At 33.8% G+C, this 72,089-nt stretch overlaps 4 protein-coding genes across 9 annotated transcripts in view; all 4 read right to left on the bottom strand.

Moving 5' to 3' along the window:
* Nucleotides 1-11,404: 11,404 nt before the first annotated feature.
* LOC148602044 (peroxisomal sarcosine oxidase-like) lies at nucleotides 11,405-20,897 on the bottom strand. 3 transcript variants are annotated; one of them, XM_088556456.1, is made up of 8 exons: nucleotides 20,652-20,897; nucleotides 18,225-18,376; nucleotides 17,472-17,700; nucleotides 16,382-16,561; nucleotides 14,887-15,021; nucleotides 14,025-14,174; nucleotides 13,021-13,096; nucleotides 11,408-12,475 (listed from the first exon to the last, which is right to left on the bottom strand). In XM_088556456.1, the coding sequence occupies exons 1-8, from the start codon at nucleotides 20,793-20,795 to the stop codon at nucleotides 12,366-12,368; spliced, it is 1,176 nt and encodes a 391-aa protein (XP_088412582.1). In that variant the 5' UTR covers nucleotides 20,796-20,897; the 3' UTR covers nucleotides 11,408-12,365. The 3 variants fall into 3 exon arrangements, with proteins under 3 accessions (XP_088412584.1, XP_088412582.1, XP_088412583.1); XM_088556457.1 differs by having other exon boundaries at nucleotides 11,409-12,475; nucleotides 20,688-20,897; XM_088556458.1 differs by lacking the exon at nucleotides 14,025-14,174 and having other exon boundaries at nucleotides 11,405-12,475.
* Nucleotides 20,898-24,582: 3,685 nt separating this feature from the next.
* On the bottom strand, nucleotides 24,583-35,346 carry LOC148602043 (polypeptide N-acetylgalactosaminyltransferase 13-like). Its single transcript, XM_088554454.1, has 10 exons — nucleotides 34,901-35,346; nucleotides 32,811-32,977; nucleotides 30,357-30,534; nucleotides 28,876-29,076; nucleotides 28,180-28,297; nucleotides 27,697-27,885; nucleotides 27,091-27,225; nucleotides 26,569-26,673; nucleotides 25,907-26,041; nucleotides 24,583-25,086 (listed from the first exon to the last, which is right to left on the bottom strand). Exons 1-10 carry the CDS (start codon nucleotides 35,344-35,346, stop codon nucleotides 24,961-24,963), a joined length of 1,800 nt encoding a protein of 599 aa, XP_088410580.1. The 3' UTR covers nucleotides 24,583-24,960.
* A 3,068-nt stretch (nucleotides 35,347-38,414) lies between these two features.
* Nucleotides 38,415-60,719, bottom strand: LOC148602042 (polypeptide N-acetylgalactosaminyltransferase 13-like). Of its 2 annotated transcripts, XM_088555838.1 has the most exons (11): nucleotides 60,643-60,719; nucleotides 57,336-57,847; nucleotides 55,639-55,805; nucleotides 54,240-54,417; nucleotides 52,195-52,395; nucleotides 48,508-48,625; nucleotides 47,159-47,347; nucleotides 45,114-45,248; nucleotides 44,051-44,155; nucleotides 42,275-42,409; nucleotides 38,416-41,410 (listed from the first exon to the last, which is right to left on the bottom strand). In XM_088555838.1, exons 2-11 carry the CDS (start codon nucleotides 57,794-57,796, stop codon nucleotides 41,261-41,263), a joined length of 1,839 nt encoding a protein of 612 aa, XP_088411964.1. In that variant the 5' UTR covers nucleotides 57,797-57,847; nucleotides 60,643-60,719; the 3' UTR covers nucleotides 38,416-41,260. The 2 variants fall into 2 exon arrangements, with proteins under 2 accessions (XP_088411965.1, XP_088411964.1); XM_088555839.1 differs by lacking the exons at nucleotides 55,639-55,805; nucleotides 57,336-57,847; nucleotides 60,643-60,719 and adding an exon at nucleotides 53,788-53,848 and having other exon boundaries at nucleotides 38,415-41,410; nucleotides 54,240-54,342.
* Nucleotides 60,720-66,939: 6,220 nt separating this feature from the next.
* LOC148602041 (uncharacterized) overlaps nucleotides 66,940-72,089 on the bottom strand; it is a 12,344-nt gene continuing 7,194 nt past the window's right edge. For 2 of the 3 annotated variants that reach the window (XM_088554840.1, XM_088554838.1), the window contains 3 exons: nucleotides 70,968-71,441; nucleotides 69,560-69,629; nucleotides 66,940-68,471 (listed from right to left, as the gene is read on the bottom strand). In XM_088554840.1, the coding sequence (XP_088410966.1) occupies nucleotides 69,601-69,629; nucleotides 70,968-71,441 (503 nt within the window). In that variant the 3' untranslated portion in view covers nucleotides 66,940-68,471; nucleotides 69,560-69,600. The remainder of the gene's footprint in view (nucleotides 68,472-69,559; nucleotides 69,630-70,967; nucleotides 71,442-72,089) is intronic. The other variant, XR_015917012.1, reaches the window with a different exon arrangement.

Below are 72,089 nucleotides of genomic sequence, written 5' to 3'. Positions count from 1 at the left end.
TCACCTAGTTGCCATTAAAGATTTTGATTTATACCCAATGTCTGTTATCTTTTCCTTCGACAATGAAAGACAATGTGAAGGGCATGCGCAGGTAATTATAATTTAGCTGTTATTCATTCACACATCACAAATGTGTATACTGCAATATTCTAATATTCAATATTTATTTTCCTCCAAATAAATCCTCTACATATATTAAGCGTAGATCTGTGTTTTGCATACACAGTCTCATAGATGTATATGCAATGATTTGAAACTTATATCACAAAATTAACAAATATTTAACATAAATGGAAAATCTACCTTTTGTACCATGTAAACGTGTACTATCTTTCATATTTGCCAGATAAAACCGAACGAGAAGTCATCTTTTCATGCAGGTGTAACAAAGGTATTTGCATTCACCGTTCATATCATACTCTCATTGGTACATTTGCTTGTTAATTACAGGAACCTTTAAATTTGTTTCTACATGTTAAACAATAATGCCTGTTTAGATGGAGAAATTAAGGGAACCAAGGTTATAAGGGTAATCAAAAGAATGTAATCCAGGGACAAAGACCAGACATGGAAAACAGACATACACAACAAAGAACATAAAGTAACTAAAATAAAACATACAAAGTAACAAAAGTAAATGATTAACTCGGACTCCACTAAAAACTGGGAGCATAGACCAGGTGTAACGGTAGGTTAAGCGTCCTCTGCTTTTCTAGAAACACTAGAATTTAATGAATATCCATTTATATTATACACGTTTAACAATTTTGCATGAATATAATATTGCAGCTTTTTTTTGGGCAGGTATTGATTTTATGCTTTCGTTTGTAGAGATTAAACCGTAAATGTTCGTGTTGACATTTGACTAAATTAAAAAATTGTTTATATCCATATTGTTTAGAACAAATTAGTAATTTAAAAAGTCTCATTGGCGTCACGGTGTGGACCGATTGTGGTGAGTGCATAACATCGTAAAAGATCTTGACGCCAATCGTGGCAATCGTGGTGATCATGGAACAATGTTTGACTGTGAAAAATTGTCCTTCCAGCAACACGATTGAATTTTCAATCATGGTTAACGTATTAAATCGTATGGGGTCGCAACACCTCGCAATATATTGCATCTAAACGTACTGTCGCATCGTAATTGATCGGGATCAGTCTTTGGCCAAAAAAAAAATACACGATTCGCTGCGATGTACGATTACTTACGATCAGATACGAGCTGTTTCGATTCATCGTATCCTAATGTTCACGATCTGACACGACTGACAAGCAATAAGAAACGATTCGATACGATCAGTTTCGATTGGATACGATAAATTCGATAAGACAAGAATACTCACGATTTGTCACGTGCATTTACGACCAGTTGCAAATTCTATATAAAATCAGACTAGATCTAAATTATTTACTACTCAACGAATTTCATTTTGAACTCAGCATTAATTGATCAAATATGGCTTTTTCCTAATATGCCACCCAAAGTTAAAGACAGGAAAAGATTCGCTGTGGTTGCAGCTGACCCTGAGACAATGTCGGAAGGGACGCTTACGGTAGAAGAGGTGGATGACCTGGGTGAAAAAGAAGAATTAGAGATTCTGCCTCAAAACGAGATTATATACAGTCAACGCCCTGCGAGTTTCAGAGAAGGATGTTCGTTAGGCTGCACAGGCCACAAAGGTGAATACCACAGCAGAACAACTGAAAGCATGGAATGCCAACATGAGAACTGTAATCGGACGTCTCAAAAAGAAAAAAAAAGACAAATTGAGTAGATATGGAGATATGAACAACAGAGAGGAGTCGTGGCGGGATAAGTTCTAATTTTTTTTATCCCTCTCCCTGCCCTACGGATTACATTGTGGTTTTCATCTTCATGATCTTCTTCTTGTGCTGTAATACCTGAATGTCTTAATTTGCAGTATATTATAATGAACTGTTGTCGCCTTAACAATATCTTTAACCGTTTTTGGTTTCCGCTCTAGGGTCATAAGAAGACACCGGAATTTATAAGCGAGTAAGCAAAATTTCGACCACTCTCCTGCCCCTCGAAATTTTCCTCCCAAGACTTGCATCTCCTGCTATATGGTTTCGTCAGGTAGTTCCTTAAGACGAAAACATCAACCACTAGGATAAAAAAGTCATATCAATATTGTCATCAGGGCTTGTCTCTACGGACGAAGTGGCGGAAGACCTGTGTATTAATCTTCTAGACCGCTGAACAGCTCAGAGACATTAAAAATCTGAGCGTCTGACATATGACATTTACTTCATAGCATCATCAAGACAAATTTATAATCAGCATCTACTAATGCTAGAAGTGGTATGGAAAAAAAGATATTGTTCGCAATTTATTTATCATCAAGGGTTCCAGTTGCGTGTGGAACGTTCCATTTATACTTGATATGATTGGCTAATTCTCGCCAGGCTTCGCTTGTCACAGGTAGGCTGAACACTTATTTTTAAGCTCCTACGATGGTTTGACAAACTTCTAAACTATTCTCGAAATTACAAGACAACACACTCACCTGAAATCATACGACAGCTACTTATAGATCTTTCCAGCGACAACATGTCTGAGGGCGAAATATGACTTCTGAAGTTTGTTCACGTCCTTCCTATAGCTGGAGTTATTTTTATAGCACTTAATCAAAGAGCTTTTGGGCAATCTTATGTAGTTTTGGAATGCCAATGGATTATTAAACCTTAAATGTGAAAGTTGTAGACAAGAAAAAAATGACCAAATTGCTGTCTCCGTCCGTCTGTTATCTATGGCCGAACCCAAGATCGCAAGAATGCGGCTCTCCTTGTTCTTTGGACTCGGCGTTGTATCTGATCGCACTGTTCTTTGCTTCGTTTTTTTTTCTACTTCATTTTACGTATGCATACATAAAAATGGTAAATGTCACATTCTCATAAATTTAGAGTATAGGTATTCTATTTTCTATGATGTGCACTCTGCACAAATATGTACAGTAATGAAAAATACATAGGAATACTAGTAGCTAGGCTTTATATATAGACATCAATCGGGATCAAGTCGTGGTGAGTCATGATAATTTTTCATCTAATCTTAAAAGATTTACCAACTTTAATCGTATCTTGCCAGAGCTTGCCGAAACTACGCAGACTTTTTGTATCGCGCTAGAATTCTATCAAATAGGCTTCTCGAACAGGGTTATGTTGCTACAAGATTGAAGTCATCACTACAAAAATTTAATGCTCGTCATCATGAACTCGGGGATCAATACGGTGTATCCATCTGCGATATGAAAACTGATTTGTTCTAGGTGTCATAGTTTTTCTTTCGTCTTTCGACTACCCCGGACTTGCCTTTTTATAAGCAACTCGTCGGGTGTTTCTAGAAAAGAAAAGGACGCTTAACTTACCGGTGCACCTGGTTCATGCTCCCAGTTTTTTGTGGAGTCCGAGTTGCTCATTTGCTTTTGTTACTTTGTATGTATGATTTTAGTTACTTTATGTTCTTTGTTGTGTATGTCTGTTTCCCATGTCTGGTCTTTGTCCCTGGATTACATTCTTTTGATTACCGCTATTACCTTGGTTCTCTCTTGATTACTCTTTAACGCAACATAACGTATATAATCCTTTTTAATGTATGTTAACGTATCCTTTCTTTCCAGATTGTATGCAATATTGAACATCGATCTCAATTTTCGTATCAGATTGTGATCATATCGTGATCTTAATCGGGACAATCGCATCTGATATTATTCTGTCGAAACAAAACGTGTGTCTTTACTGGTCGTGGTACTCAAAATTTGAAAATTGTGAAAGTGTTGCATCAGAATGTATCAACTCGCAACGCATCGTACACAAACATGCAATTCCAAATGGATTCACGATCAGTTACGATTTAACAATTATGGCAATCGTAACTAATCGCACGATAATGGGAACCTAATATTAATCCTTCGTTCCAAAGGGAACATAATTATAAAAGAGGTGATGTTTACAGTAAAAATCTTCGTACCAAAGTGAACATATAATATATGTCTTGTTTCCAGTAGAACATTTCATTCCAAACTGAACACATGAGATGCCATGCTTGCAGTTGTACCCTTCATTCCAAACTTAACATATAAAACATGTCATGTTTGCAGTAATACTCTTCGTTACCACCTGAAAGAGTAATCAAGGGAACCAAGGTTCTAGTGGAAATCAAAAGAAATAATCCATGGACAAAAACCAGACATGGAAAATAGACATGCACAACAAAAGAATATTAGGTAACAAAAATAATACATACAAAGTAACAAAAGCAAACGAGCAACTCGGACCCCACTAACAAATGGAAGCATGGACCAAGTGCACCGGTAGGGTAAGCGTCCTCTGCTTTTCTACACCCGCCGAATTGCTTATAAAAATTCAAATTATGTTTTGATGACTTCTATCTTGTAGCAACATAACCCTGTCCCAGAATCCCAACTGTAAGAGTCCTAGCGCTATACAAAAAGTCTGCGTAGTTACGGCAAGCTCTGGCATAATGTAAAAGTTGTGATAGGAAAACTCCATACGCAGGTGTTGAAGGGATGTTGCCACAGATGAAAGGAAAGTTGACTATTCTGAATGAAAAGTCATCACGTTTGTCGTAAAGTTTGGTCAATAGTATTCCTTTACCATTGATCTCTAAGTGTAGGTCAAGATAAGAGACTGACTTCGCATTGTATGTAGTATTCTTTATCTCAAGTTATTTTGGGTGGATGCGATGTAGCAAGTCCCGAAACTAGGATTGTTTAACGATAGTACGTCATCTATATAGCGGAAACTGAGATTAAAGGATCTAGCCACACCATGTTCTTTCTATCGGATCAGATCAAGTCAACCTCATAAGAGTGTAGGAAAAGTCAGCAAGTAGAGGAGCACATTTTGTTCCCACTGGAATACAGACCGTTTGTTGAAAAACATGTCCGCCACACTGGACAATTATGTTGTCGATTAAAAATTCCACCATTTTGAAAACATCTTCTGATGAATATTTGGAAGATGTTTTGGAATTATTTTTTACAAAGTATGAGGAATCTCTACCAAGAACTAAATAATTATATCTAGGTGTACCATCTTTGTTTGAGAAACAACGTCATCTATACATACATAAAAGGGAAGGATTAGATAAACAAGCAGAGGTACACAATTTGTTTCCATTGGAATGCCAACCGTTTGTTGAAAAATGTATCTACCACAATAGTCAATTATGTTGTTGATAAAAATTCCAACATTTTGAAAACTTATTCGATATATTTGGAAGATGATTTGGAATTTACAAAGCATGAGGAATCTCTACCAAGAACTACATATTTGTATCAAGGTATACGGTCTTTTTGTAACAACGATGTATAATGTTGAGTCGGGAACTGAGTATGGGGAAAAGAAGTATAAAGAGTTGAAAAATCATGCTGATTCATATCCATGGAACATCTTTTGTTTTTTATAATAATTCTATAAAGAAAAACAAATTGAGGCATTGTCATCTGCTGCACACCCTATATTCGTTTATATATTGTGACAAGTTTAAACTGGTACCACAAGATATAGTACATGTATAGGAAAAAAATTCCAATTCTACGGTGTATGAGGTGATTTGGAATGGTGATGGGGTGGGGACAGTTTCATGAATAATGTGAATTCTAAATGAGAGACCTGCGGAAATCAGTTTTTTTAGTATTTATTGATGTAAAAAATGTATTACATTTAAATAAATTCCTTGAAAATACTTTAATTCGTGGGTACCATTTTTCGTGGATTAGGTAAGAAAAACAAGTTCTTGGTTTGAGGTTTTCAGTATACATATCAATGCAAATTTTGTGATTTGGCCTCTGATGGAAACCATGAAAATTGGTACCCCACGAACAATAGTACATTCACAGTGTAACACTTTTAATGTTAAATTCTATAAAATATATTAAATCAAATCAGATAATGTACATATTTTATACGAAATATGCAATGGAGATTTTGTAGAGAAGGGATTTTTTGATGAGAGTGGGAAGTTCTCAATGGGTAATGGGGATTGGAACAATGGGTGATGGTATATCGTGTAAATGGGAAGTATAGATTCAGAGCTGTATATAGGTTTACCGTATCACCTTGCAATTTTATATGAATATTTTTTTAAAAGAATGTTTCTTTTTATAGATTTCAGGAAAATGCCAGAACACGCCTCTTATAACTGGTTATCAGTTTACAGAACAATACAACTTTTACCTAAACAAACCGATAACCCTTGACGTTGGTGAAACCATTGCTATTTTACTTGCATATTCCTTGTCAGATTTTATACAAATTGAGTCTGTTGATAAAATTAGTTTGTATAAGACCTGGACTGTCGACAACACCCAGTTTAATCTCAGAATTAGTATAAGAGGAAAAATAACAGTGTTATTGGAGATGACGGAAATGAAATCATTGGCACAACGTTTATCAAACTTGAAATGGATTGTTCGTATAAGAAAGTTGAACAAATTAATTTTTGAAATCAATAACTTTGAAGATAATCCTATTATTTACGCTGAAGATCTAAAATGGAAAAATGAAATTTTTCCATTTTCCTATCACATGGTTGACAAAGGAATCATACCGAAACTAGGGTCGACGACATTGCAGAACTTTAGATGTCAACAACAACAACTCGAATGTTCTCTATTAGGTGAATCATTTGACACGAACTTAACAATAGATTCTGTAAAATGTTTAAAATTTGCAGGTATTGAAAAGTCTAGGTCTGTTCTTAGTACAGTTAAGATTGTTCTGACATATACCGGAATGTCAGTCTCTGTCGTGGCTCTTGGCGTTTCCATTGCAGTGTATAGAGTCACCAACATGTACACATCCATTCCTGGTTCTATAGTTCAAAGCTTGTTCATTTCTCTATTTGTATCAAATATTCTGTTCATGGCTGGTATTGGTGCAACTGATAATCAAAGAGTGTGTTACTGTATAGGTGTAGGTCTTCATTATTTTTGGCTTTTGGTTTTTGCATTCAAGTCCGTGGCACTGGTACACATGACTCATATGATTAGAACAATGATGAACAATAGTGCACACATGACTAGTCAAAAAACGCATACAAAACAAAAACTAAACATTCTCAGCTTAATTCTTCCACTTATATTTGTTGTGCCAGGTATTGTTTTCGATAAGTTCAAATTCTATAATGTAAGAGTTAAATACAATAACAAAGTATGTTTTCCAACTGGTTTTCCAGGAAACATAATATTTGTGTCTGTACCTATAGGCATGTCTATTTTGACAAACATGCTCTGTCTTGGAATTGTCGCTGTCGTAATTACGAGACAGTCTATGGAGACTCGACTGGTCCGGAAATCAAACTCTTTCCGATTTGTTTCAGTATATGTTCGCATCAGTGTTGTGACTGGTATGTTTTGGATTTCCGGTATTTTGGGAAGTTTGTTTAATGACGTTGTAACCGAGTTCATGTTTATAACACTTTGCAGTTTTCAGGGTTTATTTGTATCCCTCGCATATGTATCATCCCAAAAGGTTGTAAATCGAATCCGAGAAAAAATTTCATCAAAAGCCACTGTCACATCAACTGAGAAATTTTGAAAACAGATTTTATTTCAGTTCTTAGTAAAGACTAACTTCTCTTGTTTACGCGGTTAAAATATATTATTAATAACAACTTTTTTATCACAATTCCTCGTCATTTTTCATTGTAGTTTTGTTTTTTTTTCTTTTTCTAACTAAGTTCATCCGACTTCGCTGTACATAATTCTATTGTGTCTTTTTTTCTGTGAAACATTATTACATGTAACGATATTGGATGTGTTCGTTCACAATAAAAAGTTACTTCGTAAGGAAAACTTGCAAATAAATAATCATTTCGTGCACCCCTACCGTATCACAATTAGAAGCTGTATGTTTTCCCAATAAAGATTTCAAATATTGCTAGTTATGTTTGCGTATTTGATGTATATATATCATTTGTTGATACAATCATAAACCTTTAATGGTGAATGACAAATTCTGCATGAGTAGGTTTGTAATCTTTAAAAAAAAAGTTCACTAGATTCAGATAGCTAGATTGTCTTCATATTTGTCCATTGATGACATTGTTATAGTCAGCAGCTCTTTCCCTTGATTCACTTTGTTAAAATCGTTCAAAAACTCTTACTGCTCCACGAGTATTGTCTTCCTAATCATAAACATTCTAAATTGTCATTAGTTAAAGGTCATGTGTAAGAATATGTAAGAATTAAACATGCTAAGACTTATTAGGTGGCCTTGATCTGTTATGTTTCTTAACGTGCAGGTTGTTGTGTCTTTGACATATTCACCATATCCATTTGCTTTAGGTCTCACTAACCACTTCTAACGTTTCCATTACTTTACACGTTAAAAAAGTAATTTTCAAAGTCTCACTGTGAATTCCCAGGACAAATGACATCTTAAAGCTGCATACCCTTGCGAAGCTTGGAAAATAAGGCTTCCAAAATCATTATGCTAATGGTACGATGATAGTAGAAATTCTTCACAAAATTTATTTGAATAAATAATATCGAAAATCCACATTTTTACCTGTTCAGCTAACTGACAGCATGGAGGCAAATTACTCACACATGTAAACAATATTCATACACTTTTGTAGTTAATTACATATATGATTTTAAAGTACACATTCTCAGCTTTATTTTGACTACTTTTAATCATAATACACACAAATAATGCACTTACAATGCATATGTCTAGGTTCAGTGTGTTTTTGGTACTACATAGTGGGGTGGCCATTTGACCCGGAAGTGGTTAGTGAGACCTTATATATGATGCTATGTTTTATCAGTGTTCTGCATTATTAAATAATAGTATTTGAAAGAATCATACAAAGTCTGTAATATCTGATAAAGCCCTCTGCCCCCAAAGAAAAAAAATAAACATTTTCTGTTTTGTTATTAAGTTGCTTTATAGGTCAATATGGTGAAATATATCATTTTTTCAACAAATCTGTCTGCGTTTAGGAGATAGTCCACATTTAAAATCCAACATTTTCTATTCTACTGATTTTTTCATGCCAAATACAGTTTTATGTCCCTTAATTCTAAATTCTAGTTTACATTTTGTATATTTTTATCTCCTAAAACAAGGGTTATACGAAAATCCACTTGTTAGTTACTGTTTACTGTAACATGTTAAAAAAATACCAAAAATTAAAAAAATGTAGGCTTTCCAACAATGAATCACATTTTGCATTACTCTTATCTTTAGTGTTACTTTCACTTCGTATACTATACACCAAATAATACGAAACTGTGGTGGTTTGATAATATACCCAACATATGCAACAGAAGAGACGTCCTATTTACGTTCATTTGGTTGAAATATAAAATCTATAGATTCATTTCACGAAAGTCTTAACATGGAAATTGGTTGTAAGTTATGACTTCATAATAGGGTTTGTAAGTCTCGTTCTAGTTTCAGTTTCCCTTTCGGAATTTTCGATGTAGAACGTATTGAAATCCGAAGACCGATATGCATTTTATTGTTTACATCCGGGAAATCGAAGAGCTACATCACAATGCAAAATCTTCTATTTTATACTTTTCTTACATTTTTATCCTGTAAAACTAGATATTTGTTTTTTTTAACAGTATTTTTACACAGAAATATATTTTTATATTGAACTCAATGCTATGTCATTACTTACGATTATTTTATCACTTACGATCATTTATCACTTACGACTTTTCGAAAAATCGAACAAATATGCGAAGTAATGACTAAAATAAACTTAAACATCGACAAGCGTTCTATATAGCATTACATTTTGTGAAAAAAAAAGAGACAATCCAAGTCTTTAGAAACAAAATAATTGATTGATTAATTTTTGGGGTTTAACGCCCGAACAGCAATATTTCAGCTATATTCAGGCGATGAACATGAAATTGATGGTAAAATGAACATTAATGATGATAATAATGATAAAATGAAATGAAAAAGGGATAGGACAAAAGGGCAATAGGGTCGACATATTTAGATTGCCACTAGAAAAAGGGGGGATGGGTAAGATCGGACAATTTTGCCTCCTGTGGCGGATCACAAAGGTTCCTACCTCCTATCGAATACCACAGCAGGGTTCTTTAACGTGCGAGGAACGTGGCATCTTTCCAAACACGGTGCACCACTATGGTTTGCGGTAAGGTTTTCCGTATTACAGCCTGACAACCCCAGCATATAATACGCTAGGGGTACCCCATTCCACCATCTGGGGCACCCAACCCAGTTGCTCTGTGGGCAGAGCACCTAGCCCCGGCTAGGTTTCTGGGCACTATTTAGTCGCCTTTTACCACAAGCTTAGCGCTGCAGCAGGCCTATTCTTTTGACACCGGACCTGCAAGGGGCTTAAAAACAAAAGCTATCAAGAGTAGATGCAACATGCTTTATTTTATTTTATTTTTTTTTAATTTCATTATTTTTATTTGTTTTTTAGAAAAAAAGTGTTACTTTCTTTTCTAAACGATTGGGTGATTTTTTTTATAAACACTCATTTTGTCAGTAACTGACAACATTTAATTATTTCGACTTCATATGTGAAATCTTCATAATTATACAAAAGACGCACAAATTTTATCCAATGTATGCGTGTAATGGTCAAGCAGATCCTTTTTGATTTAAAGACTCTAACTAAGCATGAAAATGAGGACTATTGTACAAGTGATTAGAACCGATATCCATACTTTAATGGTTAGAAATATGAATCAAGTTTCAAGACATTAGTTTCAGTTTAAGAATAGTTATGCAGTCACTTTAAAAGTGACGAGAAACATCATTTAGATATAGACTCCATCGAGAACATTGAAAATTGAACTTCATGGATTGTGACAACTTTCCTATTGCTATTTATCCATTTCACTCTTATCTAGCGATAATTTTTCCCCAGTTAAAAGCAATCGCTGCGTTGCTTACGGACATTCGTATCTTTTTTGGTTAAAGTCGTTTATCATAGTGTCAGTGGTAAAGTGTCAGTTCCTGAAAGAATTAGGCAGTAGGTGCAACATGGTATGAAAAAACCATAATTTTGATAGTGTAATTTAATTATTAGCACCATCAGAATCAGGTAGACAGACAAATTTTTCCATATCACTCTGGATCATTGAGTTACATTATCATTGAAATGCACTAAAAATGAACATTTCAAAGGCAGATCTGTCAAAAACCTCATTTTTCTAAGATTCTATTGAAAAAGTTCTATGCAAAGCCAGTGATGCAGTGATTAAATAATGGTCTTTTCAAGTAGAAAAAGACGTCCTTGATTGATATTTGATTGTCAGATCGGTGGGGTTTTCACATGCATGTTTCTGATTTTATTTCCAATTTTGCCTGATTATTGCAAACACTAAATTGGGAAGTGAGGCTTTATTACTATCAGAACGAAGACATCATTCTACAATAAACATTAACATTACCAAGTATATTTTGTCTGTAAAGGAAATCGATGCAAATGTTATCATTTCTAGCAATCGAATGAGTTGTTAAAGAGTAATCAAGGGAACCAAGACTCAGTGGAAATCAAATGAATGCAATTCAGGGACAAAGACCAGACACGGAAAACAGACAAACACAACAAAGAACATAAAGTAACGTATATAATACATACAAAGTAACAAAACTAAATGAGCAACTCGGACTCCAGTAAAAACTGTGAGCGCGGACCAGGCGCACCGGTAGGGAGAGATATAAACTGCATGGGAAAGAGGATGGACTGGTAAAACGCACGAATATATAGGTAACAAACAGCCAATCAATGTATTTAAGCTTATTTTTGATTCCAGGTTAAGAGTTTTCTTTATTTTGTAACTAATGCAAAAGTCAAGACAAACGACACACTTCTGCTTCTAAACGCTTTCTATGGAATAAACAAAACAGATAAATATCTTGATTTGATCAGGTTTGGTAATTCTGTAATTTTGTAACATCGTAGTTACGACATGATAAATGACAAAGTCCATGTGAAAAAAAAACATACAAATCAATTTAAATCCAATTTTTGTTCCAACGTTGGCTGGTGATAAGTTCGTTGGTTATGAGTTGGCGTTGGCAAGACAGCGTTGGCCCAACGTTGGCCCTATGTAGCAGTAAGTGGGTATGAGCATTATCATTGTTTCCATCCCATGATAAAAATGCAGTTTTCAATATCTTATATACCAATGCTTGTAATATATGCTTATCTTATAATAAATTTTCTAAGGCGATAATTACGCTATAACAATGAAAAAAGGAAAACAACCTGTGAATTGTTACATAAATAATCAAGAATAAATCATACTAAAATACAAATTTGTTTCTTTCAAAGGTCAAAAAGACCTAAACGAAGTTATTCGGAGCAACAGTTACAAAAATCTGTTTAAAGCGAATTCGTCTATTTTAAACCGAGGACTCCTGTCACATAACAAATCGCATAGAACGATGCTAATTGCTGGAGAGTTCCCAAAGCCATATCCTGAAATGAATGTATATGTATAATTAGCCACATAATATCGAATTATTATAAATATTCAAAAATGTCGCCATCTTAATCTTGATTTAGCATCGTTAGATAAAAAGCACTCCAGCTAAGAATCATGCAAAATGTGTTACATAGTTGGAAAGGCTACATATCTTTATTTTGTTTAAAATGCTTAAGTAAACAGAGAATCACATGTGGCTCCTCATCGAACCTTTGTAAATAAGAGATAACAAATTATATACAACACACCATAGATTTAAAACTTCAGGGTGATAACTCTGTAAATTACACTGAAATAAATAGAAATAGAACAGATAGATTAGAACTAATAATTATACATTTCATTGTATAGACCTATAAAGCAACTTAATGAGATAAATGAAAATGTGCAGCCATTTTGGGGATGTATCACATATTACAGAATTTGCATGATCCTCACACAGACTGCTACTTAAATGTTTAGGAGGGTATGGGTGTGTTTACTATTCACATTTATAACAGATGTACAATATAAATGCTACAGGTAAAAAAAATCTTACCGCACATTCCAACGCCAACTACGATGTTTTTGTATTGTGGATGAATCCCAATCAATGGTTTTAAATCGGGTGTAAGCTGAAAAAAGTTCTTAAACTGATTGAACCTCATAAAATTTTAGTGTTAAAGGTAACTAATGGCTTATAAAACAAATAACACAGCTCCTGATAATCTAGAAATAGAAAACGTTGATAGTACAGTTTAAAAAATGATTAAGTATCCACATGTTTCCCTAGGTTTTTACGTAGACAACTTCTAAGGAGTAACACACTTCTTATTTAATATCAACCGTAATGTATATTTTATAACTCCATTGATTGATCAGTGAACCCAATTATTACGATTCTTTTTTGATTTGAGACCGAATTGTCTCGTTGTTTTCTCCGATAGGCTGATAGGTCTTGCCCTATCGGTGCATGTGTTCTGAACTCTTGGTGCAGTTCGGATTTCACATTAACTTTTGTTAATTTGTAAGTGTTAGTTTTGCTTTATCAATTTCTTATTTTGTGTGTTTCAATTCTCTCGGTATCGTTTTATCCTTGAAGTACATATATATCTTTGTTTCTGGTTGATTCTTGATGACTCTCCCTAGACACATTTTACTTTATACTGTTTATCCTATAGTTTTCTCGAGTGGTTTATATTCTCTTTCATGAGAAGGAAGACAATGGTGAAACCACATTGCCGCGAATAAATGGTTGTCACATAGAATGTAAGTTGCGGAAGAAATAGCAGAAAAATTTAATTGATATCCTGACAAACTAAAATATGAGTGTCATATTGATATGTTTAAGGAATGTGGTTTTGAGTTTTGCAACCGTTTGCTATTAAAGCTTGTTTTGTTGTATTTATATTTACCCTATCGGTGTACCTGATTCACCCTATCGGTGTACCTGATTCATAATCCCAGTTTTAAGTGGAGTCCGAATTGTTCATTTACTGTTACTTTGTTATATTGTTTTGGTTATTTCATGTTTCTTTGTTGTGTGTGTAAATATACAATTACCGAATAAATACAGTTCTCAATGGAAACAGGGGTATCTTCCAAATTCTTAAATCTCTGTTTTGCATACGAATCAATACTCTCTGTTAATTCAATGTTTCTTATCATATTTATATCTGTTGGGTTAACATCATAATCACCACTCAGTAAAATCTTAAAAAAAATGAATTAGAGATAATATTGGTATTAATGAATAATTTAGTATACCCATTTTTACTATTTGAAAAGATGCCGACGTTTTTTCTTTTACTTTGGATACAATTGTTCCACTCAGCTGATGTCATGAACGTTAAACCACACCACTTTTAACCGGATTTTTCACCATGTCAAGTGGCAGTAATAGATAGCAAATTTATCATTAGAGTTTTGCAAACATTTTAAATAATGAGGAATATATCTAATATCTGAATACTATTATCTTGTGTATAGAACTTTGGCTCGATTTCTGCGTAATCCGAACCAAAGTTCTTTATACAGTATAATATATGCAGATATTATTTACATTCCTTAAATATTTTTACAAGTTGAACATCGCCGTAAATGCTGTATAACCACGATAGTTTTGCGGTAATTTAGTTTTCGAAAAGTTCATGGAAACACGTACAAAATTCGAAAGGTTTCGAGAATCGCATTTTGTCGTGATGCGAGAAAAGTATGCGAGAACCATGCACTCTACGAACATTGCTTATCTACTAGTTCATGTTATAAATGTTTGTTGAAATAAGATATCCAAGCAATGTTGGTATATTTATGAACGTATGTTACCTGAATGAATATACTGATATATATATTGGAATAAGATAACTATTTAATAAATATTAGAATGTTCATTTATATAGTTAAAAGAAATTACGTGTATTCTAACCTTTAAGCATGGCCCGTACTCTGTAGTAATATTCGACCAATTAACTTTACCATTTCTATATTCAACTACGGTCGGAAATTGTGTGGGAATATCAGGAGACTTCAGTTTATAATATACTTGTCTGATGTGTTTTGTCTATAAAATAAACAATAGATAAAAATTATTTTTTTTAATAATATCATCCACTAATCGGCGACAAACGACAAAAGATGTCAAAAATATAATGAAAACAATTTCAATAATCCTCAATTTTTCGGAAAGACTAAAAAGTTTGTCTTCCAGCTTGATTGACATCAAACTCTACGAATAACGACAAAAACAGTACAAAAACTGACACATTACTGTTTTGATACTAATTTAACCAATTTTATCCGGTTGTAATTTTTTCCCGTTTGTTTTGCAATTTTATCATTCTAATCAGTTCTAATGGACGCAGTAGGAATATCACAATATAAAACCTGGTTTTCCGTTTTCATTGGAAAATTATGAATAGTATGGTTGACCGAGTAATCAAGGGAACCAAGGTTATAGCGGTAATCAAAAGAATGTATTCCAGGGACAAAGACCAGACATGGAAAACAGACATACACAACAAAGAACATAAGTTACTAAAATCATACATACAAAGTAACAAAAGTAAATGAGTAACTCGGACTCCACTAAAAACTGGGAGCATGGACCAGGTGCACCGTTAGGGTAAGCGTCCTCTGCTTTTCTATAAACACCTTTATTGAAATTACCATTTGTCGAACTGATTTTATTTTTTAACTGATTTTATTTTTAAGTTGTCTTTTTTTTTTACGACTTCCTGCAATTTATTAGTTATATAATTGTGCTTTCTCCTTTCACTACTATTTTAATTAACATCTTAAAGAGTTCAGTAGCACTCCACCTAAGAATCATGCAAAATATGATTCATGTTTGGAAAGCCTACATATTTTTATTCTTGATATTTTGTTTAAATTGTTATAGTAAACATAGTATATGCTCTCAGGAGATAAATATTATATAGAATGTACTGTAGAATTCATAACTAATGGAGATAACTCTGTAAATGACAGTTAAATACAATAGAAACTGTTGTATTTTCAATGTGGATTATCTCCTAAAAGCAGACAGATTGGAATAAATGATTATATATTTCATCATATAGATCTATAAAGCAACTTAATTACAAAAATAAAAATATGTAGCCTTTTTTTTTTTTTTAGATGTATCACATTTTACAGAATTTGCATGATTCTTACAAAGACTACTACTTAACATCTTAAAGTGTTAAACTCTAATTTAGTTATATGACTGATGTATAAAATGAGAAAATTTGATGTATCAAAAATTTCGTTCTTCAGAGATGAATTGATATGTTTTAAGAAAATAAACCATGAAGATTAATCGTAATCTGAAAAAAAAAAGATTATTTCAAACTTTGAAGAAATTAAAATATCAAAAACGAATTCTGACAGCATTGTTTGGCCACAATTGTTTAACCACATACCTTAATCTGAACAGAAAGTCCTAATGCAGTTAAAAAGTCATTTGACCATGGCCCTGTTGCAAGTAAAACCTTCTTTGAGTGGAGTACGCCCATGGCAGTATGAACTGTAACATTCCCGCATGATATGATATTTTCCACTTTTGTTGTCACACGTTTTCCGCCACTTCTTAAAAACTCATCCTACCCAGAGAAAAAAATCACACTAAATCAAACAATTACACAAAGCAATGAATGTTTTATAATTAGGAATATAGAGCTTAATCGGATCGAACCTGATCTTTTAGAAAAGAAAAACGACAAGAAATAAAATTGTCATTAATGTCACTGAGATTGACTAAAGTTCAAGAAAAAATGGGAAAAATCAGAAACAAGCATATCAAAACTCCATCGATCTGAAAATATGATTTCATTCAAGAATGCTTCTTTTATTTGGAAAAAAAAACCATTATTTGATCTGCATCACTAGATTCGTTCAGAAATTTTCAAAAGAATACTAGAAAAACAAATGAGGTTTTTGAAGTTATCTGCCCTTAAAATATGCATTTTCAATGCATTTGAATGAAATTATAACACAATGCACCAACATGATATGATTTGTTTTCTTTTTCTATGATTCTGATCGTGCAAATAGTAAAACTACAATATCATAATGACGTTTTTTTTCATACTATGTTTCACAGACTCTGCCAGATTCTGACAAAGACTGACACTTAATTAAGTGTATAAAATTCAAGTTCCCAAAACCACAAAAATCAGAACTTCTAGATGAACTGTCCCGTACTACCATACATCGTGTACTAAGTTACAGACCTAGATTAATCTATGCAGGCGGTGTTGCCATAGATGTCAGAGCGGTGCGAGTTTGAGTCCCGCGAAGGGAACGACCAAAAATTTTGCTTCGCAAATTTGACAGTTCTAACATCGTTAGGAAGTTTTCAGATCCTTCTTTGCTTACAATATCTTCCCAGTATCAATTTGATACTATATATAGAAAGCAAGTTTCCACTTTTAAATGGCAGTCCCTGTAAGAATCAGGCACTTAAAATTGAACATCACTTTTGATTATTCATAAATAAAAGGAAACAAATACCATTAGATGTTTAATTATATCGTCGGCAAATAACGTTTTGGAGTCTGCGTCTAGCAAACCGACGTAATCTTCCGGAATGTTTAGGTCTGGATAATGTTCACGAATGTCACTCCTACTGAATAGTTTAAAATTGTCTCCTCTGTTTCTTTTCTCATCATCTGGGTCCTCTTGATTCGCTTGTTTCACAAATGACTCATCTTTTCTTCCGACATAAAGCAAGTTCGTCGGTCTAAAAATTGAAATGTATAATATTAGCGCAGTTATTATTTTACCTTCTCTAAATGAACTGCTAAATGAATCTCGAATTATATACCATAAAACCTGTATAAACCAAAAATCAAATCCTGAATAGTCTATGAGTTGATAAACGATTTTTTTAACCAATCAGAAACCGTGTTACCCCTGTGGAATTAAATTAGTATATGTTGTTTCTTGTTTTGTTTCCCTAACGTTGCCGCTCTCACCTTGACTTCCGCCTTTCATACTGTTGCATTTTGTATGAATATTGCCCAAAAATATCAACTTTTTTGTTCATAACATAGTAAAATATATACTAGTAAATATAAGGAAAAATTAAATTTTGTGGTTTCAGTGTATATTACACATGACATATGATAATATTTGTATCAGGGAGGTAACTACTCATGCGTGTTTAGTACAAACAATGACATATGATTGGCAGAAGCAGTCCAATTAAGATGATTACAAGATTATGTGTATGGTTTTATTCGAGTTAAGCAAAAACCTTACTACCTCATAAACTTTTGTGGATACTTTTCATCAAGGTCATTCCATTGCATGAGCGAAAAAATTATCATCTTTTCCAAGCAATCTGAAGGATCTAACAATGTTGATCTTTGTACACCTCGGCTTCGGCCACTAGAGCTCCCATTCGAACAAGAAAACTGAAGAAAACATTAAACAAAGCGAGTACAACACAAAGCTTTTTACACTCCTTGAGACGTTTAGGTTTCCCGCACGCAAGATAACCAAACGCACGCTAAACGCTTACCAAATACACGATAAACAAACTCTTCTATCGTGCGTTTAAACAAACGATCCTATCGTGCGTTTAAACGCACAATAAACGAACGCTCCTAGCGTGCGCTTAAACGCAAGATAGACAAACGCTCATATTGTGCGTTTAAACGCACGATAGATGAACGACGAAAAATAATCATATTGATATATAATCAGGACAGAAAAAATAGAAAATAAAATTAGTGAAATTATAAAAATTAATAATAGCAAAAAAATATATAAAATAACAGTTAAATCAATAAAATAAACAAAGTACAAAAATAAACGAACGCTCCTGATATATAGGAAACAGGAAACATATAGGAAAAGACAAAGTCCCTACATACAACTCAAAAGTACCATCTGAGTAAAACATTAGACAATGGTTGGCACGTCATTTTTTTCTTAATTTGGTCTTTTTTGCCTCATCTAGAAAACAACTAAAAACTATTTCAATTTATCATGAAGCATCTATATCATAGATATGTTTGATTTCTTGTAAAGGGAAATAATGCTTGAAAATGTTCTAACATTTTTTTTTCATAGTTCATTTGAACTGAATTTGACCTATCAATATCTTAAAAAGGTAAACTTTACAATCACTTTGATGGTTGTTTCAGAAGGTCATGAAGTATAAATACTTGCATAAGACCATACAAATGTGTTGTTTCTTAATCTGCCTCACCTTATACATATTTTGCTTGATTATTAAACAGAATAGTTCTCAAGTATGGTTCTTGCCTCAATACGAGGCACGGGGGGATTCATCATCTATTAAGAAAATCAATGTAACTTTATAAATGCCTTTGTTAGTTCTTACAAACAACCCTCCCTATGTTTATGTTGGATCTGCTACTTATCGTGAAATATCTTTGACTGGTTATAGTGTAAAAATTCAGAAGAGAAGTTTTCCTGTATTTTAATTTCTGCATTAGAACATAAGTAAAATGTAAGTGGTGATATCTCCAGTGGGTAATTTTCATTTTACTTTTGTTTTTGAATACTGTTTCTATGAGGCCTACTGATGGATTTCCAGTTACAAATATTAGGGATCTCCTATTATTTCACTAGTTATAGTGTAAAACAAATCTGGCTGTAAATTTTCCCGTACTTTTTCTGTAGTAGAAAATTACCAAATTTTAAGTTTTGATTTTTCCAGTGGCCTACTTTTATTTGCACTTATATATCTCCTATACAGTTTCTATGTGGCCTACAGAAGGATTGGGATTAAGAAATCCAGAATAATCTATTGTATGCCTTTGTCTGGTTTTTTGTCAGAACTGTACTTAAAATATTTGATCTTGTGAAAATTGAACACATGCTGAATGCGAACAAAGCATTAAAAATTACAGAGGTTTTATTTTGACAGGTTTGACTGTATCAATATTTTACAGTTATTTAATATCACGTTTTATCATATAATTTATGTAAAAATAGAAGGCCAATGAGACAGTCATCCGCCAAAAGCCAAGCAATTTATTTTTTACAAGTCACCACATGTTCTTCAGTTATGTGCATACCATTAAACAAGCTATCAAAGCCCCCAAGATGAAGGAAAAGAAACAACTTATAAAAGACTAAAATCGACATAATCTATAGAAAAAAAAACCTGAAATTCATAATAAAGACCAACACCCACTGGACTACAGGTTCCGGGCTTGGGAGAGGCACATAAAGTATGTGGCGTGGAGTATGATATAGTCTCAGAGTCATTACAGATTCACAGTCTTGTTTGCTTTTGTTTTCTAGAAATCCTGGTCTCTGGAAAACTCAGGATAGTAAAATAAATCTCAATCTGTCAAGGTAAATTCATTTTTCGACTGCAAAATATAATTTACAGAGGCGACCTGAATTTAAACATGTCTTTGGTTAAACAATGCATTATTTATTTAAAATTTAAACATACGATGCATCTCACTGTAATAATTTCTTTCTGTCAATTTGTATTTTTTCTAATAAAAATTTCCCATCTTGTTTTTATAGACAGACACGCAATTATTGCAAATATCAATATCAATACAATAATATTGGAACGTAACATGTGTAAATGTACCATTTGAAAGTTTGTTAGTCTATTTTTATTTTTAACCTGATTCTTAGCAAAAATTATAACTAGTCATGATCATATTTATGTGTGTATATAAAATACACGTCACATACCCGTCTTGTGTTGTAAAGTCCATAATTGATAAATACCTGATCTATCAAAAGAACTTTTCGGTTTTCAAGTATAAGTCGGTAAGCTGTGTATGTCCCTATAATGCCGCCACCTACAATTATGACGTCAAAGGTTTCTGTGTCCATCTTCTGTTTAGCTGCTTAAACAAAAAATCCTGTTTTCGTTGCAAAATATGTCAATGAATCTAAAAAGAGCTAAATAATTAAGACGTTGAAAAACAGCAAACACGTGAGTACTGTAAAAAAATTAAAATTGAAATGTTTAGTTCATCATTTTAAAAGCAGTGTCTCTGAATAAACATAAACATTGAATTGCGCATTTAAATGAAACTGGTACATGTATATATTTATACATAATGTTTTAACCATCAAGGACATTTACATTTTTTTAAAATAGCGAGAATGGATATGGGTAGAAATAGGTCAGAAACTTTTGACTTGGGACAGGCGCAAACAATACAGTGGGCTAAAGTACTTTGGTGTGATTACAAGCCCTCTTGATTTAAATCTGACTACTAACAGTTAACTATCTGCAGATCAGTTTTAACCTACACAAAGTTATACCATCATTCTATAAAATAGTTATTCCCATTCTTCCAATGCGGGGTACATAATTATTCATACAATAAGGGCACAACCTGTTTCATGCCAAAAACTGCTTTTATAGATAAAGACCCTATGAGCGAAATAATATTAATACAAAATATGCCATTTTTATTCATCTGTCGACAATATCATAACTAGATCCATTAAAAAAATGAAAGGCTAAGTCAACTGATTAGGATTTTTTGATTGAAATTTCAGTGCTTTGTGCAGAATATTACTTTACAATATACTGTGGGAGATACCCGCACATATTAATAGTTATAACTACTAGTACATGTACACCCGTATTTGAGAATTTCTTGTATCGGCTGAAAAATTTCGTGCATGTATTTTCTATGAGTTTGTGATATCGAAAACGTTGATATTGTAATTTCTCAGGTATATAAAGATTGATTTCGTTAAACCCAAAACATTGTTACAAATACGAGCAAATCGAACCAATTGTGATATGTAAACACCATATGACTGTGATAATGGGACGTCATCATCAAAAACGGATAGTTAACAACATGGAATGAAAAGTCATCCAATTTTTCGACAGTTTTAGTATTAAATGTTTAAATATTCATATGAATTCTACGATCCAGAAACGGACATTCAATATAATTAATGTTGGCTTTATTCAAAAATTTGAGGAAACCATGATTCTAAGGAATGTAATCCAGGGACAAAGACCAGAAATGGTAAACAGACTCAAACAACAAAGAACATAAATAACCAAAATAATACATACAAGTCAAGTCTAGGACGAAAGAGGAAAGGAAAACTATAACACGATGAACAAATCAATTTTCATGATGCAAATAAATATACTGTAATGATTCACAAGTTCATGATTGATCGATGACGACCACAAAACTTCTGTAGTGATGTAGCTCTGGCATTACATATGAGTTGTCATATACAAAGGTTCTTAAGGGATGCTTCCACAGATGAAAAGAAAAATTGAAAATACGGAATGAAAAGTCATCGTGTTTGTTGATAGTTTTCATAGATGAACATGTCTTGAACAAACTGCTTTTCGACTTTAAAATTAGTTTTTGAAGACAGGTGTTCGATTCGAAGGGTCAAGGGTCAAAATTACTTTAAATGATAATATAAGTCGCTTTTATTAGGTTTACTTATTATTCACGGTTCAGATTATATAGAATAAATGTATGTACTTTCCCCGACAGTTCAGCAATTTTGTTAACGTTTTTTTTACAAAATAAAATATGTTAAATCAAGCTAACTGATATTATCAGCTTGCGTAAATGTTATGGTTTACCTAGTTCATTGACTTTATTGCACTTCACACCCAAGAAGGTCACATCTTCTTCTTGCCCGTGCAGGTCCGGGTGTTAAAAGAATAGGCCTGCAGCGGCGCTAAGCTTGTCGTAAAAGGCGACTAAATAGTGCTCAGAACCTTAGTCGGGGGCTAGGGCGCTCTGCCCACAGAGCAACTGGGATGTGGTATGGGGTATCCCTGGCGTGTTACATGCTGGGGTTGTCAGGCTATAATACGGAAAACCTGACCGCAAACCATAGTGGTGCATCGTGTTGCGAAAGATGCCACGTTCCTCGCACGTTAAAAACCCTACTGGGGTATTCTCCCGGAGTAGGAACCATAGGGCTCCGCCACAGGAGACTAAATTGCCCGACCCTACCCACCTCTCCCTATTTTCAGTGGCAGTCAAAATTTGTCGACCACATTGTCCTTGTGTCCGATCCCTTTTTCATTTTATCATCATTTCATGTTCATTTTATCATCAATTTCATGTTCATCGTCTGAATATAGCTGAAATATTACTGCTCGGACGTTAACCCCAACAAACAAACAAAACCTTTTGTCTTCTTAATGTATACATAAGCATGATCGTTATATAAAATGTGTATATCACAATAACTTAACATTCTAATTATATAAAATGAAGGACGAAGTCTCAGGAGATAAAAGTAGTCCTTATGCTTACAGTCAAAACGTAAATTACGTAGAATTTTTTTCTATTCCTACAGACATTTATATAAGTAATGTCGATGTTTTATTGGTTTATAGTCTGTTGTAGATATTTCTGGAAAAAACCATCGTGTTCTTATTCGTTTTTTTTAATTTAGTATCTGTATCCGCTTATTTATTGACTGTCTCGGCTAATGGAATACAGCATTGTTTAATTTGCTGCGATAGATATACATAATGACTGTGTGGCCAAATTGGGAAACGGATTGTAAATAGTCCAACAAAAGGCAACCTGCAGTTAGAGGATAAAATTCAGGTGAGGGATGCAAAAAATAAGAAGATGACTACCGAGATATAATAGATGACGTTTATACCTGTGAAGGTCATGTACATCACAGGAGTAATGATATGAAAGAAAGATAAAAGAATCAATCAAAAAGCACAAATACACAGTTTAATCGAAATTTAATAAAAAAGATTCAAATTGATCCACAAGTTTACTTGAGCATTAAAATCAAACCAAAGAATGATAATTTCATACACAATAAGAAACATCCTTGTGATCATTAAACATAAAAAAAGATAATATGAAAAAATACATCGCACTAATACTTTCCTGTTCAAATAGTTGATAACGCGTTAAATGCATAACAATATCTGTATAACATGCGGTATCACCATCGACAAAAATCAGCCTCAGTCATGACCCAAAAGCGCTCTAACTGATATTGGTAGCTCGATATGGCGTGTGATATTTTGCCCATCCTATCACCCCTCAACTTGGAATACACTTGAAGCATCGATAAAATTTAATAATGCCATAAGGTTTGATACAGCATGTGACACAGATTAGGATATGATATATTCTGTGTATAGCACATATTAAGATCAAAATATATGTTTTTTGTAATGCATTATTAGTGATTGTTTAAATCTATCATCGTTTATTCTATATCGCGCACTCTTCCACCCCAAACCTATACTGGGTGCATTCCCCCTGCACTTGAAGTGTACTTTAAATATTTAATGAATATGATATTTCAACATCGGTATCGCATGCGGTATCAACTCTCGACCTATTTCATCCCTCGGACCTGGGTTACATGGGTGATGGTGGGGTATCGTGGTGATACTGCATATGATACACAATTCAATTTGACATGTTGATATTCAATTTATGTATAACTCGGAAACAATTTGACTTGCTTAAAATCTTTGAAATGATATATAAAACGTCATTTTAACAACTGATTTCTTAAAAACAACTTATAAGACGTTGAACTGCATCCACATATAAATTCTACATGTCTCTCACTCTAAGGAAGTATTAGTGACTAAAGCACAACTCAATTTAAATCAATTTGGGTATCCTGTAAAACAAATCAGATTTATAATCAACTGAATTAGATTTTATTTTTTTATTTGAAAATTGGCAACTATACTAAATAAAGCAATAGACCTTGAGGCAGATCCACAGTAGTTCCCAAATTGGGCAGGTTGGACAGGGTATCTTATTTAACACTCCATTTTAAGTTAACAGTATCAATTAATGTCCTATTCAAACATTGTCTATATATTACCAATACTAAGGCTTTTAATAGCTTAAGTCATTTCAGATCTTTATTCGATACAAATCATCATGACAGATCCTCCACCTTCTTAATCTAAACACAGGCGCGTCCCATGATGATTAAGGTGCATATTATGAAATATGATCAGAGTTGTCTGAACAAACTAACTATTGTACTGTTACATCAAATAATTGTTGAATTGCCAGCGTTGTGAGAGAACTGAAGTTCGACAAACATGCATTATTGGGCCAATTCCATCATAATCCAAACATAGTCCAGTTATTTTGTGCTTTATGTGTCCATTCTGAAATATAAATCAAATATACATCATTTCTTAAAGTCGTCAGTAGGAAAATATAATTGCCGTCATCACGAAACTGTGGACCCAAATGGTACTTCCATCTACACCATCAGAGCTGATTTATTCACTGTGTTATTGTTTTGTATTGTTTTGTGGTTTTTTTTTCATTTTGTCTATCCCGGACGAACTTTATGAGCTAATTGTCGGGTGTTTCTTAAAAAGCAGATGATGCTTAATATACATGAACAAGCGCACAAGTACTTGATCCATGCCCTCATTTTTAGTTAACTCCGAGTTACTCCTTTGCGTTTGTATCAAGAAAGTTTTGTGGTCATCATCATGAGCTCGTTGATCGTTCCGTTTATAAATCTGCACCATGAAAACTGATTTACTCAAAATGTCACAGCTTTTCTTTCTTCTTTCGTCTACCCTAGACTTGACTTCTTTATGAGCCACTCAGCGGATATTTCTAGAAAAGCAAAGGACGCTTACCTTGCCGGTACACCAGGCTCATTTTCTCCGTTTTTTTTATTATTGGAGTACGAGTTGCTCATATACTTTTGAACTTTGTATATATTATTTTGATCATTTTATTTTCTTTGTTGTGTATGTCAGTTTTCCATGTCTGGTCTTTGTAACTGGATTACATTCTTTTGATTTAGGCCATAATCTTGTATTATTCACCGATGAACCATACATATAAATATATATTTATATTAGAAGACCGCATGGATAACTATAGGTATGTTATATGCATGTAGCAATTTCTCGAAGTCCCTTCTCTGCTTCTGTCCTTTAAAAGTCAAATTGATAAAACTTTTACCTTTCTATGGTGCCATTCGTCTCTTGGTCCAATTATACAATCCTCCAACTTGGGTCTTCCTCCTTCACGTTTGTCCTTTAATACCACACATTGTAATGATGTTCTTAGTAGTCCCTTTTTGGTCCATGAAAATCCCTACAATATATTTACCAACACCTGTTATCATACAACAAAAAGTTTGATCCTCGTTAAGAACTTAACAGTACAGTTTGGTCCTTTATGGTTGGAATTTATATAAGACGTGTATTTATATAAATTTCTAGGCTAGACTATAGGCCAGATTTCACGTTAAAAAAAACTTTTGCAATATGTTGCTTGTTTCCTGTTTTTCAAATTTGTTTGTAAAACTAAAAGAAATCAGAGATAACGACTAAACAAAAGCAATAGAAGCACACACACAACGAAGAACATAAAACAATCCAAAGAACAGGCAGTATCAAAGTAAACAACTACAACCTTGGAGCATAAACCAGAACCGGTAGAATAAGCTTCATTTGTTTTTTTTTCTAGAAATATCCGCCGAGTTGTTGACAAAATGTCACGTTTAGGGTAGTCCAATCAGTAACGAAAAAAATATGAGACAATGCACAAAACGATTCTTTTTGTGCAGATGGTAACATTAAAACGATCCAAGATTTCAGGAAGTTATGTTTAAAATATACCTGAGTTGCTAATTTGTAATTACAGACGTCAACATACAATGGTTGTGGTGCTTGAAATAGGTAACCATGGTTATCAAGACATCTATCATTCTGTAGGTTTTTTGCCTGTAAAAGCAAAAATTATTATGTATTGCATTCATAAAATTGTTATTTTTCACAGTTTGCATGCAAGAAACAAACTTGTCCAATAAAAAGGGGGGTTAACAACACCTTTACTGGGCACTTCATTTGATATGTGACTTTATTTAGGTACATGTATCTGCAACGCTAATACATAGTAATAACATGTAAATAAAGGTACGAAAAAAAACACATTACAAAGTCAGTTCATGCGATGTTATTCATGTGTCAAATTATCTGAGTGACTACCTGATATATTAGGCCTTTCTAACCAAGGAGTGTATATAAAAATAGTGTAAAGTTCGTGTATGAACTTTACCACATAACTTGAAAAAGAATGTAAAGATGTCTCTTAAGCTGCATATAAGTTTGGTCTCTTAGTAATTACTGATCGAAATTTACCGATCCCCATGCAAAGACGTTGTTATCAAAGATAGATAATTCCGGCCATACGTTTGTGATGAACCATGTAAAGTTTTTACATTGAAGTCTTTCTTTTAACTTCATCCTCTCAGACAGGTCACCTGGATTTAAATCCTATCAAAATACATGCATCAATTTAAGCTTAATCAATTCATTTAATAATAAAACAAAATATATTGAAAATTTTGTGTTTTGGATTTGCAAAGTCATTCAAAATAAATTTTTAGAAAAAAAATAACATTAATTCTAGCACTTAACCAGGACAGAAAGAAATTTAAGCTTTTACTCAGTCAAAAAAAGGTGTCGGACTTGAGAACTTATGTTTTATGAGTTTAAATACCACTTCGGATTTAAGGCAAACAACCTTTCTCATTCCACAACCTGCTCTTTTTGTCTGTTAACTCCCCAAGGGAACGCCGAGCACTGAAGCTTTTTTCCCCATGGACAGGTTGTCATATCGTCTTTATTTATGCGTGACTGTGTATTGCGTATTAAACATTAATCAAAAATATGGTTCCAATAATCCTCATTATTTGTTCTTGTTGCATCTGTTCATAATTTACACAAAGATTTGAGAAAATTTACCTTCATTTCATGAAAGTGGTCATACACAAATTTTTTATGGTTCGGTTCCATCCAGACCTCCACAGCTCTCTTATAATTGTATATTTCTATATTGCGTCTTCCTCCAGGGAAATCGTACGGTTGGCTTCTTGCTATATGTCCAACATGTGAGCAGGGCAAATGCACAAGTCGCCCGCCACACATCCAAACCTGTTCGAAAAAGGTGTGTTATAGATATATTGTAACAGCGAAATAATTTCATCAGGAGAGTGCTTTGGTCCATATAAAAGCAAGTGTCATACACCATACATGTTACTTTTTTCTTTACGTGGAAATAAAACAAAAAAAATAAAACAAACAAACAAACAAAACCCAGAAGATTTTCTTACAAATCAATTAGTTGTTGATTACATAAAGATAAAAATAGTAACACTAACTAAATAGACCCTCGATCCTGAAATATTTCTAATAACATATACATGTGCCTCTCTCACAAGGGCTTACCCTCCAGGATAATTCTAGGTTTTCCCCTCCCCATATGGTCATCCCGTCGTCGTATGTTCCAATCTCCTCGAAGTATTTACTGTTGACTGCGAAGGCAGCCCCGACCATTACTGTGCCCCTGTTGCATAACCAACATATCAGTACAAAACAACACAAAGAAGTCAACACATTTTAAATTCAGAGACAACTTATATGAAATAAACTATATCATATTTTATTTACACGAAAATTATCGAAGCACAAAGGCTTCTTTCCTTCACTTAACATTCGGCTGCAATAATGTATCTCCTTTGACATATTCTGGTTGATTTTTTCGGTGCTAGATTTGGCTTCATATTTAGATGTTTTAGGTTCTTAGTACTTCTTGCATACAATTTTATCTTGCACCTTGATGCTGCTGATGAGAGGTTACTGAAGACGTGTGCAAAATACCGAAATTTGCAATTGGGATTTTTTTTTGTATTTATTACCAAATGACGAAAAAAGAACTTGCATCGTGCGAACAAAATAGAAAACATTTTGAGGTGGTGTGTGTTCGAGATATTCGATACTAACACCGTGAAATCTGTCTTCAGCAAACCCCATTGGACTCTGTTTTTTTAACAGTTTTATTTTTCAAGTTTACTCGGTTTTGACAAGTTTCACCGTGTATAAACAACTTTTACTGTGTGTAGCTGATTTCAACATTAAACATACGGTCTTACATCTTCTTCTGTAGGTCCAATCTGGTCTTTTCTGAAAAACGTCTCAAAGAAAACCATTTTCCAATCGAACCCATAACGAGTCATGTAGCCCATGTTAAAACGGTACTCAAAACTTTCAGCATTTACGTAATCTAATACGCTCATAGCTATTGTTTTTCGGTCTTTTTTCACTTCTGTCACAATAGGTTGTAACCTAAACACAAAATGTTGTTTACAGTAGACGATCAAAACAATTAAATTCAACTGCTGAAGATAGAATGAGATTAATTGCAATTGTGCATTTGTGCTTTTGTTACTTTGTATATATCATTTTAGTTACTTCATTTTTTTTTGTATATGCCTGTTTTCCATGTCTGGTCTTTGTCCCTGAAAAACATTATTTTTATTACCGCTTTAACATCGGTTCCCTTGATTATTCTCTCAACATGAATTAACCGTGGTATTTACACAATTCATACCAATTTTATATTGTTTTAATTTACAATATCTTGCACTACGATGTCGGAAAAAATATGACAATGTGAAGATTGAAGAGTGCAGTTTGGTCAAAGTAAAGATATAATGAGATCTTCATGTAATTCTACGTTACTGGTGAATGTTGACTATGCACTACATGATATCTGTTATCATACGATTTTCATAAGCAGTTTAACTAAAAAACGAAATTAGATTGACCTATTGTGTTTTAACACTCTTTCGCAGATATTTCATGCCTTTCAGGTAAAAAAACGTTAGACCAAATGAACATAACCTGCAATTAACTAGTCCGACACACTGAGCACGATTTATTTTGTAATAGGCTAACAGAAGAATCAGTCTACAGATATGCTAACTACCATACTCGAACTCATTATTCTAACTGAGCCAATAACAGCATCCCATCTCATATATGCCGCGTGCTTGCCAAAGCAATGACAGCTTATTTTAAAAATATTTTGTATGTCTTGGCTGCGGATTGAATTAACACGCTACCTCGAGATCACCGTGGCAGTTCAATGAACAGAAAGCTGATATTAAGTCATTTTATTTCTGGACAAGGGTGTACATTAAAGTGTTTGAATGTAGTTCTTAAACTTGGACTTTCTTGAAAATCATGCTGTGTTCTATGAAGACTCTATAGTATCGAACAAAAATGATGACTGTGCATGTGGCTTTGATAAAGATTAAAAATAAAAAACACTGAAGAGAAAACGGATATAGATTATTTTCTTAATACAGCATAAAGTCATCTCTTCATAACATTTTATGCATGTGTCTCTAATTACAAGGTCAGAACCTGAATAGTGATGCAACAGGAAGTACAAATATCAGTTCATGTAAAACGATCAACCTATTTTTTTACAACTAAAAAGGGAAACTTGAGGGAATACGGACGATAACTGCTTAAAGGTTTATTCTATTATTTTTATCGGCGTGGGTCTATTTAAAATAAACATCTGTCAGTGAGTACATTGTAGCGAAAATTTTACATACCAGTTGAGATTAACCTCCATGTGACTATCCAAGAAGACTACTACCTCTCCAGTTGATGCTCTCCATCCTTTAAGTCTGGCTTTAATTAATCCTTCCCGACGAGAATTACGTAGTAATTTTATTATGCCTTCAGGAAAATTGTCTTTAATATATTTGTCTAATGGCGCTTTAAGATTAGCTGGGAAAAGAATATTAATATAATTATCTCCTGTACTGCTATGACTACTGCTTTTACTAATTTACCCGGGGGCAATTTTAGACTGCTTGATAATATTTTATTATACTGTATTATACTGAAAACAACAGGAAGACATTGATTCTCTGTCAGAATGGGTAAGGGCTGTGAGATCTTTTTCTGAAAGTTTCAAGTAGGTTAATGAGTGTTAATGCTACATCAATTTTCAAAGAGTCCGATGTAGCTAAAACATTGTCTGAACAATATGCTGTTGTAAAAGCAGACAAAGCGAAACGTATTACATCCAATGTATATTATTAGAGGTAGATGTAGTATCAGCAATAAGACCTATACGGCCACCACACTTTACAAAGAATTGAGAGTGGAAAACCATAAATCTTTGTTATCCTCTTTCGGTCTTTCTACCAAAGACGATGATTGCCATCTACGTACTGGATTCCTAAACCAAAAAGAATCCATACAAACAAAGCTACATAGCCGGATTTGCAAAATGTATCACCAATACTCTTTTAGAACTTAACTTCTACACTCACAGCTGTCAAAGAGGGTATCTAGTCCTACTACGACACTTGTTACTCCCGTAGTTATATTGATGTGGATCCTGAAAAATTCGACAGACCTTCTGGAAATCCTCAATTCAAGTATTAAAACCTATGATTTTTCAACTCTTTATACATCTATTTCCAATACTTAGTAAAATTCCCGACTAAAAACATTATGCATCGTTTTTACTAAAAACAAAATAACGGTACACCTAGATACAGATATGTAGTAATTTGTAGAGATTCTTCGTACTGCATTCAAATATACCGAAGAAGATGTTTTCAAAATGCTGAATTTTTTAATTGACTGCAAATTTGTCCAGTGGTGGACGCTTTTTCAACAAACAGTCGGCATTCCAATTGGAAAAAACAATTGTGGTCCTCTACTTGCTACTCTATTCCGTTAGACTAAAATTATAGCTGACTTGATCTGGAAGAAGGAATATCGTTTAGCTAGATCGTTTAATATCAGTTTTCGCCTTAAAGATGAAGAGTTATCGTTACACCATCCTAGTTTCGGGGATTTTATTCATCGCACCTACTACAAAGAACTTGAGATAAATGATACTACAGACACTGTGATGTAAGCCTCATATCTTGATCAACACTTAGAGATTGATGGAAAAAGAAAACTATCGACCAAAATATACGACAAACGCAATGACTTTCCATTCCGTATTTTCTACTTTGCTTTCATCAGTGGCAACATCTCTCTACTACGTAACTGCTTATGGAGTTTATATAGCGCAACTCATTCGTTATGCCAGAGCATGCTGTTACTACGCAGACATTTTGTCTCGCGCTTCTTACAATTAGGTTTCTGGAACAAGACCATGTATGTTAACTTTCCTTTCATCTGTGGCAACATCCCTTCAACACCTGCGTATGGAGTGCTGCTCAATCACAACTCATACGTTATGCCAGAGCTTGACGAAACTACGCAGACGTTTTGTATCGCGCTAGACTTCTAACAAATAGGCTTTTGGAACAGGGTTATGTTGCCACAAGATTGAAATCATTACTACAGAAGTTTCATGGTCGTCATCATGAACTCGTGGATCGTTACGGTGTATCCATCTGCACAATGAAAACGGATTTGTTCAACGTGTCATAGTTTTCCTTTCGCCTTTTGTTTACCCCTTAATTGACTACTTATGGGCAACTCGTTGGGTATTTCTGGAAAGGAATAGGAGGCCTACCCTGCCCGTGTACCTGGTCCCTGCTCCCAATTTTAATGGAGTCTGAATTTCTCATTTACTTTTGTTGCTCTGTATGTGTTGTTTTGGTTATTTTGAGTTTTTTTTTGTGTGTCCGTTTTACCATGACTGGCCTTTGTCACTAGACTACATTCTTTTGATAGCCGCTATAATTGTGGTTCCCTGGATCACTCTTTTATAGCAAAGAATGCGAGGTTCAGCGCGCTGTAAAACCTGGTTTCATCGGAAAATACCCCTCATCAAGATAGGACCATTGCGGTTGTTCAAATTTCCAGATTTTGTCTTGATATTGCCATTTGTTTGAGGACTTTCATTTTCTTGATGACAATTGCCTAGAGTTGAATAGTTCAGTACTTGTTTACTTATATTCCTTATTTTCAAATAGTTTATGCACGTACATGTATGACTTAATCTGGGGGACACAAGGCCTTATAATATTTAGACCCTGTCATTGTATAAAATTGAAAATACTTGAAGCATATGAAAACAAAAATCTTACGCATGTGGCTGTTGTCATCAACTAAGATGATCTCATGAAGTAAATGTCTCGGTGTTCTGTTTATTATGCTGTAAATTGTACGGAAAAGGATGGACGGCCATTCATCATAGAACGTTATTATAATGCTAGTTGGTGGTAGGTCGTGTTCATACGTCCGATATTTGCACCTGAAATTTTCAGTGGAACAGTAATTTAATACTAATATCTAATCAAAACTAGCTGTTACTGTATCATCAAATGTTTTATAGAGGACGCCTATCCTACAGATGGACCTTGTCTATGATTTGGACCTTTTCTATGCTTTCAGTTTTTAAGAGGAGCCCGAGTTAATGTTGCTCACTAATTTTTGTTTCTAGCTGCGTGCTATTTTATAATTTCATGATCTTTCCTGCGGCTTCTATTTCCCTTTTCAACTCTTATCACTGAAGATTAGTCTATTTGTTAACCGTTCGAATCACGGCTTCATTGACTTCCCCTATTATAAAACAAAACAACCTGAAATTTGATAGATGCATTAATGGAACACCCAGATACAAAAAACGTGGTTTTTGGCAAAGATTATCCATACTTTGTAAACACGATTCGTCGATCATCTTTTAAATAAACCGAAAAAAAAATGTCAAAATGCTGGCTTTATGTATCGACAACAAAAGTGTGGTTGACGAGTTTTTCAACAGACGGTTGGCATTTCAATTCTTCAATACGAATTGTGCTCTGCTACTCGCAAACCGATTCGTTCGCTCGCATAAAGCTGTTGTTATGTCCTCCTTCGATATCTTTTAAAAAAAGGCATATATAGCAGTGGAGCAGTAAAGTCTGTCAAAATATGTAACAGACATGACCTATGGTATACCAAGTATGACAGCATGTAACGTATGCTTTGTCATGTCATTATCTTTTACTGTATAAATAAATATGTTACGAAGCATTTATTTTTGCAGTAAACTAAATAAAAAAATAAATGTTCATATATGGAAGTATTATTCTTAATGTGTGCGATTATTTCCATACTTTACTATTAACATAATAACAAAATAAGTAATATGGTAGATCGAATATGGTTTAACGACTTTTAAGTAGATATTTCAAGCATTTGCGAACGAGGAAAATTGACCGATCAAGAGGAACCTACTTTGTACTAAACCGATACGCTGAGCCGCTAATTATTGTGCTAGTTCACTGAACCAAGAGCCCACGGGAAGGCATGCCAGCCCCTCGGACACATGATTCTGACTCCAAGCCAACCAGTTGTCACACCATCTCCTTGAATACCGTGTGCTAGGTAGAGAAGCAATGATCACTGGCCCTTGGGACAAGGATTTTTTTATCACAAGAATATAATTAAATCATTTTGTTTGTACATTTGAATTATCATGTGAGAAAAACAAAGCGGAGTAATCGTATTTTTAAAAAAAATACATTTTTCGAATTTATGTAGCCTTGTTAGAGAAAGCGATAGACAAAAATAGGTCATAGTATTAACAGCATTAAGTAACAGTCTTTCTAAAAATCAGACAGGAGGTGATTCATGCATGTCAAAAACCCACCAATTTCAGTTTTATTTCTTGTTCAGAAACAGTAACTGATCACAAAACCAATCTTAGTTTTTCATTTGGTTGTTGCATTTTTGATATAAAAATTATATAGATTGTACATGAAATTTGCACTTTGCAAGAGTTATTGTTCTTGATTTGGCTTCATTTGGTTGATGATTTTAGTGGGAGATAAATGAATGATTTTCTAAAAAGTGCACATCTAAATGCAGAAAAGATTGTTGTTATGTGAAAGTATAGCACGTGTAGACTAAAAATGCATCGTTTGTTTGGTGGGTTTTTCTTGACTATGAATCACTTTACCATTGACTGTGTCTGAAGTTTATGTGGACTGGTACTTAAATAGTAAGCGGATATGTCTTAAATACATAACACACATAATATCACAAAAAGAGAAACAAAATGGCTTAATGATATTTTTGTGATAAAAAAAATCCTGGTTCCAAGGGCCCTGTGGCAAGGACTACTAAATTTAAAGTATTTCGCACTCTCGAAATTGAAACGTATATAAGTGATATGAGAAAATGTATCACTTACCCCGATGGTCGAGAGTCAGGCACAAGACGATTTAAAGGTATGATATCACTTGCAATCACGTTGACTCGAAACTTCTGCATTACTGCTGAAACCATGAGTTTCTCATTCCCAGCAAAGGTCACCCCTCGACCATTTTCGCCGTTCTTCAATGGATCATTTCTGCCATAATTATCAATGAGTATATTACCGGTTTTTAAATTAATATTCCTCCCATCTTCTTTTAAAGTAATTTTACTACTAGTATCCGATGATATGTTTGAAGCTTTAGTAAAATGTAATCTCTGCACAAAAGTCGTTTCCATTTGGCGAATATAATCCTCTTTTGAAACGAAACTCTTTTTAAGCGACCATTTTGCGCTTTTGTAATATATTACAACTTTATAGGTGACTACCAATAACATTATGAAACCTCCAGCAGATATGTAACGATGCGATAATCGCGGCATTGTAATATCGTTATAGTGTTTGACCAAATATAAGTAATGATTGACGAAATTGAACACTAAAATAAAAAAAAATGAAATAGATTAAATATCAATAAAATGAATGTGACTCGTGCAGAATGTCAGCCTATAATTGCGGGATGCATTTGTGATGATTAGTGGATTCCCTATTTCTTAACCTTGATGTATGTGAACACCGACACCGGGACAGCCAAGTCGTCAAGATACCTAATTGACGAATCAAGTCCTACAGGCGGTTGGGCTCGACTGGGTGTATTATTTCTAACTTGACCGGTAGGAAAAGTCGACTCGAGTAAATATGCATACTGTACAAGTGACACGCCATCCGAAACTATCATTTTTACGAATGGATTTGACTCTTTCAGAACTTGTTCATACTAATAATATGCAGCATACTTATTTTTGGTACTTACTCTTATTAGAGATGTTAAACGTTAACGGTAAACGCAAATTGCATGTACATGTAACTCAACATGTAGCCACGTCATCTTCAGGAATATGATATCAGCAACGAAATTCAAATGTCATACATATATAACAAACAGTTTTGTTTGTCTTGTTTAGTTTGTTTATTTTTTCAAAGAATAATCAAGGGAAACAAGATTCTAAAGGAAATCACGAGAATGTAATCCCGGTACAAAAACCAGATATGGTAAACAGATAAACACACACACACAACAAAAAACATAAAATAACCAAAATTAAAGTACTAAGTAACAAAAGTAAATGAGCAACTCGGACTCCACTAAAAACTGGGAGCATGGTCCAGGTGCACCGGCAGGGGAAGCGTCCTCTGTTTTTCTAGAAACAACCTCCGAGTTGCTCATAAAAAGTTAAGCCCGGGGTAGACGAAACAGGAAAGGAAAACTAAAACACATTGGACATATCAAAATTATGATTCTTTAGGTTCTTTACATGGTTTCAAGAATTCACTCTTGCAGTCGAAATGATTGCATTTGAAAATGCAAAAGAGTAAACATACAGTGCATGATATGAAGGGAGGGTAGCAATGTAGCCAACATGTCAGTAACTGCTAATAATTTTTCGTTTATTGTTAATGTAACGATTGAGCATGTGCACCGGTAGGGTTAGCGTCTTCTGCATTTTAGAAACACCAATCGATTTGCGCATAAAAAAAGGAATGCGTAGTACTTGGAAAAGATTACCAATATTTTCAGCCCCCCAAAATGCACTTCAAATTTTGCGAGAGCTTTCCAAAACTACACGGAATTTTTGTACCGTGAAGAGCTTCTTATAATTAGGCTTCCGGTGCAGGGTAATGTAGTTTTAATATCAAAGTCATCACTACAAAAGTTTTATGATCATCATAATGAATTTGTTGATCCTCATAGTGCATAAATCTGCACAATGATGATCCAATGTTTTTACCGTGTCTCAGTTTTCCTTTCTCCCTTTGTCTTCCCAAAACGGAAATAGTTTGAACAACTATATGGTTGTTTCTATGAAAGCAGAATGCGCTTACATGACCGATGCGCATGTTCCATGCACCTTGTTTGTTTGTTTGTTTTTTGTTTTGTTTTGTTTTGTTTTTTTTTTTTTTTTTGGGGGGGGGGGGTCCGGTGGTTTTTTTAATTGACTTTTTTTTCTTATACGTGTTGTCTTGATTATTTTATGTTGTGCTTACCCATTTTACTTATTTCACTTTTATCTAGTCTTTATTCTTGGAATAAACATTCTTTTGCTTATCGTTTGAAACTTGTATCACTTGATTATTCTAACAATATTTATTTTACTGAATCGGTATATTTTCGTTTCAGGAACCATTCGAAAGGACAATTCCGGTGTGGTGTATTTTGCAGAATACATTGAAGGTCTAATCACTGTCTCTGGCTATTGACCCCTATTTGGTAAGGTTGTTGTCTTTGTGATACATTTCCCGTATCCACTTTGTTCCCTATTTTACGCTTATAAGGACGCTTACCCTACCGGAGCACCTGGTCCATGCTCAAAGTTGTTAGTGAAGTTCGAGTTGCTCATTTGCTTTTGTTACTTTGTATATATAATTTTAGTTACTCTATGTTCTTTGTTGTGTATGTCTGTATTCTTTTGATTACCGTTATAACCTTGGTTCCTTGATTACTCTTACATGTGTGCCTTTTGATTTAATATCTCTTTGATAAGAACAAATATCCTAGTATTATTCAAGTATGCACACCTGTACGGAAAACTAAAGGCAGTCACTTTGTACTATGCTTTGGCTGAAAGATATTTGTCTTTTGCTAATTGGCTTATTCAAGGCAAATTATGCCCTATTATTTCCGGGGAAGGGACATTGTCATAATCAAATTGCATCCTTGTATTACTTTTCTTTTCAAACCTGTCTAAACCGTACCCTGAATAATCCAAAACCATGTGTAAAGCAGAAACTTGTTTAAGTCCGTTTTCATTGATTAAATGATTTTGAACCTTTGTAAAAAAACCTATACTAAACACAATTCGATGGACCAAAAGGGAATCAGTTTAAACGTGTGTCACTGTTCCTGTACACATGTAATTGTTGATAAATGGGTTGCAAAAACGACAAAAAAAAACAGAGCTGAAACTATAGTAATGTGTGTTTCCGGATTTCATTAGAAAATATTTGATTTCAAACTCTTTATTTGTCATAATTCGAGATATATAAACCTAAACGCGATTCGTTTTAAGGAACTAGACCCTAAGTATCACTGGGAAAGAAAAGAAAACGATCAGGGCCATATTTGCCTCCCCTCATGTTACTATAAGTATTAAGTAAATTACCAAAATGTGATACGCTTTATTTAATGAACGATTACATTTTTTTTTCAAATTATGATTTAAACGTTTCAAAATTTCATCAAAATTCAGTTTAATGGAAGCCGAAAATTCGCACAAAAACAATATTAGGAAAAATGCCATATACATGTACCTCTTGACAGTGAAAACAACGTTACGACATTCTAAAACTAAATGTATGGTAATACATTATTTGAACATGAATCAACTTTGACAAAGCCAAATTTTTTGGTAAAATTAAGTACTCACATTGTTTTCTCATATGTCCAATCCAATAAAAAGAAAATTAGTTGCGCAAAAATACGCTCTTTTGTTGGTAATGGTGCTTCCGTTTTGAAAATTGAGATATCAGTTAGTTAATATACAAGGTACCCTGAAGTTGTACAACAAACCGAAAAATATTTGGTATCATCACAATTACTGAACTGATAATCTCTAGGCAATCATCAAATGGGGTGATCAAGAAAAAACTCTTGGCAATTTGAAGGCGAAAGTCGGAAAAATTGAATAAACTAGTCTTTAAAAAGCAAACCACCTAACAACCTTCCCGCCCACAGTTAATTGTGTCCAGTGTATTGTATTACGAACATGCAACACATTATTGACGTCGGGTGAAGTAGAAAAAATGCATATTAAAACAGAAATAAAAAATATAGAGATAAGAAACACCTCGCAATTTGGTCATTTATCCATATTCAGTTTCTTGATTTTTTAATGTCGCTCGAGGAGGTAATATTCATGTCATATTGACAAAGATATTGAATGTCAGTAAGGTATTTTATGATGAAAAATTACAACGAACAGTTGTTCAAACTATTCCACAGCTGAAAGCAGAATACATGTTACACAGATAATGAAATCGAAAACAACAATTCGAAACGTGAATTTAATATCTATATATCAGGAATCAAACACGATACATGGACAACAGAATAAAAAAACACAATTAAGAATATGCAGATAGATAAAAAAAATCAAATAACACAGAAAAAAAAATATGAATAATCAAGCCTCTAAATAAAAGAAGAGATAAGGTAAAGAAACACCAAGGAAGATGCGTATTTGAAATTCTTGTAGAATGTAATTATATGAACAATGGACTAAAATGAATGTAAAAAATGCCACACAGATTCCCATATTGTGTTTTCAAGTATTTTGATAAAAATAGTGTATAAACTGGTAGTGTTACACAAAAAACATAGATGGCAACATATTACTTTCTTTTTTTTTAAACTTATATTTTTAGGGAAATGTTTTATAGTAGGAAAAATGCATAAATAGTGAAAAGAATGTACGAGAAAAATATGAGAGGTTTTATCATGAAAATATTGAGCTTTAGTAACTTGTAGGATCAAATGTGTGATTTGTACTTATCAAGACGTAATAAAAATGAAGTTTATTTTCTCACTTACTTTAACACTGACACAATATTTTCTGGGAAAAAAAACATAAGAGATTAGCATAATCAAATGGTAAATCAAAGATTATAAGCAGTTTGTCTAATCTCTTGTAAACTACAAAATTCTTGTTACTATTCCTCGTAGCAATTAATCAATAAAAATCTGTTTTCATAATAAATCTTTAATCAATAATATTGTTACTTTTTTCCAGTATACTCATAGTTAATAATGACACATTACTACATACGTCTGTTGTTGTAAAAATGTGAATTTGTTTAGCGAAAAAAAATGAATACTTATATAGTTGTACTATAAAGAAATCAAGTAGAAAATTTACAGTTTGTGGATATAGGGGCCAATGATGGGATAGTTTCATAAGTAATTAAATACTTTCAACTACTTTGGATTTTTTGTCAAATACATTACATTGCAACTACTTTGATTTTTAAAATATATATTTTTTTGTTCAAATACTTTTGAAAACGTAATTAATTACTTTTCAAATACGTCATGTTTTGAAAGACCACAATATTTGACAAATAAACAAAAGTTACATTTTAATTGCATGAACAAGATGCCGCAAAAGAGTATATGTATATAACATTATAAATATTACATCATACAATTATACAAACATTTCTAGTACAACATGTAGATTACACATCAGTATTTGCCTGAATGTTCATGAGGGTAAAAAAGAGCTTGCATTTTGCTTTAAATCTCTCCATTAGCATTTTTTCGGGAATTTCAAATAACAGAAATTCACAAATTTTTAATCAAATTGCAAATGAATTTTCCATTCAATGACAATCACTTTAAGTCATCACTACAGAAGTTTTATGGTCGTCATCATGAACTCGTTATATATGAAGTATCGATCTGCGCCATGAAAATCAAAACAGTAGGATAGACTGTGTTAACTGCAGATTTGGACAATCCCTCAGCATAGTTCGAATCCCTCCTGTGTGCAGACACGTCTACAGCAACATCGCCTGACACTCGTCATTATGATAATCTACGTAAACATTTGTTGAATGGCCAAGAAGGGAACCGTAGCTTATCTACGTTTTTTCTGAGGCGACAACAGGAAAAGTATCTAATAGTGAGGGATGGTAAAATTGTGTAGGACCAGATTATAGTCATAAAGTGCAAAAATAGTCTTTTTGTTAGTCATAAACATATAGCAAACAATTTGACAATAAAAAACAAATGCTTCCTTTCATTTTGTCAGACATGAAGAAAATTCACAGTTCAAAGTAGTTAGGGAACATGTGTTAGAGACGTATGACTAAATCAGAGTTTTAGAAACACTCTAATGAAACATCCCAGTCGTCCACTGATTAATACTCACAATTACATGATGATGGCGATTGATCATTGACAACCGCACAGTTATTTGGGCATGTTAAAAACATTTCAGTATCATCTAGGCAATTAACTTACTGTTAAAATCAATGTACACGTTAAAATTCAAACCAGTTCCGGTCGGTATAATGGTATAATGACTTACATAAACAATGATAAACCGTCGGTATTGTGTGATGGCACCTATGACACAAATTGTGTGAGTCTAATAATGATTAAGATGTACATCCTATGATATGAACACAGTTTTCTGAATCTATCAGCGATTGTATGTGTGTCCTATGATAATAAACATGCCCATCCTGTAAATGAGTACAGTTGACTGAACAAATTGACGACTTACTGTGTCGGTGTTGTCACACTATATTCATCAATACCTGTTTCATCAGATAATGATTGAATTGCCAGCGTTGTGAGATAGCTGAAGTTCGACAGGCACGCATTATGAGACCAATTTTATCATAGTCCAAACATAGTCCAGTTCTTTTGTGCATTATGTGTCCATTCTGTAATTTAAAGCAATCATTTGTCATTGTTTAAAGTCATCTTTACAAAAGTTTACTGTTGTCATTATGAACCCTTATGGTGCACTAGTCTACACAATGATAGCCGATTTGTTAACCGTGTCATTGTTTCTTTTCTTTTGTTGTCTTCACTAGACGTGCATATTATGAGCATGGTGATGGGTGTTTCTAAAATTGAGATGACGTTTTACCTACCAGGAACTTGGTCCATTTTTAGTGAAGTCTGAGTTGCTCTTTTGCATTTGTATGTATGTGTGTATTGTTTTATTGTCGTTAGAATCTTGTGTCCCTTGAATTCTCCTTTAACACAAACTGGTGTATGAACGATGACGGCAGTTCCAAGGGGTTAGATCTGTACATGTAATGGTTTTAGTAATAATGATAGACAATAGTGCTCTTACAGATAATTGCATATCTGTTTGGCTCAAAACAGAAACAACACAAATAATTTTAGAACTAAAAAAATGAAATAAAACGAATACTTCTAACAAGAATAATGGGAAAAAATGTCATTCATGTGGTGACTGGTAATGGTATTCGACCTATCGAACTATTTGACCTCGTCCAACTGAACATTTGATCTACCAAACTGAACTTACATTTGTTATTTTTCTCATCATGAAAATGCAAACATGTATTCTTCACAAATGAACCATACAATTAAGTACTTTGGTACTTTGGTACTTCAGGGGTCGTCTAAAATTCACTATACGGTGCAAATACATACAAAGAATACAGGATCGTTAGCTTGAGATATGTTTTGAGATGTAGCATTGTCTCCAAGATCCTTCTATGTTCTTTTCATAGTCAAAATTAGTAATACAGAAGAACCATGGTTACAAGTACCTTTTTATGGTGCCATTTGTCTCTTGATCCAATAATACAATCCTCTAACATGGGTCTTCCTCCTTCACGTTGGTCCTGTAGTACCACACATTGTAACGATGTTCTTAATAGTCCCTCTTTGGTCCATGAAAATCCCTATAAAATGTAATATACAATACATTATTATTCAACAACCAGTTCGATACTTGTTTAAAACTAATTACTGATCATGAATGTAAACCGGTCATATATACAAAATAGTTCATTATGAACTAAGAGGATTTTTTATCAAACACAGCGTAATTGAACAGAAACAATCGAGAACCAGTCTTCATTTCTCTAATTTTACACAATAACGTCAACAATGTGCCATTCCTATGAATCTTCATATTACGTTCTTGTCACATACACCAGCTTCTGAAACTCTATTTTGTATAAGGGATCAGACACTTCACATTGATCAAAACGCCTTCCCATCCTATACTGAAACAACCATGTGACGAGCATCTTGAGAAATTAACAATACAATTCATTTCATTATTAGACTGATCGACAAATGATCTTCCAGTCTGTGTTCATGAAACTATCATATAGCGTCTAAAATGACATAAAAAGGCCTTCATAATAAACAAAGACGTAAATTTAACCATATCAAAATAATGATAAGAATGTCATGCATGCAATGATTGGTTATGATATTATGAACTATTTGACGTCGTCCAACTGAATTTATTTTTATCAATTTTATAATGGTGAAAATGCAATCATGCAATTTCCCCCCAATAAGCCATGTATACCATCGTCTCAACAAAACAAAATACGCAACAGACATGTCAAACGAAGAGACCAACCTGACAGTCAACCATATAACATGTTATAAATATTTCTTCAAGCCACCTTACGGCAGATGAAAAATCATTTACTTTCAAAAGTCCTTAATTTTCATACCCAGTTCCCGACCTTGTACATGAAACCATCTAGACCGAGCAACTCGACAACTTTGCTAGAAGTTTGAGGATCCAAGAGTACTTCAACTCCAAGCTTAAAGAGTGTATAAGGAGGAAAATGAGAGTAGATAAAAACAATAATCGGTTTATAACGAAAAATGAGTGGGTCCCTTAAAAGAGCAGAATACTAACAATAGAATCGTTGTTAGATAATGTAAAAACTAACTACTGCAATTGTAGGTTGTTCCCTCGGAATTCGAACTCGTACCGCTGTAACATCTATGACAACACCACCTACACAAAGTCCAACGGCCCATACCATTATTTATTGTTCAATCATACGTAGTAAAACCAATATGAGTTGTCCTGTGTTTCCATACATTCCCTAGATCGAGGGGGATTGACTTGGCGAAGACTGTATATTTATATAGCCTATGTGTTAGTGGTCTCGGTCAAATTAAGCAAAACAACTTCCTTGGTTGCTATGTGAGAGGGAAATCAATCTAAAAATCCAATAGTCAAACGGTAATATAAATGAAAAAAAATCCAAGCATGAGATCTAGACAAGGAAAAGACATACACAACAAAGAATGAAAATAACAAAAATAGCACACACAAAGAAACAAAAGTAAACAAGCAACACGGTCTCTATTATCATGTGTGCCGGTATAGTAAGCGTCTTCTGCTTTTCTACAAACACCTGTCCAGATGATCATACAGTTTTAAAATGTCACCTCCGGTCCGGGATACCAAAAAAGGAAAGAAATATTATAACACTGTGAACAAATATGTACTCACAGTGGAAATAGATATATTTTAACGATTAGCGAGTTTAATATATACAATGTACCTGAGTTGCTAGTCTGTAATGACAGACTTCAACATACAATGGTTCCGGGGCTTGAAAGAGGTAACCATGGTTATCAAGACATCTATCATTCTGTAAATTCCTTGCCTGTTAAAACGAACATTAATTTGTTATTTAACATTGTTGGGCTGGTACAGAGTTCAAAATTCGGGTCCACAAGGGTACCAGAAAAAGGCTGTTTCTTGGCTTTTATTCGCTCATTTTTGCCCAGTTATGCATGCAATGAACAGAATGTTCCAACAATAAGGGGAGTTACGACACCCTTCTGGATCCTTCACAGACATGTAACGTCATAAAACTTTTAAGGTATACATTAATCTGCAACATTTCTACATAACGATTTCCTGCACATAATGTTACAAAACTAATATTTTAAAAAGTCTATTTGATGTTATTGCTATGTCAAATCTGAGTGACAGGACCAATATTCCATAGGCTACCTAACCCAGGAGTATGCATTTAAATAATGTAAAGTTCCTGAGTAACCATTATCCCAAAACTGGAAAAGATTGGAAAGCTGTCTCGTTTGGCTGGGCACATGTTTTGTTTGTTTGTTGGGGTTTAACGTCCGAGCAGCAATATTTCAGCTATATTCATACGATGAACATAAAATTGATGATAAAATGAACATGAAATGATGATGAAATGAAAAAGGGATGGGACACAAGGATAATGGGGTCGACATATTTTGATTGCCACTGGAAATAGGGAGACATGGGTAGGGTCGGGCAATTTAGCCTCCTGTGGCGGAGACCTATGGTTCCTACCCCGGGAGAATACCACAGTAGGGTTTTTTAACGTGCGAGGAATGTGGCGTCTTTCCCCACACGGTACACCACTATTACCCCATTCCACCACCTGGGGCACACATCTCAGTTGCTCTGTGGGCAGAGCGCCCTAGCCCCTGGCTAGGGTTCTGAGTACTGTTTAGTCGCCTTTTACGACAAGCTTAGCGCTGCTGCAGTCCTATTCTTTTAACCCCCGGACCTGCACGGGTAGGCTGGGCACATGGTAAGATTTATAGTTATTACCATTCGAAACGTACCGATCCCCAAGCAAAGACGTTGTGATCAAAGATAGATAATTCCGGCCATACGTTTGTGATGAACCATGTAAAGTTTTTGCATTGAAGTCTTTCTTTTATCTTCATTCTATCAGACAGGTCACCTTGGTTCAGAGCCTAAAGAAATACAAGGACCAATTTAAGATCAAGCAAATTGTCTAGTACTAAAACAGGATAAAAACAAATATACTGAAGATTTTGCGACGGACACTTGCCAGGTCGAACTTAACTTTCGACGAAGTATGTTTTATGAGTCAGGTCTCGATTTCACAAAAAGTCGTAAGTGTAAAGTTGATCGTAAGTAATGACGTCATAAATTAAAATAGCATTGTGATGTCATGATTTACGATCAATTTCACACTGGGTACCATTCCGATGCTAAGACATACACTGCTTGCAATAAATCCCATTTTTTAATAAGTTATCTTTCCAGCTTTGCAGTAAAGCCTCTTTTTAACCTGAAGGAGATGTTATATCATCTGAATGCACGTGACCTGAGTATTGTGTACAATTATCAAATACACTCCTTGAGACGTTCACGTTTCCCATTTTAGTGTTTGTGCATCGTTTATCGTTCGTTTAAACGCACGATAGAAGCGGGGAACCTAAACGTCTCAAGGATGTATTTGTCTCCAGTGGTACACAGCAGCTGATTGATGTCGCATCGACTCGTCGCCTTGTTCGGGCTAAATCGTATAGACTTTGGTTCATTGGTTGACTGTTTGTAGATCATACCAAATGTTTTTAGTAGATAAACTTTCCTAGTTTTTTTTTCTCAAAGATGACCTTAAATGAAGACACTTAAGAATTTTTATGTAAAAAACAAAGGTCACCGAACTTGAGATAATTGAGCTTTATTAAAGTCAATATTTTACAACATTTCTTGTGGATTCTGTAATCAGTAGGTAGTTTTTCAATATTTAGCAAATGCTAAAATAAAAACTGGTAGAAAACAAATTCTAATTACTTTACATGAAGAATGCTTATCTCACGTTCTTTCATATTTCAAAACGAAAATTGTGGATCTTTTTCGTGCAATATCAAAGAGTAATAAAGGGAACCAAGATAATAGCGGTAATCAAAAGAATGCAATCCGGGGACAAAGACCAAACATGGAAAACAAGACATACACAACAAAGAACATAGAGTAACTAAAATCATACATACAAAGTAACAAATGCAAATAAGCAACTCGGTCTCTACTTAAAACAGGGAGCATGGACCAGGTGCACCGGTATTAAAAATAAAATTCCCTATACATTTCAAAGAACATGCTCCCGCCAATCATCTCCCATTTATAGAGGAGTTTTAAAAATAATGTTCTTTGTTTTAATTTTACCAGACTATTCTTTACATGTATGTTGTTATGTCAAAAAAATTATTTGAAATTATTGTAATGTATTTTTTTTACATCATTTCAAACACTACAAGTACTAGTTATTGAAAACATACATGTCTGTTTGATTTCGCAAGATGACAGAAAGGAATTACCCATGTAATGGGTATAATCTACTTTAAACTGTTGTAATATGGCAGATATTTCATGCATTTCGTGGCAAGAACGATTGACCCATCGATTAGACGCTTGTTTATATTAGCCCGACACGCTGAAACAGATTTCTTTTGTAAGCATGTCTCTCCACCTGGACACATTATTCAACTCCTTACCATCCAGATGTCATTTTATCCCCTAGATACCGCTTGCTTGGCGGGGAAGCTGTGACTTCCAATTTAAAAGTCGTTAGGGTACTCAGCCGTGGCTCGAATCCGCGACATCCAGCATTTATGGCGAGCATGCTTCCATGGGACCACCATGATATGAAGATCAAGATTAATCAACACAATCAGAAGAACTGAACGCATATAAATGAACGTCTCATAAGTAAAACACATATAGCTAAAAGCATAAAGGTACTTCAAAAAGAACCACCATACCACACCTCATTTCACGCCATTGATATCTAAATTACGGAAGAGAGAAATTGTACACTACGTCAAACCAAAATGGTCGACTTCTGCAACACTACCTTCATCTCTGGAAAATGGTCATACACAAAATGTTTATAGTTCGGCTCCATCCAAACTTCTACAGCACGCTTATAATTGTACATTTCTATATAGCGTCTTCCTCTAGGGAACGTGTACGGTTGATGTCTGGCTATATGTCCAACATGTGAGCAGGGCAAATGCACTAATCGCCCGCCACACATCCAAACCTTTGAAAAATGAAATTCTACATAAAAAATGGTGAATTTGTTTCATAAACATACCAAGAAAATAAAAAAATAGAATAAATCTATAATATCAAATCGGTATGAATTATCATGAATATGAGGTATCGATTTTTTTAAATGTTGACATATAAGTATAAAGATAGCAATGTTATGATTCACTTCCCATATCAAACCAAACATTTCTCATTGAAACTGTTCTCCGCGTCGAAATAAAAAAAAGAAAACAAAAAGACTTCACCTGGTTAATTTATCTAACAAATGAAAGGAGTTATAAAGAAAATAGTCCCTTTTTATGTTTACGGAATGCAGGCTATTTTAGCACCTTTTACAAAAGGACGTAAGCCTTCTAGCACACTAAAAACTGGTTGGCGGTCTCATAGGGGGAAGGTAGAACAGTAAAAATATTCTTGGAAACCAAAACGTTATTCACTTCAGCAGGTGATTCGTAAAGTGTTATTTAAAAGTATCCAAGTACTTATATAAATCAATATTTTGAATTTGAAGTGTACCATTTTCTATTACTCTAAGACAGTTACGTGTAAGTGGTTGTAAAAATCAGGAAAAATGTGAAAAATCAGAAACATGCATGTCAAAACCCCACTGATCTGACAATGTTATACTCAATGCATCACCTAAGGATATTTCCTCTATCTGAAAAGACCAGTATTTGATATCTGCATTTATTACTAGCTTTGCGCAGAAATTTTTCAATAGAATCTTAGAAAATGAGGTTTTTGACAGAGTAAATATCTGCCTTTGAAATGTTTATTTTCAGTGCATTTCAATGAAATTGAAACTCAGTTGTCCAGCATGCTATAGAAAATAATGTCTCATGTCCTTGATTCTGATGGTGCAAACGGTCAAATTAAACTTTCACCTTGATGTTTCAACTACTGCCTGATTCTCACAATGACTGATACTTTAAAACCAGTCTGACGGGTTGGGAAGTTACTTCCTTAGGAAACGAAGTTAAAGACGGGAATATGAAAAAAAAACTGGTGGACTTTCTAATTAATCAACAGTTAATTACTGATTTGTTTCTAAAAAGTACCACTTACTCAAAAGATACACGTAATTAAAGACCCTCTATCCTGGTATATTTTCACTTTTTTGTATGTATGACTCTTTGAAAAATGGCTTACCCTCCAGGATAATTCTAGGTTTTCCCCTCCCCATATAATCATCCCGCCATCGTATGCTCCAATCTCATCGAAGTATCTGCTGTTAACGGCGAAGGCAGTACCAACCATTACTGTGCCTCTTTTGCATATTAATACAAAAATGAAATTTCAACAAATTTGAAATAGAATCTTTTTGAAATGATACTATACAATATCATTTTAAACAGTTGTTTAACTTTTCAAGAAAAAATACGGAAGAGTGTTGATTCATATCAAAAAGTTTATACTTTGCTTTTAAATGAAACAAATGTTACAGCGCATGATACACACAATGGCGAGTTAAATTGGTAAAGCTGATTTGCGTATTTAATGTAAACCAACTTGTATTTTGACGTATATGCAGAAATTCAAAACACTTTAACTCATATTTCTCTGAAAACATACTGAAAAGTAACACATGCCAATATTTCCTTCGACTTCACCTTTTCAATCAAGATTTCAAATTACAAAATTGGTTATAAAATGGTTATAATCTCAGGCAATGAGTCAACAGTAATAATATATGTTTGTCTGTCTGTAATACTATTGCATGTTCTAAGAGCTTTATAACATCGACTATTCGACTCTGGAATCAACTTCCTACATCAACAAAAAATCGACCCTCTGTTGATGTTTTCAGAAAGAGGCTAAATTCAGCCAACCCTGGAGCTCCTGAATACTTCAACACAGGCAACAGAAAAGAGAATCTATGGCACTATCAGTTGAAGGTGTGAAGCTAGCAATCTGAAATCTGAAACATCACTTGCACCTTCATGACCGGACTGACAGGCCAAACTGTCCACTGTGGAGACATGATCGAAGATAATTTTCACTATTTTATATTTTGTCCATACTATCAACTTCAACGGTTTACACTGCAAAACGTTTGTGCTGAACTACATATCAATTTTAACTTGCATAACATACTTCATGATAATGAACACTTGACGTTTTATAACAATGTCAAGGTGATAATAACTACTCAAAATTTTATTAAGAATACTATAAGATTTCAGTAGTACACAATTGTAATGTATAATACTTATAGTGCTGCACAGGTGGTAGTTTTGTTGACAGACTGATGTATATATTGCATTTTCTATTTTGTTTAATTAAAATTGATTTTTTTGTGGTTTCATAATAACACGAAGAAATTTTGATACACTTTTTCCTTCCCTCTTTTACATGTATTTAGATGAAAAAGTGTAAAATTTAATGTTTCAAAGATATATCAATTTAGCATACATACTTTCACTAAATTCTGATTCTTTTAATTTAGGAAATTAATTGGTTATTTTAGAAGAATACTAATAGTACTTACCATAACAGATAATTAAGTTATTAGTCAACTTTCAAGAGAAACAGAGTTATCTTTCTTTCTATATATTCTTTTCTAAATGTCTAATATGTTATAAATTATACCATCATGTAAATACCTTGTATGGGGAGGATATATAATCACATTCACAATTTATGAATTACATATGTTTAAAACAAAACAAAATTGAGTAGTAAGAAAAATTTCAGTAATTTAATTTGTAATTTGTAAAAATTTAATTTCAACACGTACACATTGGAGATTTTTGTAATTGTTTATGAAGTTTTAAGATTAATTGAAAAGCTAGAATTGCCATTTACATTAAAATGACCCATTATAAATATACAAAATATTTCGCCTTAAATGATGGTTGAAGATGTATGGGGTATGAATTAAAAAAAAAACTTCGATAACAATACTGGTGATAAATATATTAGTTGTTACTACCAGACTTCCTGTTGAGAATAAAAGCAAACCCATGAGGTTTTTAAGCTCTTGATTCGTTTACATGAACTGTTTATATTTTTTTTCAATTAACGTTATTTTGATTTTATTATCTCTAGTCAGTGTGAACTTGTTTACTAAACTACCAAATCCCTAAAACATGATTTTATTATCTCTAGTCAGTGTGAACTTGTTTACTAAACTACCAAATCCCTAAAACATGATTTTATTATCTCTAGCCAGTGTTAACTTGTTTACTAAACTACCAAATCCCTAAAACATGATTTTATTGAAGTGGTGAAACTTAAGCAATCGTGGTCAATGTTCGTTCAATCTTATCACTGACCTGAATTGTTGAATAAGTAAAAACTAAGCTCCTTATTTTAAAAAGTATATGTTACAATATTGCAATGGCCATTTTGAGTACTTCTCCGTCTAAGAATCAGGCAAAATGTGGTGTGTAGTCAATGGCAGTAAAAATAATAATTGGAAAACTGAATTTTCATTTTTTTCTCCTTAAAACTACATAACGTTTATTATTTCTTTTAAATGCAGCTGATAAAAGATTAATCCTTGAAACATGTGAACAGGGCTTTCAGTATCGATACTTTTTTGGTTTCAGAACTTCTTGCATATATTTTTCTTTCAAAATCTTCCTTCCTATTTGATGTTAATGCTTCTGATGAGAGGTTACTCATTGTAACACGTGCACAATATATCGAAATTTGCGATATTGTATGATAAGTATTTTTGTATTTTGAGACCAGGAAAATTGAAACAAGGTTATTAAACAATTAATGTACACCAATTGCTCGATTGTCATAACCACATTTAATATTGAATCCCACACCACCAGAATTAAGCTAGTTATATCATCCTCAAACGTTCTTATTGGTCGTATAGTTGATGGACAAATTTTGGCAATATACGAACTTAAATAAAAACTTGAAATAATAATGAAAATGGACCCAGGAAATGTTGCTTGTGGATAAATATGATTCCATGTTTGATCATCGTGGTTCTTCCCTTTGACTTTGGGGTTTGTATGACATATTTGATTGTAATACAACATATCTTGATTTGACGGTGGTTAAATATAGATTCTCCTTCAGTCTCGAAGGGATTACAGGATTTCTCCACTCGAGACAGTTAAATTTTAGATTTTAACCCTAGAGCTTTAGCGAGTGGGTTAAAATATAAAATTTAACAAGCGAGAGTGGAGAAATTCTTCAATCCCGGAGAGTGTCTGTTTCTCCCATGAAAAAACCATAACAAAATAAATCAAACAACACCCTAAATTCTCCCAACAATCAATCAAGACATCTCCTCCAGTTATCAAGTCATTGCGTCATCGATATCAATACCATTATGATTAGTTGATACTCTACCATCTAACCTTTTCAAAATATTAATAACATTCGTAAATTAACAAATATTTAATTGATCAACAATATGAATAACAACTGTAAATTTGGTAAAAATGGTAGGCATGGTACGCGTGGGAGTCTTCACGCGACATTTTAATTTTCCGCGTCAAGTGGCGGGAAATAACAAATTTTTAATCCCTCGCTCGTGCGGTGTCAATGAAGCTTATGAATGGGAGAATGTATGTTTACGGTCTCCGCTTGCACATCGCCAGTGAACTCATTTTGTAACTGTCCAAAATACCTCTTACTCCTCCAGATCTTCGAATATAATGCACTCACCTTCCAATTATAATACCGTGTAACCTGTATTTACCAAACTCATTAGGACTCCAGACTTCGTTCTGTTAAATGAATGATTCGTTTATACAGGTTTAAAGTTAATAAGTTTACATAGAATTTTGTCGTGACCGTTTTTAGATTTTTCAGGGTTTTGTTAAGAAATGTTTCCCTGTAAGCATCTTGTTTTAATATTTTACATACGGTCTTGCATCTTCTTCTGTAGGCCCAATCTGGTCTTGTCTAAACAATGTCTCGAAGAAAAGCAGTTTCCAGTCGAACCCATAACGTGTCATATATCCTTGGTTAAAACGGTACTCAAAACTTTTAGCATTCACGTAATCTAACACACTCAAAGCTATTGTTTTTCGGTCTTTTTTCACTTCTGTTAAAAGGGGTTGTAACCTAAAGAGAAATAATAAGTTACAGTTAACGATGTAATGACAGTAAAGATAGGCAAAAATACTTAATATCCTCTTTTTTCTATAAAACAAAAAAAAAAACAAAAAATAAAAACAAAAACAAAACAAAAAACCAAACAAAACGTGATATGTATTTTAACTTCTGGCGAATATCAAATAAAATATTGTGTATTACCTACAATCGGGCAATTTTAAGATATTTCGTGCGTCACGGCCTGGAATCGAACCTACAACCTTCTGTAGTTGATGTGAGCACTCTACCACGAGACCACACAGTCGGTTCAATATTCAATGGGAAATTTCAGTCTGTATAATGCTGAATGTTGAGTTTTGTTTAGTTTGAATTGGCATTTTTTTATGCTCAAGGATGTATGCGATTTTAAATCAGATAATGGAAAATCAGCAAGTTCAATTATGGAGTTAGACCTCAGGTAAAGTACACAAATCTTACAAATCATTGGAACGTGTGTAAGCATCTAAGTAACTTGACTGTACTGATTTCATTCTGTTTCAAATGGAAGCTTGATACGCTTTGGTGAAATTGAAAATAATACAAACATATCACTGATTTCAAGACTTATGTCCTCCCTTTCTCTATATCTATCCCCTCAAACACTCTCGTTTAATCTATAAAAAAAAAACAGTACAAAAATACTGTCCAATAAAACATGGAAGGAGTTAGAATTTATCTTATTGCCCTAAAATACAGACACGTCAATTATAGGAAAAACAGATACATCAATACATGTATGCAAGTGCATGACCTGAACATGAAAACACGCAAGTTGAATGTTCTATATGTACATACACAATGTAGTAAACATAATAATGTACAATTACATATAAAAACAAAGGTAAGGAAAACAAAACATCACACAAAAAAACTATGCACAAGAAGTATGATAAAAACGGGATCAGGTCCTCCGGAAAGGTATTCCAAAAGTTATTTTAGAACCACATTGCGATGTACGAAATATAAGAAATAAATCAAATGTTGATCTTGTTATATTACATACAATACCACTTACAATTTATTCTAGTCTATCGAAAACAAAGCAGTGTTATCTGAAGATACAGGTATCAATTAAAATCATTACTTGTGAGATTAGCTTTTGTTTGAAATAAAAAAAAATCACAACTTGAAGGGAAAATAAATACACTCTTGATACAACATAAAGCCATCTCTTTATGGCATTTTATTTACGTGCAATAACAAACTCAATCCTTGATTGACATCATATTTTGCAAAAGAAAGTACACACACCAGTTCAACTGTTCTATTTACAACTGAAAGAGAACCCCGAGGGAACAAGGAAGACATTGATTAGATGAACACTGCTTAAAAAATGCTTAATGTAATCTCTTATTTAAGTACCGTTCTGTGTAAAAATCAGGCAATGGGTGGCACATCATAATTCTCCATTTGGTCTTTATTCCTGAAATATATTTAATACATCTAGAAAACTACTGAAAAGTAATTTAAGTTTACCCTGAAGCATCTGTGACGTAGATATTTTTTGACTGCTTATATAAGAAAAAAGTGCGGGAAATTTTTCCAGCCATTTCCCACAGCGCATTTCAACTAAATTTGACCTATCAATATCTTAAAAAGGCAAATTTTACAAACACTTTGATGGTTATTTCTGGAGATTATCGGAAATAAATACTTCGTTAATGCAATAAAACAATAAAATCTCTGTGTTTTTTTCCTTCATGTGCCACACCACATTTTGCCTGATTCTTAGACGAAGAAGTACTTAAATGGCATTGGGTCCAATTGAAATAACCATGTGTCACTGAGTAGATTTTAGTGGTGCTTTCACTTACCAATTGAAATTAACCTCCATGTGACCATCAAAAAAGACTACAACCTCTCCGCTTGAAGCTCTCCATCCTTTCAATCTGGCTTTGATTAAACCGGTCCGTCGGGAATTGCGTAGTAACTTTATTAAGCCTTCAGGAAAATTGTCTTTTATATATTTCTCTAAAGGTGCTTTAAGATTAGCTGCGAAAAGTGAAATTGACATGCCAGCACCAGACCAATATAAACCTACACAAATTCATGTCCCCATCGTATAAAAAAAAATAAATCCAATTTTCCAACGCGGGGATGAGAAACACGATAGATCATAAGTCATGAAATAAGTACTAGTTACAAATAAGTTGTATTTAACGAAGAAAATTCCTCACATTTTTCTTTTAAATTTGTTACGGTGTTACGTTTCATGCAGCAAGTTGAATTATTCCTACAGAATATGAATGAAACTTAAGAAAAGGAGAATAAATAGTATCCCTGCATTCGGAAACTTGAAAAAAAGTTTCTACGTGAAGATGACCATAACAACTTCACAGTAAATGTAAACTCTTCCATGTTAGAATTCATCTTAAAACACGTTCTTGTCTCCTGTTCTCTATATGTTATTGAAATGACAGATAACTCATTTTATTATATAGATAGCAGTGTTTTATCGAATGCTCCCAGTGAAATGAATTTCGATTATTATTATTATAAATTCGGTAATTTCACTCTCGGACTTTCTCCCGCCAAAACGTCACAACTTTGAAATCAATCCGCTGTTCACAAAATTTGAAATTTATGTTGAAAATAGCAACGAAAAATCGAGGAAATCTACATAATAAATAAGATAATCAATTGGTTGTCGTGAATAACCAAAATATGATCACTTGTGCCAAGAACGCAGTAAGATTCAACTCGTTCTTCGGCACTCGTGATCATATTTTGATTATTCACTCCTTCCAATTACTTATCCTATTAATATCATTAATATATCTTCTGTTCTGTTTTGACTCCGCTTTAACCAAGTCTGCCTGGTGGTAATTTTATGCTGCCTGTTTTTTATTTCAGTTTTCCAGAAACAAGTAATCATTGGTAGCAAGAGATTTAGCACGCTTTAAAATCTAAGGTTTAGCCAACCTGTTCCCTTCAGAAAAACTCTCATCGAGTCAGATTTAGAGTTGTTATCCCAAATTTGTTTATGTTGCCTCGATATTGCCACTTGCGATACGGTCTTACTTATTTTTACTGTTCCTTTTGACCTCTGCATACGGTTTACCGTATATTGTTATTAATCTCTTGCAAGTAGATGTATGACTCCAACCCCAGAGGGAGAGAATAAAATCCAAAGCCTTCGCCTTATGACATTCGGGAACCCCTTTCAATGTATAGGATTGAAAATTTATTAGTCTTTAAAGAGCAAGAACTTACCCATTTGGCTGTTGTCATCAACTAAGATGATCTCATGAAGTAAATGTCTCGGTGTTCGGTTTATTATGCTGTATATTGTACGGATAAGTATTGATGGCCATTCATCATAGAACGTTATTATAACACTAGTTGGTGGTAGGTCGTGTTCGTACGTCTGATATTTACACCTGAAATTTTCTGTAGGAAAGTTATTTTATACCAATATTTCGGATTTTCTTCCACTATTTCCAAGTAAAGTACTATGCTTATAACATGGTGCTTAGTTAAATATGAATGATTACGCCCTAATGGCTAAAGATTTTGACGTACATGTACACGTGTCGCAGAATTGCATTATTGTTGCTGCCGGATTATACTCAATGCAATATAACGTGTGCCTCTAGAGGAGCAAGGCATGCATACCCTTCTGGAGCACCTGATGTCAATCCCAGTTTTTTTGGAGTTCATAGTTTTTTTTTGTTTCTTTGTTTCCTTATCTTCAGTTCTTATGTGTAATCTTTTTTATTCGGTTCGATACAGTGTGTGTGTGTGTGTGTAGATCGTCTCTGTTTCATCCGCTGTTCATGTTTACGCATTGTATTTGGATTGTGACGTATTTGAATCATCCCTCTGTTCACGTTTACACATTGTATTTGGATTGTGACGTATTTGAATCATCCTTCTGTTCACGTTTACGCATTGTATTTGGATTGTGACGTATTTGAATATCCCTCTGCTGACGCTTTGGTAGTTTAATTGTTGCCCATATCTATTACCGATGATCCTTGTCCGTGCCCCCGGGTTGATCATTTGTACAACAATATAACTTTATTTCCCTGTGCGTGCTAATAGACACTTTTGTGATAAGTTGGAGAGCATACTCAATGTACACTTCTGCGAGGTAGGGCTTGGGTAGAACAAAAGAATTTTCCTCGCGGAAGTGTATATTGAGCATGCTCACCAACTTATTACAAAAGTGTCCATTAGCACGCACAGGGAAATAAAGGTATATTTGTTGTACAAATGATCAACCCGAGGCATTGACTATTCTACTGTTAGCACAAAAGGGTCTATTAGTTTGTTCATCCTCTTTCTTTATGTGTGTGTGTTTTGTTTTGTTTTTTGTTTTGTTTTTGTTTTTGTTTTTGTTTTTTTTTTTTTTTTTAATGTTAAAATCTTCAACTGTATCAATTATATATCGTGTAACGAATCATTCATTTGTTTTCCAGTAAAATATTTAAGGTTATATAATTTGAGGTTTATAGGAAAGTTTTCTTCTTATGATTGCAGCTCCTGATTATCTAATTACAGATACATGTATAGCTATCAACTCAACAGAAAAGTACACATCAAGAAAAATATAATTAACATGATAGATTGGTTGTGATTTAATGTTCTACTGCTGATATGTCGTGCATTTTAGGACGAGAAGACTTGACCAATCGAACAGACCCTGCCGATACACTGAGTTGGATCTTCATTGTGCTAGCTCATTAAATCAACAGACTGCAACTGGGCATACCATCCCACTCGGACACGTTATTCAGACTCCGAGCCAACAAGATGTCAGTCTATTCCCTTACGGAGAAAAAGATTACTAAAATTTAAGTCTTCGCTGTGGTGATCGTGGAATCGAGCCCATGACCTTCCACTGTCGAGGAGAGCACGCTACGCTGACACCACCACAACGTTTCTATGAATATATATTTGTCACTTACCCCGGGGGTCGGGAGTCAGGCACAAGACGATTTAAAGGTATGATGTCACTTGCAATCACGTTTACTTGAAACTTCTGCATTACTATTGAAACACTTCGTTTATCACTTCCAAAAAAAGGCAACCCTCTACTATTTGCGCCGTTTTTCGTCGGATCATTTCTGCCATAATTATCGATGAGAATATTATTAGTTTTTAAATGGTTATTCTTTCTGAACTCATCGGCTCTTATAGTTACTTTATTAATTACATCTGCTAATATGTCAAACGATGAATAAGATGTTGTCAAATTCACCCCCTTGACAACTGTTGTTTTCATCTGGCGAATATAATTCTCCTTTGAAACAAAGCACTTTTTAAGCAACCAACTTGCGTTTTGGTAAAATAGAACTACTTTATAGGTGGCTAACAATAGCAGAACAAAAGCTCCAACAGATATGTAACGACGAACTAAGCGCTGCATTGTAATAGTATTATAGCTTTAGACCAACGTCTAGAATGACGGTACTGAACGCTAAAATAAAAGTTAAAAAAAATACATATCAATTTTTAAAAATCCTTCGTGGCTATTGTAAGATATCACCCTAAATTATGGAATGCATGGATGTTGATTGGAATATATTTTACGGTCGCAAGACCGCTCGTAATGAAAATTCTCAATATGTTAGTTAAAATCAAATTGTGCATATTTGTGGTATAGAGCACAGCCGTCGAATTTTCTGGGGTTTAAGCATGACATACTAGCGTCAGGCTACTCTGAACTATTTCAAACCTAGTACTTCCTTTAATGAAAAGATGGTTAGAGATTGTAATAATCTACAAATGATTCCCCGTCCCAAAAGTTTTTTGTACAACAAGAAATTAATTTGACTATGCATGTTGACAGATCACTTCTTCCCACTACAAATGTACTTGCTCCTTTTATGTGTTTTGGGTGAACGTACACCTTTACCTTTTGTTTTCTTAAGGAGGTAGACCTATGGTAAAGTAAGGGATATAACTTTTGAAATCAGAGATATGATTGCATCATATTCAATTTCACCAAAACCTATCAAGCTTTTATTTTATTAGAATGAAATCAATCCAAGTGACTTTGATACTTAGATGAAATTGGTGTAATATGCTGAATACAAACGTTCCAATGATGTGTAAGAGTTGTGCCCCTTACCTTAGGTCTACCTCATTAAGATAAACTTTTGAAAAAAAACTCGAACTCCCGACATTGTAATTTCGTACATTCAGAGGCAATATACATGTAGTAGAGACATTCAAGTTTGTGACAAGAATACGATACACTAGAAATTGAAATGTTGTTTTCCTGAAACATTGGCTCTACAACAAGGGAAATTCGTTAAGCAGGTAACACACAGAAGACTCGACATCAGAAAGCACTATTTCACAAACGGAGTGTTGGAAAGAGTAATCAAGGGAACCAAGGTTATAGTGGTAATCAAAAGAATGTAATCCAGGGACAAAGACCAGACATGGAAAACAGACATACACAACAAAGAACATAAAGTAACCAAAATCATACATACAATGTAACAAAAGTAAATGAGCAACTCGGACTCCACTAAAAACTGGGATCACGGACCAGGTGCACCGGTAGGGTAAGCGTCTTCTGCTTTTCTAGAAACACCTTGAGTCATCTGGAAGTATGGAATAGCCTCCCAGAAAAAAAAAATGGTTATTTATATAGCACTAAATGTTAAGACTTTCGAACGTCGTCTAGATGGAAATTGAAAAGAACATACCATGATTTATGACTTAACAAGAATTTTAATTATACCGGGTGTAGCAGTAGTAACTACATGTATGACAGTGGCGAAAATGATGAACTGAAAAAAAGAGGCAAAGTCAGACCTTCTGGGTTAATATGCAATTACACTGTAGGTAGCTTAGGTAGTAATGTGACTACAGTATGTAACAAAATACAAAATAGACACAAGAAAAATACTTAGATGCGTTAGTCTATTAACTGAAATGATTTTTATAGTTCTTTTAAAGTGGTTTGTGTTTAAAATACTGAAAATAGAAGTTCCGATTAATTTGATACTGCTCATTTCATACATGTATGTAGTATTACATATGCCGGAAATTGAGTTATTCTTTTTCTTCCAAATGTGTAAGATGGCTTGGGTAGCATGGGAGACTTGTGAAAGTTCCAAACATGTGTTCTTTGTATTTTGATCTACATCTAAAATGACGTCCATTCTTCTATAAATAACTTAATGATCGTTTTGTCCTTTACAATCTGGTCTCATGTTTCACCTTGCTGAGTTTGTTCATATAACATGCAAAGGATAAGTTTTACACAATTGGATTATTTAAAGCTGCATTAGCTGTCAAATTCCAACAGTTTTGATTCTATTGAATTTTGCTGATGAAATGAAATAAGTTTATAAGTAATGCAATTGAAGCAATAAATGTCGATAATACCTTCAGAATGTTGTGAAAACAACGTTTTTTAAATCAAAGAAGATCGATAGCTCAGATCTAATTATTTTTCGCCATACTTCCGAAGATTGCCGACAGGACATTACTTAACCTGGGTTAGAAATACTTTAACCTTGGAAAAAAATGACAATAACGGATACAAAGGTAAGCACGTGTCTTGTTTACATTTCATTTAATCTATTTCTTTATTAGTTTTCAAATAAATAATGGCAGTAACTGACCATATTTGTGCCACATTATATCACAATACGTAAATTTTAAAAGGATTCTTCCATTATATTCGAACTTTTGTCTTTTACGGCTTGAATGCGATGGTCTTCCTTACCACTGCTTACCACTTTCGCTTTGCAAACAAATTTGTTTAAAAAAAAAGAGACCCTTACGGCACATGCGTGGATTAAGGTCACCAGAAGTCACATGCATATGGATTTATCTAGGTCGATTTTTTGTCTTGCAAGACAATAAATATGTAGACACCTATTTCATGTATTTAACACATTTTATATGTGGATATCGAATGAAATTGTACAGGAAAAGTACAATTTAGTAGAAATAATTCAAAGTTAAGGTATATTTTAACAGAAACAAAAATTTACGAAAATGACAACTAATGCAGCTTTAATTATAAAGTTACGAGTAACGAGCAAATGCACTGTTGGTTGTATTTTTCGCTATAGTCGCTCTAGACATATAAATGCAAAAATAGTACATGCAAAGTTACTGGTCATGAACTATGAAAGAATTAAGACTTAAAACCAAAAACTAACAGGAATAATTTCAATATGTAAATTCGTTAACATTATTTCGAATGAAATGAAATAGCGAAGATAAATCAAGGCATATACTACTTACGTATAGCTTTTTCTACAGTTAGACCAATTCTAGTGACAAAGTGACATGCTGTTTCATTATGTAAGATGTAAATGTTAAAATATACAGCTCCTAATACATGTGTTAAAAAAAAACAAAAATATATTAAAACTTTGAGATGAAACATGTTTTCCGTACGAATTAACATAAAAATCATTTAGTTACTGATGTTTAATGCAACGAAAAATAATTTGTTTTACTTCAAAAATAATCCATGCCGACTAATATGAAAACCAGTATCAAAAGGAGAGAATAAGATTTATCGAGGTACAAGATCAACTATATATCCGATTACTTCATCATGGTAATGTAAAAAATCTTAGTCATCGAACTAATCAACTCTATGTAAAAGTCAAATAGAATAACCAAAAAGAAAACTCCATATCACAAAATTACGAAGTTGGAAACAACTGCTATAGTCTTGAAATATGTGATTGAACCATGTTATAGAACGCCAAACCTCTAGCAACCATTGTTGTTAGTTACTTCCGGTATTTAAGAACACAAAATGGCAGCACAATATTGTCATCGACTAAGTAGGAAATATAAGTAGGAAGTTTGACGGTATGTCCACATGCAGTTTATTAATTGTGTGAATGTCGTCAGAGGAGGTGATATTCGTTGTATAGTTTATCGATTGTTTGAATGTCTTCACAGGACGTAATAATCGTTGTATTGTTTATCGATTGTGTAAATGTCGTGAGAGGAGGTAATAATCGTTGTATATTTTATCGATTGTTTGAATGTCGTGAGAGGAGGTAATAATCGTTGTATAATAGTTTATCGATTGTTTGAATGTCGTGAGAGGAGGTAATAATCGTTGTATATTTTATCGATTGTTTGAATGTCGTGAGAGGAGGTAATAATCGTTGTATAATAGTTTATCGATTGTTTGAATGTCGTGAGAGGAGGTTATAATCGTTGTATAGTTTATCAATTGTTTGAAAGTTGTCCGAGGAGGTAATTATCGTTGTATAGTTTATCGATTGTTTGAATGTCGTCAGATGAGGTATTAATCGTTGTATAGTTTGTCGATTGTTTGAATGTCGTCAGAGCAGGTGATATTAGTTGTATACATGTAGGTTATCGATTGATTGAATGTCGTCAGAAGAGATGATATTCGTTGTATACCGACAAACTGTTTAAAGTCAGTAAGTTTTGTAAAGAAAAATGACACCGAACAGTTGTTAAATAACACCTATACCCCAGCCGAAAATAGGGTACAGGAAACAAAAACGAATCAAAGAAAACAGAACAAAAATAAACACTATGACAATGAATAATACGCAAATAGATAGAAAAACCTAAATAATACGGAACAAAATATATGAATAATCAAGCCTCTAGATAAAGGTTATGTATAGAAATATCTAATTTCTCATTTGTGTTTGAAACGTTTGGCAGAACATAATTATTTGTATATTTTTGTACAATGGACTAAATTGAGTCTACAAACTACTAAGCAGATGCTCAAGTAATGTTTTCAACCATTTTGTTAAAACAAAAATGTTAGTATTATGAATAAACATAGATGGTGACATTTAAGAGGGAGTTAATGCAAAAACCTGGCATTGGCTTGCACATGACAAATATTTTTTTTTTCAAAATATATAATATCACCCATTTCATATCACAAATGCATCCTTTATCAAAGTCGAAAGTTAGTTTATGATTATCTTCATCAATTAAAGCGAAATAAATTACATAGAAAAAGCATTGAAATTCATTTAAAAAGGGAGAGAACTCTAATTTGAGCAACATTTGGTTGCTTATGCGTAGTTTAACTTTAAAATCATTTTCCTGGCCATATATCGTCGATTTAAAACAATATATATATTATATATTATATTATTGGACATACATATGATATAAACATTACACTGGAACAAAAAAATCAGTGTGATACAATTTACCCTGTGCCACCCATATTAAATGATCTGCCAGATTTTTATATGGACTTCTGTTCGTTTTATTCTTTTGTATTTTTTACTAAAATGTTTTATTACAGTTTAAGAAGTGCATATTGTGTAATAGTGAAAAAGGTTGTATTAGAAAATTGGAGATGAAATCATGAAAAAATATCGATCTTGAGGCACGTATAAGATCATAGGTCAGTTTTGAACTTATATACACGTCATAAGAGTGAAGCTTAACCTACTTTCTCAATGAAGCCATGACTCAATATTTCATGGAACGCATTAGAATGGTAAATCAATGATTATAATCACTTTGTATAATCTCTTGTAAACCACAAAATCCTTCTAACAATTAATCAATAATTGTTATCACTGAGATGCATGAACATGCATGTCTCGCCTGTCGCACATGAACGCAGTTATTCAAAATTTGATTGATGCAGTTTTGCTAGTTTTATACATTATGGACAAAATATAATATTTATTCACCATTGACACAACCAATTGAAAGTAAACAGATTTCCCAGGTATACTTTATTTTTTTCATATATGGAACTGTGATAAAGTGATAACCTCGAAGTCGATGGATCGTGACTGTGGGGGCATATGCACGGAATGGATACAGAATTGTGGTAGTGTGATGCTAATGCAACTGCATACCAAATATGATTGATTAATTAACTTAAAACTTAACCTGAAAATCTTAAGTAATCGTGGACGGTGGAAACACAATACCTTAATCTCCCTTTCGCGACATTCGGCGCATGCGCAGCAGAGACCAACATAATGATTTGTTTCCGCAAGTTTGTTTTTAGAGTAAATGTTATAAAACTCATCTGTCCACATACTTTTATTTTGAACAAAATAACGATTCATACGTTTTTTTTTTCTACAAACAAATCGAGTCGAATGGTTCATTCAGGTCACAATCCTTCAAACCAATCTCAGCCTTCCTTTTGTAGTATTTCATCTTGTGGTACAAGAGATTCAAACACTGTTACTCACGTCATTGTCAGGACATCCAAAAAGTACTTGTTGCTGGTCCTTTTTGGCTTCTTCCTACACGATTCAAATCACAACATCGAAAATCAATTTCCATCTTCCTTGTGGGTTTTGTACAAAAATAATCAAAAATGGTTTCTTGTTTGTCGTTTATTCCTAATAAATTATTAGGTTTAATTAAAATAACACGCATCAAAATCAATCACTGTCTTCCTTCTGTGGTGTAGCACCATGTATTACTATTTCTTATAAGTGTATCGACTTATACGCAAGGTATCTATCTACGGACGGCGAAGACAGAAAAAAACACAGCGCCATACCAGAATTATATGCTTGTGCTTGTATAAAATTATTACGTACATACAAGCATGTATTACCATGTATTCGTATTGTATTCATTGCACAACATTTGAAAAATGTGGTACAAACGTTTGCATACTCTATTTCCGAGATCTGTTCAAACGAGTTATAATTGATGAGACCAAGTTTTCCTCAATGTTATTTTAGACGTATTATGACATTTTCAATATATTGAAAAAAAGCAAAATCAACACCTGCTTATGAAGTAATAAGAAACATGAAAGGATTGTACAATGATGGACTTCCATTATATCAAATTTAACCGAAATAAAACATAAATGCTTCTTCACTTCTTAACTCGGCGTGCATTGACAGATGATTCATAGTAAAAAGTAGATTTGGAGAAATGAGTTATCGTTCTTATAACATGTTTCTGTCAAATCCTATACAACTCTTAGAATCCTTTGGTTTTCATAAAATGACAGTTCATAGATTATAAGTACAATAATTATATTTCATTTAAGTACAGTTCTACCTTAATTCAAGGCAGACGCATATGATCAGTGATTTATGCATATCTAAACCCAATATCTTTTGATTGGAGATCCTTAAGTATGCCTCATAGAAACTGTGTAGCGCAAATTCAAGTTGGTCAGTGGAGATGTTTAAGTTTGGCTACGTTCTACTAAGGAAAAATGCGGGAAATTTTCCCACCAGAAGTTTAGCACTATAACAAGGCAAAAATTAGCTACAGATCTAAGGAAATGTACACAGAAAAAGTTGCTTTCAGGAAATATCAAGTGTATTTTAGCAGTTGCATTGATTATCTTGAGAAGTGATGAATCACTCCCATGCCTTACTTTAAGACAGACCCATACTTAACTATTTAAGATTGATTGAAAATTATACAATTTCTTGAATTACCGCGTACTTTAATATAAGAACTTTATTATACTTCATGTCAATTTACCAAATTTTGATTGGTTCAATAAGACGGTAACATTCTGTTCTATCACATGGATCAGAGGGTGATAGTTTTTTGTCTATTACCCTCTGGTGAAAAGCTAAACTGGTTCCGGTAAAACAAAAATATGTACCAGTTCAATCTTAGCCAGTTTTTCGTTTAAAGGAAAGTCGATATCAATAACTGATACATGTAGAATTTTTTTTGTTGACTCCCCGTGCAGGTGCGGGTGTTAAAAGAATAGGCCTGCAGCAGCGCTAAGCTTGTCGTAAAAGGCGACTAAATAGTGCTCAGAACCCTAGCCGGGGGCTAGGGCGCTCTGCCACAGAGCAACTGGGATGTGTGCCCCAGGTGGTGGAATGGGGTACCCCTGGCGTGTTACATGCTGGGGTTGTCAGGCTATAATACGGAAAACCTGACCGCAAACCATAGTGGTGCACCGTGTTGGGAAAGATGCCACGTTCCTCGCACGTTAAAGAACCCTACTGTGGTATTCTCCCGGAGTAGGAACCATAGGGCTCCGCCACAGAAGGCTAAATTGCCCGACCCTACCCACCTCTCCCTACTTCCAGTGGCAATCAAAATTTGTCGACCCAATTGTCCTTGTGTCCCATCCCTTTTTCGTTTCATCATTTCATGTTCATTTTATCATCAATTTCATGTTCATCGTCTGAATATAGCTGAAATATTGCTGCTCGGACGTTAAACCCCAACTAACAAAAACATTTGTTTACCTATAATGCCAAATTTACTACGAATCTATACCCAAACATCTCTTATCGTAGTGTTAAATTAAAAGGTAACAACAAATAATACTCAAAAGCATCTTGAAAGAGTACTCAAGGGAACCAAGGTTATTATAGCGGAAATCAAAAGAATTTAATCCAGGGACAAAGACCAGACATGGAAAACAGACATACACAACAAAGAACAAAAAGTAACTAAAGCATGCATGATACAAAGTAACAAAAGCAAATGAACAAATCGGACGCCACTAAAAACTGGGAGCATGGACCAGGTGCACCGGTAGGGTAAGCGTCCTCTGCTTCTCTAGAAACACCCGCCGAGTTGCTCATAAAATGTCAAGTCCCGGGTAGACGGAAGAGAAAAGGAAAACTATGACACGCAGATGGATACACCGTAACGAGTTCACACATAAAGCCGGGTATGATAGAAAAATAAATCTTTGAGCGATGGCTCATTAGTGATACCTCCGCTTCCGATTACGATATAAGGAACATAAACCAAGTCCTCGGTTTACAAGAGTTGTCGATTTCTTTCTGAAAATGAATCTCTTCGTATGACATACCTACAGGAAGAATGTGTTAAAATTTCAAGCCACTCTGACGAGTAATAAATTGTTGTTGAGAAAAATGTGACGGAAAAGGGTGTAACAGAAACACAAAATCACGGAATCACGGACACACAGACACGCCCAAACATAGAAAGGGTATAACAGTATACATTGTACCCCCATATCCTACAGAGCGGGTATAAAAATCAACCACAGCTTATTTTTTAGCAAAGGTCAAAAAGTCACCAGCTTGATAATAATGTATGTTATAATTTTTTACGTAGTGTCCTTAAATAATTAAGTCCATTACAGATGTCAACCTAGAATCATATAATTTGACATTTGACAATTTGTACTAGTACATGTAGGAAATGCCAATGAACTTTAAGTTATGCATTCTTCTAAAAACTTTCCCATGGGGTCCATACTATAAAAGAGTTGACAGGAATGTTTTGCAAACATTACAATGTTGGGGTAAACTTTGCATAGAATGAAATATTAATTTTATTTCAAATATTTGAAAGAAACGCCCATTACATGTAGTTGATATTTTTATCTTACATTACTTATTTAAAAAAAAACTTCAGTATTTTTCTGACCAATTTTAATCCAAAATGTTGTTTTTAATGTTAGTTAGCCTTGATTTTATAACTTTGTTGTCCGGGCCTTCCATAGCTTATTTAAAGGTGTTTTTGCACTTTCTGAATACCTTTTGGTCTGAGAGTATTTACTATTTTGTAAGATGCATACGTTACGTTTCGCCATATTCGTTCTATGAATGCTGCGGAAAAAAAACAACCAAATACTTAAGTACATGTAGCACTCCAACTAAGAATCAAGCAAAATGTGATACATGGTTGGAAAGCCTACATATTTTTATTTCTGATATTTTGTTCAAAATGCTTACGTTAACAAATTACATGGAACTCAAGTTCATAAGTGATACAAATTATAAAGAATATATTGTAGAATTCAAAATTTGGGGAGATAACTCCGTAAATGAAATACAATGGAAAGCATTGGATTTTCAAAGCAAAAAGATTGTAATGAAGTATTTCTCCATTTCATCATATAGGCTTATAAAGCAACGTAATAACAAAATAAAAAAAATGTGTAGCCTTTTCCAGGATGTATTACAGAATTTGCATGATTCCTACAAAAACTACTACTTAATATGTATGTACATTTGTACCTGCCATCAAAGCGAGCTATTGTCTATAAATAGTCAAACAATGGAGGTACACTGGAGATCACTAATCTTCAGGCATGTACATGTAAAATTGTAAAATAGAGAAAATAAATCATATACTTCAACCTTACATTAAACAACAGGCACTTTATAGTGTTTTAGTATTAGCATAATATTTTATTTAAACAACGAATTTCTACCAACATGAACACATACAAGCACTTATGTCCAGATCACGAACAACGAATAGAGATTACATGTAAAAACACTTAAATTTGCACTTTCATTACAACTACAATGTACATGTACATGTACATGTATGACCAATGCGCGTACCTTGTACTTACAGTAATACAATTAAGTACGAGTCCATATAAAATTCAGACACTGTCCATATTAAAGTGATTCATGGTGAAGAAAACCCCACCGAACAAACAATGCTTTTTCAATCTACGTATGCTACATTTTTATCAGTTGTTCTTTCCATACTAAGATCTGTACTTCTGAGAAAATCATACATCTATCTCCCACTAAAATCAACCAAATCGAACAAAATCAAAAGGGATAACTCTTGCAAAGTGCTTATTTGATGTACAATCCATATAAATTTTATCTCAAAAGCGCAACACCCAAATGAAAAACTTTGACTGGTTATGTGGTCTGTAACTGATTCTGAATAAGAAATAAAAGTGAATTCGGTGGGTTTTTGACATGCATGAATCACTTTCAGTCTGATTTTTATAAAGACCAGACCGCTATTTAAATAAACAGACGACGCCACTCAGAGCACCATCATATGACCTTAAAGTTTTTGTTGTCATATTTAAAACATTATAATATTAGACTAAAAAAATATATGTACATGTGAAACTTTTTTACATTTGCACAAAAGTAATACCAAAGACAGATCCAGACCTGGCACACCGATCGCATTAAGTCTCGTTTTCCGGAATGAAAAAAATGTTGTATTGAAAGAAAATTACAGGACCGTGACAGTGCACGCCCCTATCTGGTCAATCAGTAAGCACGTTCTTCCGGTCTTTAATCCCTATGTCCGCCCATGAACACACTGCACCTCCATGTTTGGGAATGATGAAAAAATCCATGTTTTGCTATATGAGACCATGAAAACATCCAGATCAAAATCTGAAATAAGAGTTGTGCCATAGAAATATGTAACCAACCCCACTTCCAAAATAAAACAGATCGAAAAAGCATTCAGATCAAAAACTGAAAAAGGTGGACGTCGGTGGTGTAGATCTTTAATAATTAATTAAGTAGCACCCCACATAAGAATCATGCAAAATGTGATTCATGTTGGAAAGCTTAAATATTTTTATTTTTGATATTTTGTTTAAAATGTCATAGTTAACAGAAAGTAACATGTGGTTTTTCATAAAACCCTTGTTCATAGGAGATAAAAAGTAGATAAAATATACTGTAGAATTCAAAATCGAGGGAAATAAGTCTGTAAATGACACTAAAATACAAAAGAAACTGTTGGATTTTGGATGTGAATGATCTCACAAGACTGGATTAGACTGGAATGAATAATATCATCATATAGACACATAAAGAAACTTAATAACAACAATAAAATTGTGACAGAATTTGTATGATTCTTACAAAGACTGCTTCTCAATGGCTACCCAAGCATGTCAGAATCAGTAGATTTTCTCCTAAGACAGATTGAAATGAATAATTATACATTTCATCATATAGACTTATAAAGTAACTTAATAACAAAAACAAAATTGTATAGCTTTTTTTGGGGTGTATCACATTTTACAGAATTTTCATGATCCTTACAGACTACTACTTAAGGAAATAGACCTAGGTAAGGGACGTAACTCATAAAATCAGTGATATGTTTGTATCATATTCAATTTCACCAAACCTATCAAGCTTTCATTTGAAACAGAATGAAATCAATCCAAGTTACTTTGATGCTTACATGAGATTGATGTAAAATGCTGAATACAAATGTTCCAATGATTTGTCTCTTACCCTAGGTTTACCTCCTTAATAAAGATTTAATGAAAATTTCATTACATCCATTCAGTGGTCTAAAGGGGTAGTGGATTAGAGAAAGGGTACCCCGCTACATAAGTACATTGTATAGACAGAAGTTAAACATTCCTTTCATAAAATTCTCAAGCAGGGGTAATAATAAAAATTTGCATGTATTTTTCTTCTTTTACTTAAAAGTTGTCCCTCCCTCAATAACTGCTCACTCTAGCTCTACTATCTGAATCATAGAAGCACTTGTTCCATTTTACTGGCTTTCTTTACTGTATTTATCACCTGTAAGAAAAAATAATTTATAGTAGTTAAAATCATCAACATGTCGATTAAGGCCGATACAATCCATCACTTGAGGTGTAAAAAACCTCTTCTTGGTGGAACAAGAGAAGTAAAAGAATTTGGCAAATATATACATTTACTTGTGTAAATATTCCGAACTCTGACTTCGTATTTTTTATTTTGAGCAAAGGGAACTAACTCTCCTACCCGACAGATTGCTTTACTGTCCGATTGGAGCAATGGACAGTAGATTTCAAATTCCATTACCGTGAAGTACTTTAATTCGTCTATACCAATTTTCGTGGATTAGGGAAGAAACACAAGTTCGTGTATTCTTGAATTCGTGAGTATACACATCAACTGAAATCTTCTTTTCGTTGGGAACCAAATTACGTAATTTGGCCTACCCACGAGAACAACGAAAATCGGTACCCCACGAACAATAGTACTTTCACAGTATTTGACTCAATAGAAGTACGGTTAGTAACTGGATACTTTTAAATAATTTATTTCAAAGCATTTAGCTACTTACCGAGGTGAAAATAGTTTAAATTTCAAAGAAACATGTTAACTGTTCTTACTTCCCCCAAAGAGACCATCAAACAAGTTGTCGTGTATTGGTGGTAACGTTCCTTTGTAAAACTTTGTAAAAATGGCTTGAATTCCGTAAATATGAAAACGTGACTTTTTTCTTGCTCTCTGAGCATACTTCAATGTTTTCACACAAAAAAAAACCATTTACATGTGAAATTAAATTTTCAATGACACAGAGACTGTCCATGAGAATATCTTCTCGTGGAAACCGTCCAACATTTAAGAAATCGTAGACGGATCGAAAAATAGGGGACTATGCCCTTCCCCCACCCTCTTCGCAATGTTCGAAAAATTTGGCAGATTATGTAGAAAAAAAACTAGATATCACTGGCGCGGCTTGAGTTCCAGACTGTTTGGAATTTCTGGATCCATCTGCGACCGGAAATGACGTATTATATGGAGTAAAAGAAAGTTTGGTTTATCACACTGTTCAATGTGGCTAAAACGTACAATGTATATAAATATCAATGTACGTTCCTTCAATCTTGACTAATATTGATAAGTAATATTTGAAATATGTTAGCTTTTAAGGCACAATATAATTGTTGGGTTAAATAATGATACACCATACTCTATTCAACTTTTCAAATAAAACCGCGCTTTGAAGTTTAATTCTAATTTATATTGTATACTTTAAATGAGAACCAACAGCTTTAATTTAACATACCAAACATATATGATAATTCACATAAAATTCATACACTTGAATTTAAAATATCAATTTTAGGAGATTAGCATGCTTACCTTCATATTCAATGGCCATGTCACTAAATTCTACACAAGTTTTTGCCGAGTATCCGTTTCCATCCTTAGTTACAGGCTTTACTTTTGATTTATAAGCAAAGCACCGTTTGCCGTCAAAGTGAACTGCTTCACAGATACTTGACTTTATACATCCCTTTTCACATTCTTCTAATGAAGACCCGTGTGTGACTGAATGCACTTCATCATCAGGACCCTTAGAATTCTCCTTTGGTTCCATATAGCATAACGTACAGCGCTTTAAAAAGAACAGGCTTTCAACATCGTCTTCAATCGGCTGTTGCAGGCTATACAAAAAACAGAATTTGTTCTTCCGTATGAACCTAAATGCCTTGCACAAGACTTCCGCATCACATAGTTTTTCACAATTTCCAACTTCGGTGACAGGCTCTGCTTTGATAAGGAATTCATCGAGTCCTTTCATTCCCTGTCTTCGCTGCGTATAGCACTTCAAATCTGTACAATCAGTGAACAATATAAATATTTGAACGAAATAAACAATCGTAGATTGTCGAAAACAAACATGTAGAAATCTAATATAAATTAAAATTTACGTTTCCACGAAACGTGTAGAAGTCGCCTCCCGTTTCCCGATCTGTCTTTTGAGAAACATATCGTCAATTGAACTGCTTATCATTAATCGAGGCAGCGTAAAGAACTTGAATATCAAACTTCAACAAAACCGAAAACCTTTTACTTTTCGACCGCAGTGGCGGCCATTTTGAAAATGCCGGTTGATACGTAGCTCAAATTGCCAATTGAGCAGCAGATTCATAATCGGGACGGCTCAAAAGACCTAGATATCAATTTACATCAAAATCGGACAAATTAAGATTTTACGACCGCAGTGGCGGCCATTTTGAAATGGCAGCCAAAACGTAGCTAAAATTATCGATTGAGCCCCAGATAATTAATTGGGACGGCTCAAAGAACCTAGATATCAATTATAATCAAAATCAGACAAATTTGAATTTTGGACGCGTTGGCGGCCATTTTGACAATAGCGGCCGAGATGGACGCGATTTTTTTCGGGATTTTGCTTGGGACATTGAGCTTAATACATATACCAAGTTTGGTCAAATTCTGATCAGTAGTTTTTGAGAT

Source organism: Perna viridis, chromosome 12, assembly GCF_037379345.1.
Source record: "Perna viridis isolate PV_CMFRI_1.1 ecotype Kerala chromosome 12, ASM3737934v1, whole genome shotgun sequence".
NCBI lineage: Eukaryota > Metazoa > Mollusca > Bivalvia > Mytilida > Mytilidae > Perna > Perna viridis.
Note: the sequence above shows the minus strand (reverse complement) of the source record. Positions and strands in the feature narration are given on the sequence as shown.

Coding starts and splice junctions, on each gene's coding strand:
- LOC148602044 (XM_088556456.1), bottom strand. CDS start 20,795: ATGGACACAGAAACCTTTGACGTCATAATTGTAGGTGGCGGCATTATA. Junction 17,701..18,224: donor TATCCACAAAAGTTTATGAG/GTAGTAAGGTTT, acceptor TTCAATTTTTAG/ACCGACGAACTTGCTTTATG. Junction 16,562..17,471: donor ATATAATTAAACATCTAATG/GTATTTGTTTCC, acceptor TTCTCTGGGTAG/GATGAGTTTTTAAGAAGTGG.
- LOC148602043 (XM_088554454.1), bottom strand. CDS start 35,346: ATGCCGCGATTATCGCATCGTTACATATCTGCTGGAGGTTTCATAATG. Junction 30,535..32,810: donor TGATGACAACAGCCACATGC/GTAAGATTTTTG, acceptor TTCTTTTCCCAG/CTAATCTTAAAGCGCCATTA. Junction 26,674..27,090: donor ACGTCTTTGCATGGGGATCG/GTAAATTTCGAT, acceptor TTGCTTTTACAG/GCAAAAAACCTACAGAATGA.
- LOC148602042 (XM_088555838.1), bottom strand. CDS start 57,796: ATGCAGCGCTTAGTTCGTCGTTACATATCTGTTGGAGCTTTTGTTCTG. Junction 52,396..54,239: donor ATGGAGGTTAATTTCAATTG/GTAAGTGAAAGC, acceptor ATTTCTCTTTAG/GTTACAACCCCTTTTAACAG. Junction 44,156..45,113: donor ACGTCTTTGCTTGGGGATCG/GTACGTTTCGAA, acceptor TCGTTTTAACAG/GCAAGGAATTTACAGAATGA.